Genomic DNA, 70,647 nt, shown 5'->3' with positions numbered 1-70,647 from the left:
TTTGGCTTCAACACAAACTTCACATTTTTCTTGTGAGTTGTATTCATCAACTTTTAGTAAATTCATTTTTACTAATCTCTTTATAGCATTTAGATTAACATGTCCAAGTCTACAATGCCATAAATCAGAACACTCAATCAAGTAAGCAGAAGAAGTTGATGCATCTTTATTGATTTTAGCCTTGGCAGGCTTACAAGCTCTTACACCAAGTTTGAAAAGTCCTTCGGAGGCATAGCCTTTCCCTAGGAACTTTCCCCACTTGCGTATTACAACATAGTCAGATTTGAAAAACAATTCAAAATCCTTATTTGTAAGCCTAAAGCCCGAAATTAAATTCTTTCGGACAGTTGGAACGTGTAATACGTCTTTCAATGTGATCTCCACGCCCGACGTGAGTTGAAGAATCACATCTCCCATGCCAAGGACTTGGGATGTCCGCTCGCTAGCCTCCATTATCGTTTTGTTTTCCACTTCTTTGTAGTTGTGGAACAACTCACGATTTATGCATATATGGACGGTAGCGCCGGTGTCCACGAACCAAGCGTTCGGGTTGTCCACATGATTCACCTCGGAGATCATGGCAGCAAAGTCATCGTGGTTCCAATCGTCGAAGTCCTTCTCGACGTTGTTCACGTTGCCATTTGCTTTCTTCCGCTTTGGCTTGCGGCAATCCTTAGCCATGTGACCTTTTTTGTCACAATTATAACATACACCATCAAACTTTGATGGTTGATGTCCGCCTTGCTTCCCTTTACCCTTATTATTAGGGTTAGGGCGACCACGTTTGTTGGAGGGACCGCCTTTCTCGGTGAGATTGGCCTTTGCCTCCATTGGAGCTTTTCCCTTTTGATCACGACTTCTCACGTGATCCTCCATTTGAAGCTTGGATATTAATATCGGCACGGACATCTCCGAGCGCTCATGCTTCAAAAGGTTTTGAAATTTCCTCCAACTAGGAGGTAATTTCTCTATGATGATTGCAACGAGTAATGCATCCGCCAAGGGCATCCCTTCGGCTTGAACCTCATGTGAAAGATTTTGGAACTCTTCCACTTGGTCCATCAATGGCCGGGAGTCGACCATTTTATATTCCAACCATTTGGCGACAATATACTTGGTAGTATTTGCCTTGTCCACTTGATATTTCAGATCAAGGGCCTCCCACAATTGTTTCGCGGTTTCATGAACCTTGAAAACACGATAGAGCCGTTCGTCCAGAGACATGAGAACGGTGTTACGGCACAAGTAGTCGCCGCGGCACCAGTTCAAATATCCGGCACGAATTTCTTGGCTTGTCTCCCCTTCCCCTTCACTCGGGGTTGGAGGTTTATCCTCCATTAAGAATCCGGCAAACCCCACGGTTGTGAGGTAGAATAGCATCTTCTCTTGCCAATATTTGAAGTTCTTGCCTGAGAACGTTGATGGTTTCTCGGCAAGACCAATAGTTCTAGATGTTGACGATGAAGCCCCCGTTGATGCAAACGAGGAAAATATTGACGACGTGGTTGAACCGATGGTTGCAGAGGTGGTGGAGCCATCCATATTGACGTCGGTGTGAGCCATTTCTCGAACGTGTATCAACGGCAGAGAAATAATCTTCTTGCGATTGTTAGAACCGGGTACACGATCGAGATATTACAAAATATTTATTTTGAGAAATTACAACTCAAAATAATTGAAAATATTACAAAGTAAATAATTTGAGAAATTACAACTCAAATAATTCGATACAACTGAAATACACTGTATTATACGTATAAACAAAGTCGAGTCGAGATGAATCTCTTCCCGCAAGAAGATTATCGCCCCGGTAGTGCTCTTCGGTTTGGCGTATCTTCCCCAAAGGTAAAACGACTACGTCTCGTCGGATGTAGCACCACAATCCGGCGAGCTCCGGCGAACTTAATAGGATCAAGAACTGAGCACAAGTGTTTGCAGAGAGTGAGTGTGTAGGAATGGCAGAATGCAGTATTTGTTGGTGTTGTTCGTTCCTTCTGCATGCTCTCCACAAGTCTATTTATAGACATGTGGTAAGTATGAATTCAATACATTGAATTCCACTCCGACGGCTGGAAGTCGTAAGTGTTGAAGATGATGGCCGGTGGGCGCAGTCATTGAAGAAAATCAGCTGCAAAAACGAAGTTGCCATGCAGAAGTCGTACTGGCGTGCTTCTGCTTCCAGCTTCTGCTGCTGGTGCTGGGCTTGGGAATTAAATTCTGTTGGGCCAATAAAATAATTCTGTTGGGCCAAAAATTAAAAGCCCAATGGAGTTGGTCCAAAAAATAGTTTGGGCCCCAAACACCACCCCAAAGCACCAATTGCCAAGATCCAAGTCCTTGGCCGCGGCCCGTACCCGACCCGCCCGTCCGGCGGCGGCGGCGCGCGTGTGTGTGTGCGCGCGAGGCTAGTACTTAGATCAAGCCCACTAGCAAGCCCACAAGTCAATTTATCAACTCCATGTGCTTTGCTATTCTTATACATGAAAAACATCTCTATGTTTTCCAATGTGGGATAACATAACAAATGTTATTTTCCCTCTTCAACATCCAAACTTTGACATACAATATCTCACTCATCGGAAATCGGTTTTGAGACTTCAAGTATATCACGTTGATCTACTCGAGATGTAGATTAACATACAATCATTATTTTAATTAAATAATAAATATTTAATTAAATAATAATTTCCAGATATGGCATTAAAACCATATTTCCAAAACCATATTTCCAACAGATGATTGATTGTTAAACTCCAAGAGGTTATGGAAATTAAGATGACATATTGCATAATACGTCTTCTTCTGAAAATATAGTGACGGAAGAATACAAATTAGTACATTATTTGAGGGCTATGAAGTAAACTTGGGGGCTATGAATTATAATTATTTTTTATTATTATTTTAAATAAGGGACTATATTGAATAAAATGGGGCTATGAATAGAATTAACCTATTAAAAACTACCACTACAAGTATGTGGGCAATGACAGTGTCACAAAAGTAATGGTAAAATTAAATTAGTGTTTTTTTTTCTGCTCGCTCTTTATCCGACCTCGACTATAAATTTTAATCATCCTTATTTTTATTTTATTTTATTAAACTGGTGTGCATGCAGTTAATTAAGTACTCAATCACATTTTTACCAATTCAAAAACTTTATTTATTTTACTTTCTAAGTACTTTATTTCTAATACATATTTATATTTTGATGAAATGTTATAAAATATTTAAATTTTAAGTTAAAAATTAATAAATATTCTAATTAATTAAGTCATCCGTGCAGTGCGGACAGCCAGCACACTATCTAGTAGAGTATTTGTGCCATGTAACTGATAGGGGTGGAGCAAAATACCGAAAAGTCGGTATACCGCACTTACCGTACCGAAAAAATACCGAAAATACCGAAATTTCGGCATACCAAAAATTTCGGTAAGGTATTGTTCGGTACGACAACGGTATCATTTTCCTTATACCGTGGTATACTGATATATACCGATACCGCAGTATATGCCAAAAATCGGTATATACCATGCTACGATATATACCGCGGTATCAGTATATACCGTTGTTTTGGTATATACCGAAAAAACCCGTATACCGTCAGAATAAATTATATATATATATATATATATATATAATTAGTGGTAAATTATTAAAAAGTTTTTTTCATAATTACTAAAATATTAATGACAACTTATAAAATATATATTTATTAATAATTAAAAACATGTAAATAAGTTGAATAAATATAAAATAAATTGCATCTATGTTATTTAACTAAAGGACTTTGAAAAATATACAAATATATTATATAACTATACAAATATGAGCTACATATATATCTATATTTATATGTCTACATACTATAATTCTAATTCTAGAATAACTATATCTCTAGAATAAGTTACATTCATGTTATATAAAAAATTAACTAATAGATAATAACAAGTCATACGTAAAATTTGAAAAGTAAATAAATTGAGTAAATATAAAACTCAAACAATAATTACAAGATCTACTAGGTTATTGATGAAACTAGAATATCAATATATAGTCAATTATAATATATAACTATATAAGTGTGAGCTATATAGTTATATTATATATGTAGACTATAACTATTGACTCAACTAGAAACACCTCTAAGTTGACTTGCAATAGAACAAGGACATCCTAGCGATGGTAAGTTGACCCAGTGTCATCTCTCAAGGAAAGTCTTTAAGGGCTTTTAATTATGTCGTAGGAAAAACAATAAAGAAAGCAGTAAAGAATTGATCTTAAAAGCTGAAACTTAAACTTAAATTTAAACTTAAACTTGAATTAAACTTGACTTGAATTTAAACTTAATCTAGGCAAGAATTTAAACAACTTAAATTAAACCTATCTTAAGAAATTAAATACTTGTAAATTAAAAACCAACTAATCTAGACGTGAAACTAAAGTGCATATAATTTAAATTGCATAATTAAAAAGAAAGTATAAATATGAACGAAAAACATAAACATGATTAAATAAAGTAAATTGAATTGAATTACGAAATACCGTAAAAACGTCTTGAACGTGTAATTGTGTCACTCGATCACAATCCAAGCATAAACTAAAACAAGGCTGAATCGAAAACTAATAAAAATCAAAAACTATGAAAGCAATTAAATTCCTAAGCTTCGGATGCCACAGATCTCAAAGATGGCGTCTAAAACTAGGGCAAGGGATATTTTTACAATGAAAACTAAACCCTATTTATAGACTTCAAATTTCTCTAGATCACCATGGAAGTTGCCATACAAAGTAGAACTCTAAAGGCAACAAAATCGTGTAAGATAAGGCAACTTCCAGCTGGATGTGCGCTCTGGAAAACACTCCTACTCTGGCGCGCATTTCTCCGCTCTGGCGCATCTCTCTGCTCTGGCGCGTTTCTCTGCTCTGGAGAACTTCGCTGCTCTGGCAGATGACTTCTCTGCGAAGGCCATTTCTCTGGCTTGAGGGGATTTCGCTGCTCTGGATGATTTCGCTGGCGATCGACTTCTCTGACAGGCGATTTCTCTGGTAGGCGATTTCTCTGGCGAGTATCATTCAAAACTATCATTTTAGAATATTTTTGGTTCAGTTTGTATCATAACATGCACCAATTTCCAGAAGATTAAACTTAAAATAAGCTCTAAAATTAGAACAATTAAGCATAAATCAACTATCATTTTAGAATAAGTTAATTCTACGGATGTAAAGTTAACAAATTGAATTGAAGCGAATATTATTGAATTCGATTCACATTCGTAAAAATAATTGCATATTCCAATGGTTACTCGAATATCTTTCAAATTTTATTTGCTATTCATATTCAATTCGTACACTGATTCGCGAATATTCGAAACGAATTAAATATCTGTTTCAATTTTTTACAAGTATATTTTAAACAATATAAATCGAAATAGTACTTCCTACTATTTCATTTGACTTCTTACTATTTAATTCAAAATATTAAATACTTTCGTATGAATTGAATTTGAAATCAATGTTTTAAATGCTTTGATTAATATTAATTTTTATTTAAGTAAATATTAATTTTTTGTTTATTTTACTTTATATCTATTTTATTCTTTATTTTTAAATACTTAATTGAGCATTATGATTTTCGAATCATATTTGATAACTAATCAAATCAAACATAATATTCATATTTGTATTCGAGTTAATCACAAAATTTCGTATTTGAATATCAAAAATTTAAATTGAATACCAAACTGAACCAAAAATATTTGATTCATTTAATTAAGGGGGAAAAAATATAATTATGTCATTTTTCTAATATAAATAAAAGCAATTAATATCAAACAATGAAATACTTACTATATTTTCATTAAATTATTATTCAATACTCATTAAATCCTTGAATATAAATAAAAACAATATAATGCATTATTTAACAATATATCTCATAAAAAGATAAATAATAATATAACTATTTATTAAGTATTAGATACATATAATATATATAATTTAATTGTTATCTAAGTTGATAATTTAACTTAATTATTGTGTACTAAAATGATTTTAAAAGTCATAGGGTTACGTATATATTATGTTATTAATACTAAAAAACTATATACGTATTATATATTGCATATATTGATATTAATATACCAATAATTTCGATATACCGTAAGGTATGGTATACCGATTTTCGATATGGTATACCGCACTATCGGTACGACAACGGTATGAAAATTCTCATACCGAAATTTTCGGTATGCCGATCTTCGGTATACCGAAAAGTACGATACGGCAACGGTATGGAAATTCTCATACCGCAATTTACGGTATGGTATACGGTATGATGAAAAATTTTCGGCATACCGTACCGATTCACCCCTAGTAACTGATGAAATACTAACGTAGTTGATAGGGTAAATTAAAAATAAAAATAAAAAATAAAAAATAAAAAATAAATCGCAAGAGTGAACCACAGTATCCCTGTTACGAACAATATATGGTTCCAACTTCTAAGAGACTAATTAATGTTTATTAATAATAAGAATAATTTACTTCTTAATTATATATATATATATGGTAACAATAAGAAAAGTAGTAATTTATTTTTTCTTGAACAACTAATACACTTTCAAAAGCTTTCTGCTGGAGGAGCATGGTGGTGGTGGTGACGATGGGGAGGCGGTGCATGGTGGCGATAGTTTCTTGGTCCACCGTGGCTGTGAGGAGGAAGAGCACGACGCCCCCGGCGGCCGCGGCGGCGGTGCCTGAGTGAATCCGGAAATGATGCATCTTCTTCTACGCTAGCTTCATTATTTTCATTTAATTTAGAATCCAAGAATGATGCATCTTCTTCTAAGCTACGAGCAAGAGATGGGGTCAAAACAAGAACCAAGAAGCCAATGAGCACCAACATAGAGAATGTACGACACATTTTTTTTTATGATTAATTATTTTCTGATGAGAGAAACTGAAGTAGACTGGTGATATTTTATAGTGAATAACTGAATTTGAATGTTGCAATATTTAAGTTGTAGGTCAAAAATATAGGTGGCATATCTGATCTGATGATATTCATTTAAATATGGCAGATGATACATATTAATGCGTTTTTTGGGGGGAATATATTAATGCGTTTTTTTAAAGTTGTCTATGTTTACATTGTTATTTTCCAAATTCGTGAATGATAATCAGGTAAATGTAAATAAAAAGAATTTATGCCTTTCAGTAATATTTCCATGTCACCCTTTTATTAGAATGCTAGCACATGCATTCGTGTAATGCATGTAAAATGTTTTTTATACTTCCTTCGTCCCAACGAAAGCGGTGCGTGTTCTTTTTTGAGTCGTCCCAACGAAAGTGATGCATTTTCTTTTTTGATAATAATTTTACACTACAAATAACGTGGCCCCACACACCTTTACTCACTTTTACACTATAGTCTTATTCTCCTTAAATCTCGTGCCGAAAAGAAGCACACCGCTTTCGTTGGGACGGAGGGAGTTATTCTAAAATAGATACTATTAATTTAATTATCAATACAATAAAAATACTCCCTCCGTCCCATGAAGCAAAACCAAATTTCCTTTTTGGTCTGTCCCACGAAACAATACCAGTTTCTAAAAATAACAAAAAATTTACTCTTTATTCACTTTTTCACCTACCACACTTAACACACAAAATACCAATTTCATAATTCTCGTTCCGAAAAGAACTAGGTCTTGCTTCATGAGACGGAGGGAGTATAATTTAAATTAAATATATTTGAGTTGGATATAGAAAAAAATAAAAAATGAAGAAGAATTCACAATAATAAAACATGATATTATGAAAAAAAAAATGTAATAAGAAAAAAGAAAGAAAAATAAATTGAAAAATGGACTTATTCAAAAAAAGTGGAGAGATGTGAGAGAATATTCGATATTTTAAGTTTTAATCTTTAAACAAATAATTTTTATATTTTAAATTCAATATTTACATAAAATATATAAAATTAAAGCTCTTGTTGTGATATTTAATTTGCATATCAAATATTTTATAGTTAAAAAAATTTCATAATTTTAGAAAATAAAATAATATTATGTAATTCATGAATGAATATGAAAGAGGAAAAGCATATAATTGAATTTTTAATTTTATTATAATCACAAAATTACCATTTAATTTTAAAATTGAAAGTTAACTTTTTAATTATATATATATATATAGGGAAGGGCTACCGTGAGAGCACCTTTTAAAATAAGAAATAAGAACTAGGAAAAATGTATGAATTTTATGTAGAACACATATGTTCATTAAAAATTTATTGATATGTTTATTAATCTCATTTCCAACTTCTCAATGGAACAGAGAACAAATCTTAGCCGTTGATCTTATATAATCTAACGGTCAACATTTATTCATGTCATATTCAACGGATTTTTATGTTGAACATGTAGGGGGTCGAACTCCAAAACCCCCAAAAATTCAGTATACTTTGATGAATGTTCAACCAAATGACTAATATGTTCAATATAATTTGATGAACATGGGCGTGTTCGTGTTCTCCATTGAACGCGACCATATATATATATATATATATATATATATATATATATATCATTGTAAAACTTTAAAAGAGTTTTATTCATTTTAAATTTATTTTTTATATATTTTATATCAAATTTGATGAAATAAGAATCAACACAATAAATAAGAACGATAAAGAAGACTAAGATTTATGTGGTTCGATTATGAAGATCTACATCCACGGGAGGTTGTCGGAGTTTTTACTATATTTTGTGTGGGATTACATTTACCAGTTTTGGCTGCTAAAAAGAGAAAGAATCCCCTCAGTTTATGTAGTAGCCCGCTCTTTTATTTTATTTTTTTTATTAAGACTAGTGATTACAATAATTGTTATATTGCCTCTTCAGTTACGGTAAATCCAGTGTTTAGTTATCAACTAATTCAGCTCAGAAATCTGAATTTGATGCCATTGCGTGATATGATCGCAATTGAATTATTGAATCATTCAATAATTTATTTTCCAGTTTAATAACTGACTTAGCAAAGTCAAGTTATTAATTTATATGCGATAGAAATATTATTTCTATTATTTACTTGGAAGTCGTGATCTAATTCCGAATTGAAGAACGAGTTAAATTAGATATTTAATTCGTAGAGAGTTATAACGAAGCGTCGTTATTTAGTAGAACCCAATATTAGTTTTACAAATACTTGATTAATTAATCAAGGCAGGAGATTTTTATTAGTCACCTCAATTCTATTTACTTACAATCATCATTTTTCTTTCACACTCCCTACGCTCCTACACTATTCCTACACTATTCCTACACTATTCCACCTTCTCCTTCAACGCAACATCATACTGCAACAATTTTTTCAAAGTTGCAATATATTCCATGCAATCCAAAAAGTCAAGATATGAGGAAAAGAAGATCACGAAAGAAACAAAATTTTCAAAGATGGCAGTAGAAAATCACGCCAATATCCACAATTTTCAAAAGCTGCAGATTTCCATCGTCTGCAATCCAAAATCTTCAAAGATTCTACAGTAATCTTCTCCTACTCCCTACACAAATTTCAACCTTCATAATTTCCATTGTCTACGGAATCCACTTATAAATACATAGCATATCAGTTAACACACAGCTCACTCCACTCTAGCAAGAACCACACCCGTGCAGAGAAAGTGAAGCCAACAAGCTTCAAAACACAACTTTGCATACTTCTTAAGCTCAAGTGAGCTCCCTTCGTCGGCCCGTTTCTTCGCCGACCAGCCACTAGGCCGTGAACCAGGAACGTGTACTTGTTCCTCCATCTTCAGGCTACCAAATCCAACAATCGAAAGGCCGAAGCCTTCTTTGTATTTGCCTGACCAAAGGCCGCAATATCCTTCGGAGGCCAACGTCGAATTCCCGACTTAGCCACCGGCCAACTTACGGCCTTCGTTTCTCACTATCCTTACGAAGAAAAAGGATCGAGAAACCACCGTTGTGTAGCCTGATCTACCTCGCACGAGGAAGACTAAGTCGTAGACCTTCGCGGCTAAACACCATCGCGGAACGACGACCAGAAAAACCCCGGTGAACAACTTCCATTAGTGCTCACTTGGACAGGGGTAAGTTGACGCCCTTATTTCGATGCATTCCCGTTTCTATTATATTATGGGAAATTTCTGGGGTATAGATGGGAGTGTGGTGAATATTCGTACAAAGTTTCATGTCATTTGAACTTTGTTTACTACCCTTTTAAAATTCAAGATGTCTACTGCCAGTATCTGCTGAAACTGTCATGAGGAAGATGATTAGGTTAATTATTTCAGTAACCATATGTTGATATTTAGCTCTCAAATTTTTATTGTATAACGATATATGTGTTAGATAACTGCATATACAATTTTAGGTCATTCCGGTAACGTTTGCTATTTTTCAAAAATCTGGACTTTCAGTTGGCAGAAACTGCCGAATCTGGTAGGCGATGGGAAAATCGCTATATCTCTTAAACTACTTGGAGTGTTTCAACATACTTTTTTTTCAATTAAACTAGACTCAAAGAGGTTTCTATTGATATAAAATTAGACTCCATATGAGTTCGGAGTCAAAGCAGTTTATTAGTTGAAGTTGAGTCTCTACAGTTTTGTTGAGATGAAATGATTCAAAATAATTCATATTAAGGATTTTAAAGTTCTATTCGACCACGCTAGACGAGAATTAGCTAAATCTATTAACGAGGATTAATAGTAGAATTCCCGATTATCGCTCAGAAGATTAGTTCATGCATACAAGATTCATGCACAGTTAAATTACGCTTTCTCATTAATTGAGAATTTTTTTTCGAGCCAATGTCTTATTTTATATTCTCGTGATTAAGGTCAAACGCGAGAGTAAGAATTACTCAAGGAGTCACAGTACCTTAGCAAAACCTTGCTATCAGGTGGGCAATTTGTTACGCGTAAGATAAAATGCTATTAAAGAACTATGCAAGTTTTATGCTTTATTATGCCTAAATGAGTTAAGCTTTATTATGCTTCACGCTAAATGATTTACGCTATGCTGTTTATACTATTTACGCCTATGTAATTTATGCTTTGTTACGCTTTAATAATTTACACTATGCTATTTACTTTATTATGCTTAAATGAGTTAAAACTTTATTTCTTTTTATTATCTACGCTTGTCACGCTTTAATAATATACGCTATGCTATTTACGCTTAATTACGACTTAAATTTTTATTATTTATTATTTATGCTTTGTTACGCTTTTAAGTGATTTACGCTTAAGTGAGTTACGCTTTGTTACGCGCCTATGTGGTTCACGCTTTGTTACGCTTTAATGCTTTACGCTTATTATTTAACGCCTATGTGAGTTACGCTTTAATGCTTTATGCTTATTATCTAATGCTTATGTGATGATGTTAACGAAATCGATTCCTGAGCGGATAGCTATCTTGTCAGGATATATATTTATATATGCAACGCGACCGTGAGTCAATGAGAGGGTTGGCCGGTCAAACGTCCGTTGAGGGAGGCCTCCCTCAATGGTACGATGCTAGCGTCTGTTGGGGGAGGCCTCCCTCAACAGTACGATGCCGTGTCCGCTGAGGGAGGCCTCCCTCACGGCGCGATGCCTGTGTTCGTTGAGGATCTTCCTCACGACACGATGCTTATTGATATGACTTTTGATGATGAGGAATGCACTTACGCTATTTATGAATTTGAAAATGATAGTATGCAAAGAACTTGAAAGAAGATTCATGTCGCTTATATGATGCTGTGGTTGATGATAAAATGTTAAGCTTATAATTTAGTTTTTGGCAACTGCCCACTAAGTACTTTTGTACTTAGCCCTGCATATGTTTATGAATGTGCAGGTTGAGCTGTGATGAACGATGAAGTGTTGCTGAGTGGAGCTTTTGTCGAACTTAGAATAGGCTCAGAAAGGATATGTGTCTGCATACATGTATCTCAGTCTTGCCTTCCGCTGCAAACACTGATTATGATTTAGTCAAGTCTATAACTATATGCCAATTACTCTTCAAAGAAATATCTAATGCTTACTCGGGTTCATCGAGTATTTTTTTTAATTATATGCGTCAATGCTTCAATGTCTTAAATTTTATTTCAAGAATTAATGCTAGATATTAATGTCTATAATCGAGTTATGAATGAGTCAAATGTGCCCTTTCTAAACCCCGCTTCTTAAATCCCTTCCCTAGTCACGATTTCCCGGATTAATTATCTCTAATTAAGGCCGGTCGTGACAGTTTACAAGTGAAAGTCCTATTTATAGTTTACAAAGAAAACCTAACTTTAAAAACTCATTCGTTAGGTCAATTGGGCCCAAAGGTTGACACTAAGTTGATTTGTCAAGAGTGATACTTGATATAGCTTACCCCGTCAATGATGACATTAGTAGAGTTGATTAGTCAAAATTGACATTGGTAGGGCTGACCAGTCAAGGCTGACTTTGGTAGGGTTGATCAGTCAAGGCTAACTTCGATTGAACTGACCAGTCAAGGTTGACCACAACGGGGCTATCATGAAGGTTGACTCTTCGATAGAACGTTTCTTTTTTGATAGTTTCCCTTCATCAAATTTGACTCTTTGCCCTCATTCATATCTTTTTTTATATATATAAATTAACAATGTTAAATAAAGAAATATAAAGGTCGCACCACAGGGGACTCGAACCTAAGACCTTTGGCCCCAAGCATTAACCCCTTACCGCTTAGCTAACACATGCACACCCCTCATTCATATCTTTTATTCATTAAACTTGTTTTAAAGAGATGTGCATAATATTGTCAGCGTCGAAATTAAAGTTCATACCACATATTATTAAGATGGATGTATTATATTTTTTTTAATAACTAATTTATACGATTTTAAGAAGAAGAAAAAGAATTGAAAGGAAAAGAGAATTAAGTGATGGTAATTGGTGACATTAGGGATGACAATCTACCCGTGGGTAACGGATATCCGCGAAAATCCGAACCTATTAGGGTGAGTTTAGATACCATTTGATATCCACAGATAGTTTCGTGGTTGCAATTCACTATCCATTTAGTTCGTGGGTATGAGTTTGGATACTTACTATCCATACCCGCGAAACCCGTTTACCCGTGAAAAATACCCGTCAATTATCCATCAATTACCCGTGAATTACCCGTCAAATATCCACAAAAATTTTCATAAAATATGGGCTTTGAATATATATTTTGAGATTATGAGCTAGCATATTATATCTTAAAATAGGCACAAACAGAAACTGAACTAAGGTTCAAACTCTAATAGTCTAATTTAAATTTGAATTTTGTTGAGCAATTATAGAATTTTGTTGGATTTTATATTTTAGTTGATGAATTTGAATTTAAACATTGTTCTTTGTGGATTTCAACATGTGGATTTGAACTAGGGGTGAGCATTCGGTTATATGGTTCGGTTTTTGCTAAAACCAAACCAAACCATATTTTAGTTCGGTTTAAAAAAAAAACCGAACCGAACCGAATTAACCGAACAAACCGAACCGAATTAACCGAAATTTTTATAATTAAAACCGAACCGAACCGAAAAACCGAATTAATCCGAAGAAAACCGAAATTTTCGAAAAAAAACCGAAAACACCGAAATTTTCGAAAAAAAACCGAAAATTCCAAAAAAAAACTATAAAATTAAAAAAATATTAGAAGTTAGATATTATAAAATTATAATTAAAATATTATATATATATATATTTATATATATATTATAAATATAATTCGGTTTTTCAGTTTTGTTCGGTTTTAAAAAATTCGAACCGAATCGAACCGAAAAACCGAAGTTTTATGGAAAAAAAACCGAACCGAACCGAAAAACCGAAAAACCGAAAAAACCGAACCATATTTTAAAATTTCGGTTTGGATCGGTTCGGTTATTCGGTTTCGGATTTTTTGCTCACCCCTAATTTGAACTATGTTATTTGTGTTGATTTATTTTTTCTATTAAATTTGTTATAAATTTATATTTAAATACTGTTTCATGGGTATGCGGCGGATAGTAGGTGGCGGGTATTCGACGGATAGCGGGTGACGGATACCCTCCGGATAACGGGTTCGCGGATACTCGACGGGTAGCGGGTATCCGCGGATAGCGGGTTTGGATATCATTTGATATCCATGGATAGTTTTGTGGTTAAAAATCACTATCCATTTAGTTCGTGGATATGGGTATGGATAGTCACTATCCATACCCGTCGTACCCGATTGCCATCCCTAGGTGACATGGAAGAAGTTGTGGTAGGGATTTTTATTTTTGCACTTGGATAATACTTTTATATATAGATATAAATATAGATTTGGAAAGGTGTGCGTGTGTTGGTCAAGCCCTTAAGGGTTAATGCCTGTAGTGGATAAAATCCGACTGACCAGAGGAGTCAGCGAAGTCCTCGCCAGAGGAATCAGCGAAACCCTCGCCAGAGGAATCAACGAAGTCCTCGCCAGAGGAATCACGATCCCTTTGTTCGGGCAACGGCATGATCCCTCTACTCTGGCAGAGGCACGATCTCTCTGCTTTGGCAGCGGCATGATTTCTCTGCTCCGGCAGAGGCGCGATCCATCTGCTCTGGCAGAGGTGCGATCTCTCTGCTCTGGCAGCGACATGATCCCTTTGCTCTGGCAGAGGCGCGATCCCTTTGCTTTGGCAGCAGCGTGATCTCTTTGCTCCGGCAGAGGCGTGATCCCTCTGCTCTGGCAGCAACGCCATAGTAAACATTTCAACACGAAAGTATACAAACTGGATTATAAGCTTACGAAAACCTAGTCAATGTGGCTGACTAGGTCAAACGAGGGTTACGGCAAGTGGACTCCGAAGAAGTCGGAACCGTTAGGGTTTCAAGGAGCATTCCAGTAAACCCTAACCCTAGCCGTCTCCCTGCAGGCCCATAACCTATATATTCTACTTCACTAACACAATCGAGGGATGTCGTCATTGACATTCATTCTTATACTTATAATCTCTCAATCTGGTGCTCTCTCCGCTCTTCTGTTCCGCCTCCACGCTCACAACCCTCTAGGGATCCGATCGCCCCGCTAGCCCCGCTAGCCCGGACGTCCGTCGTCCCTTATTCCACACCGCTCATTAGCTTTCATTCAACTTCCGGGATATCCCGATCTCCCGGATACATCACTTATTACTGTCTTCTTTTTACCATTTATTTATTTCAGTTGCGTTGTTTACAATAAATACTCATATTCATTCACTGACTTGAGCGTCGGAGGTCCTTCCATCGACACCCCCACCGGTGCTCTTCGGAGGGCTCTAACGTTGCTTGTGGTTTCAGGTTGCTAGTGCCCATCGATTCAGACGTTACTGACGTCGCTTCCGTAATTGTTGGATTCACTCCCCACAATTTGGCGCTCACCGTGGGGCCCTAGCAATCAAGGAATTCCGATAAGCCGTGCCCAAGTCACACTATGAGTACTCCAAACGAATGCCACGACATGAACGATGCCCCAAACCAATCGGGCTCAACCCAATCGGAACTACTTGCCCAAGTGGAGGTGAACGCCCGGATCTCCGCCTTGGCCGATCAACAGGGGAAACACCATTCTCTCTCGCTTATGGGATGGAGGCGGTAATCCCAATGGAAAGTGAAGTAACCCATCGCCAGACATGAGCTTATAACAGACGATGGGAATCAAGAGACCATGTGCCACGAGTTAGATCTCCTCGATGAGAAACGGAACAAAGCAAATATCCGACTAGCTTCCTACCAACAAAGCATCGCCAGACACTACAACAAACACATCCGTACCCGCACATTTAAGCCGGGCGATTGAGTGTTACGAAAAGTGTTCCAGAACACAAAGAAAACAGGTGCGGGTAAATTATCCCCGAATTGGGTAGGACCGTTTCTGATCACCAAAGTGGTTGGACACGGAGCATACAAATTACTTCAACGGGCGGACGTGACATCAGCAACAGCTAGAATGCAATCCATCTCAAACAGTATCACGCTTGAACTCTACGCTACTACTTTACTTCATAAGGTCTTCCGAGACCAACTCAATCTACTACATGCTTACTGACCTTTCCATGCAGGTCAGAACTACATTCGGACTTGATCCCTTAATTGGGTATGTAGGCAGCTCTAAGGAGCGCAGCCCCCCCTCCCCCTCCACACTTGTCTGACCATGACGACAGTTTAGCCTTAAGTTTATCAACTAAGTCTAAATGGGGGGAAAAATTTTCACATACAAGGCGCAAGCCCCGTCTTGCCCCGAACACCCTAAATTTAGCCTTAAGTTTACCAACTAAGTCTAAATGGGGGGAAAAAAATTTATCACATAAAAGGCGCAAGCCCGTCTCACCCCTAACACCCTGAATTTAGCCTTAAGTTTATCAACTAAGTCTAAATGGGGGGAAAATTTTTCACATACAAGGCGCAAGCCCCGTCTCGCCCCGGACACCCTGAATTTAGCCTTAAGTTTATCAACTAAGTCTAAATAGGGGGAAAATTTTTCACATACAAGGCACAAGCCCGTCTCACCCCAAACACCCTGAATTTAGCCTTAAGTTTATCTACTAAGTCTAAATGGGGGGAAATTTTTTCACAAAAAAAGGCGCAAGCCCCGTCTCGCCCCGAACATCCTGAATTTAGTCTTAGTTTAAACAACTAAGTCTAAATGGGGGGAAGAACTTACATATACAAGGCACAAGCCCGTTTCACGCAAAACCTGAGATAAAGACCCGTCGTGTCCATCAGCGCAAAGCGCGCATCTCCCAAACTGAAAAATTTTCGCCTTCGCCAGAGAAATGGCTCTCGCCAGAGAAATGGCCCTCGCCATAGAATTGGCATTCGCCAGAAAAATGGCTCTCGCCAGAGAAATGGCCTTCGCCAGAGAAATGGCTCTCGCCAGAGAAATGGCCCTCGCCATAGAATTGGCATTCGCCAGAAAAATGGCTCTCGCCAGAGAAATGACCCTCGCTAGAGAATTGGCATTCGCCAGAGAAATGGCTCTCGCCAGAGAAATGGCCCTCGCCATAGAATTGGCATTCGCCAGAAAAATGGCCTTCGCCAGATAAATGGCTCTCGCCAGAGAAATGGCTCTCGCCAGAGAAATGGCCCTCGCCATAGAATTGGCATTCGCCAGAGAAATGGCTCTCGCCAGAGAATTGGCATTCGCCAGAGAAATGGCTCTCGCCAGAGAAATGGCTCTCGCCAGAGAAATGGCCCTCGCCATAGAATTGGCATTCGCCAGAAAAATGGCCTTCGCCAGAGAAATGGCTCTCGCCAGAGAAATGGCCCTCGACATAGAATTGGCATTCGCCAGAAAAATGGCTCTCGCCAGAGAAATGGCTCTCGCCAGAAGATTGGTCTTCGCCAGAGAAACGGCTCTTAAGAATGGCTTTCGCCAGAGAAATGGTTCTTGCCAGAAAAATGGCCTTCGCCAGAGAAATCACGCTCGCCAGATGAATGGCTCTTGCCAGAGAAATGGCCTTCGCCGGAGAGATCGCCAAAAGAGCGGGGAAATCTCCCGCCTAGGGGCAAATTTGCTCTTATGCCCTCGACTACGCGAGGCGCATGTTTTAGCAACGAATTTACTATTTTACCCCCAGCATGGGTTTATAAATAGCCATGTGTGCGTAATCTAAAACCTACGCTATCTTTGCTTGCAATACTACAATAATTTACTCTCGTGCTCTCAACAATCCAATTACCCTCTTTCACCTTTCCAATCAAACACTAGGTACAATTCGCGGTTCAACAACAAGTCACCGATTAACTCTATATCTATTCATTTATGGCTCATCGCCACCGTAACGCCCAACGCCATTAGATGCATTTTGGGCCTCTGAAAGTGCCGCAGGTCTAGGACGCCCAGTGTTATGTCACCCCGACCATTTAATTACACGTTTTTTCGGCTCACCTGTTTCAACTCGAACTGCCGGAAATCAAAGAAAAGGGCAACGCCCTGCTCACTATGCGCACCCTATACAAGTTAAATTGCACTCCCTAATTGAAAAAATTCCAACTATGGAGTGGGGGACCAACTGTAGTGGATAAAATCCGACTGACCAGAGGAGTCAGCGAAATCCTCGCCAGAGGAGTTAGCGAAGTCCTCGCCAGAGGAATCAGCGAAACCCTCGCCAGAGGAATCAGCGAAGTCCTCGCCAGAGGAATCACGATCCCTCTGCTCGGGCAACGGCATGATCCCTCTGCTCTGGCAGAGGTGCGATCCCTCTACTTTGGCAGCGGCATGATTTCTCTGCTCCGGCAGAGGCGCGATCCCTCTGCTCTGGCAGAGGTGCGATCTCTCTGCTCTGGCAGCGACATGATCCCTCTGCTCTGGCAGAGGCGCGTTCCCTTTGCTTTGGCAGCAGCGTGATCTCTTTGCTCCGGCAGAGGCGCGATCCCTCTGCTCTGGCAGCAGCGCCATAGTAAACATTTCAACACGAAAGTATACAAACTGGATTATAAGCTTACGAAAACCTAGTCAACGTGGCTGACTAGGTCAAACGAGGGTTACGGCAAGTGGACTCCGAAGAAGTCGGAACCGTTAGGGTTTCAAGGAGCATTCCAGTAAACCCTAACCCTAGCCGTCTCCCTGCAGGCCCATAACCTATATATTCTACTTCACTAACACAATCGAGGGACGCCGTCATTGACATTCATTCTTATACTTACAATCTCTCAATCTGGTGCTCTCTCCGCCCTTTTGTTCCGCCTCCACGCTCACAACACTCTAGGGATCCGATCGCCCCGCTAGCCCCGCTAGCCCGGACGTCCGTCGTCCCTTATTCCACACCGCTCATTAGCTTTCATTCAACTTCCGGGATATCCCGATCTCCCGGATACATCACTTATTACTGTCTTCTTTTTACCATTTATTTATTTCAGTTGCGTTATTTACAATAAATACTCATATTCATTCACTGACTTGAGCGTCGGAGGTCCTTCCATCGACACCCCCACCAGTACTCTTCAGAGGGCTCTAACGTTGCTTGTGGTTTCAGGTTGCTAGTGCCCATGGATTCAGACGTTACTGACGTCGCTTCCGTAATTGTTGGATTCACTCCCCACAATGCCTAAAGTTAAAGGTCTTGAGTTTGAGTCCCTATGGCACGATCATTTAATTTTTTATTTAATATCGTAAATTTATCAAAACATCTGTAACGGCTCTTTTCAATAAATCCAATTTGATAAACATATCCTAATAGAGAGGCACGGCCCAAAACATGGTAACTACTTCCAAATGCGCAATTAAAAATATTCGACCACATAAAAAGGGCCATTTTGAATACCAGTCTCCCAGATAAACTGCACTAGGCCCCACTCTAATGTATCCGTTACAAACATAACCACACTGAAGAGTAGAGGAAACAAGCCGTTGCGACCGAAAATAGAAATTTATAATTATCTTTGAGGAAATATGAGAGAAATATGAGGTAGAGAAGAAGGGATTTTGGTATTCTTCGTAGTAGCTGAGGAAGAAAAAAACGATGGGGTTTTCACCTGACAAAGAAAATCAACATTCAGCGAGCTGGTTGAGAAGCAAGAAAGCTTTGAACAATGTCCTCTGCGCAATGCGCCTCAACAAACCCCTCACCCCCAAGAACCAAATCCAACCCCCGCTTGCTTCACCGCGCACACCCAAGATCCATCATTTCACTCCTACAACAGATGTTGTTCTCGACAAAACTTCACTTCTCTCCGATGAAATCTTGCTCAAGATTCTCTCAAAGCTCCCGACATCTCAGAGGGATGCCAATTTTCTTGTTTCCAAACGGTGGCTCAATCTGCAGGGCAGGCTTGTGAGATCAGTCAAGCTTCTAGATTGGTACTTTCTCGTTTCAGGAAGGTTACTTTACAGGTTTCCCAATCTCGTTCGCGTCGATTTGGTTACTGGGTGTTTGGTTTCCCCCCAGAACTTGGGCGTCTCTGTCACTAACAGGATCGTGTCTTTTCACGGCGGTTCTGATTGCTTTCATCATAAAGACTGGTTTACTCCGGAGAATTATGCGTTGAGTGGCGATGAAGTGGACAGGGGTTTGAAGGTTTTGGCGGGTGGATTCCCGAATCTGCGGAAATTGGCGGTGATGAACGCCACCGAGATGGGGCTGCTGAGCGTGGCTGAGGAGTGCCCCGCGTTGCAAGAACTCGAGCTGCGTATGTGCAACGACCGTGTTCTTCGCGGCATAGCGGCGTGCCAGAATCTGCAGATCTTGAGGCTGAGTGGAGTTGCAGATGGTTCGCTTGTTTCGGATGTTGGTCTGACCATCTTGGCGCAGGGATGCAAGAAACTGATGAAGCTCGAATTGAGCGGATGCGGAGGGAGCTTTGAAGGCATTAGAGCCATTGGGCAGTGCTGTTTGATGCTCCAAGAGCTGACGCTATCCGACCATGATATGGAGGATGGTTGGATGTTGGGCCTTTCGTTTTGTGAGAATTTGAAGAGTTTGAGGTTGGTGTCGTGCAGGAGAATCGATGGTGTGTTGGATGAGGATTTGGGATGTTGTCCGGCAATTGAGAGCTTGCATTTGGACAAGTGTCAGTTGAGGGACAAGAAGAGTTTGAGGGCATTGTTTCTTATCTCTCAGAATGCGAGGGAAGTGGTGCTGCAGAATTGCTGGGGTCTGAGTGATGACATGTTCATCACTGCAACTGCTTTGAGGTACTATAAGTTTTTAGCTATTTTAGATGTTTATGGTCCTTGATTCCTAACTTTGTTGTATCTGCAGGAGGGTGAGCTCTCTGTCGATACAAGGATGCTCGTTGCTGAGCACGCACGGGCTGGAGAGCGTGATCATCTCTTGGGACGAGCTTAAGAGCCTCAAAGTGATATCTTGTAACAACATAAAGGATGAAGAGATCAATCCACTACTTTCCAATGTGTTTGCAGCTCTCAAAGATTTGAAATGGGAACCGGATTCGAGAAGCCGCCTTTCCTCGAGTCTTGCAGGCACCGGCGTTGGGAGAAAGGGTGCTAAGTTCTTCAACAAGTCGTGTGATTGGAAATCTCTGCCGGCCTCATTTAGAACTAAATTAGATGCTTCAACTTAACTTGTTACCTTTTGTTATGTATTGTAATTGTAGTGTTGTTTTGTTTGCTTGAAAATGTATGTATAAACAATAACGGCCTATTAGATTCAACATATACATAATAATACAAAGAAAGGATGATTGTTTTAAGGGTAACAACACATAGTAAATTAGATGCCGACGACGGCTCCATCGGAAACAGAATGTGCAGGGAAAACCACATTGTCGTAGAGAATCCCAGCAAGTGCGGCTCCGATCAAGGGTCCAACCCAGTAAACTGCCTGATTCTTGAAACTCCCTCCCACAAGGGCCGCACCAAAGGCGCACGCTGGATTCATCGACCCACCCGTGAAAGGCCCCGATGCCAGCACGTTGGCGCCCAAGATAAACCCGACTGCCAACGGCCCAATCGCGCTGCTCCTCCTCGCGTCTGCACACACATACACCGTGTATACGAGCCCGAACGTCATCACGCCCTCCAGGATCGACGCTCCAAATCCGGTCATTTCGTCCGGAATTGTGTGAACACGGATTTTCTGCAAATTAATTTGCATCACACAAACAAAGACAAAGACAAAGATGAAATAGTATTTTGTAATGACACAGACCTGTCCGACAGTCATAGTTTTAAGCACAAGGCAGGCCATGACAGAGCCGAGCATTTGCGCCATCCAATAGAAGACGGCCATGGGGATGGTAATATGGCCTCCCACGGCCATTGCGAACGTCACCGCGGGATTGACGTGGCCACCGGAGATGCTGGCGGCGATGTAAACAGCCGCTGATAAAGCAAAGGCGCTCGCGATTGCAGTAGCCGTCAGAGAGGCCGGGTCAGACGCCGTCATCTTCCCTACATTTTCATGATCAACTTCAATGCTACTTATGGTAAAAACAACAATTACATGAATGGAGTAAACATACATGAAGAAGTGGCGGCGCCAACTGAGGCGAAGACGAAGAGGAATGTGGATATGAACTCTGCAAGATAAGATCTAAGGGCAACAGGAGTGACGGAGTGCTGCAGCCGGGATTTCAGCGATGCCATCCTCAAATGTCTGAAACTCTGTGAAATTTCTTTCAAGAAGAGATGAGTGATGATATTTATGGTGTTGGAGAATTGTTTTAGGATGATAGTATAGAATGGAGGAGGAGAAGTTATAAGCAGTTAGGTGATAGACGCAGCGGTTGGGGAGTGAGTGAAGGAGAGTTTTGAAATCACATTTATTTTTAAGCGCCAACATTGGTTTTCTTTCTTTTATTTATTTATTTTTTGGTTAGTAGCAGTTTTATATTGATAAATTTATTGAAAATCGTGAGATGATTAGAGCAAAATAAATGTGATAATATTAAAATAAATTTTATTATATGTAAATTTTAAAATAGATTCACAACCGAGAATTTTCAATTATACAGTTAGGTAGTGTTATTTGAAATGGTGTATGTATATTCTTAATATATACATATTTTTTTTCTAAGGTATATATTATAATAAAAAAATTAAATTAAATAATTAATTTTTACATATTTATTAAATTTTAAATATGTCAACAAGTATAAATGAAAACAATAAAAATGAAGGTCAACCGAAGTAAATACATAAATGATTTAAAAAGAAAGAGTTGAGAATAAGTTTGGGAAGAAGAAAAGACTCGGGATCTTTAAGAAACATTAAGGGCTCGTTTCGTGCTCAGTAAAGATTAGTCAGTATAGTTAATAAACTAATATTGATTGGTTGTTTGCTATTATGGTTAATTAATTATGATTTTCGTTTGGTATCCATATTTCTAGGTTAGATAAGCTTAAAAATGGACACAATTGCAGGGCCGTATTAATTATCCTGTTTAATCTGAGGGGGACTGGTATTAATTATCCTACTTAATCCGAATTTTTAGCTCAGGGCCTTCACATATCGCAGGGCCGTCCACGATGCATGTATTGAATACCAAACTATGCACCAATATGGATTAAATTAGCTAATAAGGTGTATTCCCTAGCCCCAAATGGACCCTAAGTGGTCAAGGAGGCCTAATTCATGCGATAAAGTTAAAACTTAAAACATTAAATAATTTTTTTAAGAGGCCATTAATTCAAGTCTCACTGATAGCTTGTAAATAGTATTTTGATTAGATATTGAATTGTATTTGTTGATGTGATATCCCGACCTTTTTATAAAAAATAGAGAAGACCTTAAATTAGTATACTATTGATACACACCCGATTTTTAATAAATTATAATATTTCAAGGAGATTTTAAATTCATTATTGTTAGTTTTATCAAAGGCCTTGAATTTATTATTAAATTACATGAGAAATGTTCTTACTATTATTTTTATTATTATTATTATTTATTTAATTAGTCATCTACTTTTATGTTAGGCCTCAAGCCCAAAAATACTTCTTTTTAAGTTATATTTCTTTAGGGCCCAAACCCAAATGCATAAGATATGTTTGTATAATGGGGTGAGAGCTGAGATGTACTAGTTCCATTGTACTAGTTCACTGTACTATCATTGTACTATCTATTTTCCTTTGCATAATCCCCTAATCGACATACTCCTTTCCAGCAATGCTCTGCAAATCCTTTTCCATCTCTTTTCATTTCTCAAAATCACATTTTTCCTCTATCATTTACCAGCAACAATAGTCAAGCTCAGTAATATTCTGCAAAACAACCATGAAAACACGGAAACTTGAACATTCCTAAAACTCAGACCAATTCTTCTTTAAACCAAAGAATGAGAAAAAGAAAGATCAGTTCAAACAAAACCAATCGACAGCTTTCATCAATAAACTTCAGAAACTCCAAATCAACCAAAAATCAAATCTTTTTACATTTGAAATCTGAACCCTTCTTGCTAGCCTTCGGAGAGGGTGAGAGTCGAGGAGGCGATAGGAAAGGGAGGCTGTCCGAGCTTGATGCCGGGCTGTCAAGGCCGTGGCTGCCGGCGCTGCATGCGGGCAGCAGTCCGCCGGCCACTCACGGCCAAGACAGACGGAGTCGGAGCGAGGCCGGGGCGGCGTGGCCGAAGGCCAAGCGCCGCTGACGCGGCGCGAACGGAGCAGCAGCGGCGGGGGCCCTCCTTTGCCGTCAGCTGCCGGAAACGCGAGGGAAGGCGATGAGTGAGGGAGGCCTCGGATCCGGCATTTCTCGCCGGGGTTGTTAGCGGCGGCGGCGGCGAAAATTTAGGGAGGAAGAGAGAGGGGCGGTGAGAGTGGAGAGATGGGGGAGGGGAAACGATTTTGGGTGAGAGAAAGGGAGCCGCGCGTGTGAAGGAGAGGTCGCTGTGCGTGTGGCGCGGCTGCCGGCGACTTTCGCCGGAGCCGGAGCAGACGGCGGCGGCAGATCAGTCCGAAACTAACCTGAAACTCTATATGGCCGATTCGAAAATAATGTGCTCGCTTGATAATGTAAAAAATTTCTCTTTTGCTTATGAAAAATAGTATAATAAGATAATTTTTCAAAAATTTGTGAAATGTATTTTGATTCAATATTAAAAATTTAATATTAGAAAGTTAACTCATCATTTCACTTCTATGTATATTTAATCCAATACTTTTGGTTTGGTGGATATAATATGATGGATACGATTGATAGAATTGAATGAATGATTAACTAATCCACCCAACTTTGAGGTGATAAATAATCATTCGATTGCATGATAATTGCGGGTCAAATTATCAATCACGGGCTCAATCATGCAAGGCAAACACTTTATTAAGGTGAATTATTTTATCAATCATACCTTATCACTCAAACCAAACACCTCCAAAATATTTAGATATAAAAATTAAAAAATGATACTTATTCAATAAAAATATTACATCTTTATATCTTTAATATTTGCATATTACTTCCTCCGTCCCATTAAAAATGTCTAATTCCTTTTTTGGCAATATATTATCTCTCTATACTTAATATTTAAATAATTTACATCAACTCACTTTATCTATTTTCTACACATTTCTTAATCTTCGTGCCCAAAAGTAATTAGACATTTGTAATGGTACGGAGGGAGTAGTTATTATATAAGTCGATGTTGAAATGTTACTTAATTATTTACGTGTATATTTATTTATTACAAATATAATATTGTCAAAAGAAATATACAGTTATTTTCTTAAAATAATTTTTTGAGCCCGACTAGCCAAAACCTAAATATTTAGGGTTAGGCTGGAAATTTCTAACCCAATTTTTTTTTTCAATCCGATTAGCCCGCCCTCGAATAACTCATAACCTGATAGAACTAGTCCGAAACCTGATGAGTTGGTTCGATTGACATCTCTAATCCTCACAATTAAGCATCAAATATGATGCACTAAGGGACAAAATGCATGTTTGTCAAAAGCGTGAGAACCATTATAATTAATGTAGTTTTATATAATTTTTGCTCTCTCAAAGATTCAAAAACAGATAATACATTTATTTAGTAAGATGATACATTCAACATAGATCTTGATGATCGAATAATTAAAAATAATTATTCATTTTTATTTTATTTACTGATTTTTTTTTTGAGGAAAGAAACGTCTTATAAAGTCGGCCTCTCTTTATTTTTATTTATTTATTTTTTTTTTACTGATTCTTGTGAGCCTCTCTTTGTATATGCACGTGCATATTAGTTAATATTTATTTTTTGAGAGTCTAGTTTTAACATATTAGTATTGTTTTTCGAGATAAAACATGCAAGTATTTTTCTAAGAGTATGAGTGTGGTGTGAGATGGTCAAAGTAATTAACATATGTAAAATATATCAAAACTTGAATCTATACACAATTAAATATTGATATAATCACAAAAATATCATATACATTAGGGATGAGATCCTATGGATCTCACACTCTTCATAATATATAAGTTTAAATTATTATGAGTTTAAATTTGAATCATATAATTTAATTTGATGATTCATTAGAAGTATGACACGTGACAAATACTTTTCAAGCATTCACAAAGTCCTTCAATGCAAAATACACTGAGAGGTAATATAGAAACAATTTTTTTGAATAAAAAAAATTTATATATATATATATATATATATATCAAAAATTCATTTTTTTTCACGTCCACCGTAAAAATTATGCATATAATTAAACACAAATATGCATAACGTTGGATAAAAATATGCATGAGAATATATGACTCGTCATGTGCCTTTAGTTGCTGGTCACTTGTCGAGTCGAATGGTGTTATGCATATATGTATTCAATTACATGCATACTACTATGCGAAACAGTTAGATGGCTTTCGCCGCTAATCACTTAATGAGTCATATATTTTCATTCATACTTCTATCCAATGTTAATCATATTTCTATTCAACTATATGTATAACTATAACGGCGGCGAGCAGCAATGAGCGGCACCAGATGAGTCGAATAGTGTTATTTTCTCATGCATATTTATATCCAACGTTATGTATATTTGCGTTCAATTATATGCATATTTTTGACATAGACGCGAGAAAATAATAAAAAAATTATTATTATTATTTTAAATTTTTAAATTTTTTATTTATATTTTACCTATTCGTGTATTTTGCCTTAATAGCTCTTAAAGGACATCTGTCACGTGTCACGCTTCTAATGCGCTACATACACATTATGTGATTCATATTTTGATTTAGATAGTATGATAATGGGGATTATCTAATCCGCTCACTCGTATGAATTATAAATTATAAATATAATTAAAATTTAAATCCGGATCCGTGTCAGCCTCATGCCATTTCACATAACATTAGTGCCAGAGGTCAATATAAGTAACTTTTGTCCATATTTATATGTTGACAAACATGCATATAAGTGTAGATATATATAAAATCCGAAATTCACTGACAATTTCCCTTCCCGCAAAAACACACATAGAAAGAGAAAAATAGATATCACCGATTCTGCTTGTTTCCGGACGCCTTCAAATCATCCTCAATAATTCGTAAGAAATTTCTATTCAATTTATGTTGAAATTGGGTTTAGTTTAACTGTGCATATAACCTTATGCAACTCGATTGATTACAATTTCAATTTGATTCTTCCGTTTGCCTTTTATTGTTTATGATTATTATTTAGTCAACGATTTCCGGTCTGAAGTTTGATTTTTGAAATCTCTGATGAGGTAAATTGCGCAGCTTTCCGTTCAATCTCTAGGGCTAGGTCGCTTTCTCCTTTTGGAAATGTTTCTAATTAGAGAATCGAATGTCTTCTGGAACGAAATGCGTCAAAATTTGAGCAATTGTTTTTTTTTTAAAAGACAGAAAAAGAAGAAAAGTTAAATTCTGAGTGAATAGACACGCAATTCTTCCATTATGATGCTTGTATGAATGTTGATTTTGCTGCGTTATATTTCTGTTAATTGTTAAAAAGTAAAGGCTGTGCCTTTTTGTGTGATTCTTCATTTCTTCTTGCTCTTGTTGTTGCAATTGTTTCCCGATGTGCTTCACTTTTCAGGCTTCATAGTTGTTAGGCATTTGGTGTGTTTTGTGATGGAAAATGTACATAATTATATCTTGTTTTCTGGTTCCCCAACAAAAGAAGTTAATAAATAATAAAAAAACTGCAAGAATGATCTTCCAAGTTCAAGCTGATAATTGCCCATCTATTGATTTGCATCCGTTATGCCTTCTATTGAATGTTGTGTATGCACGCGGCAGTCAGCTGATGGCATATATGGAAGGTTGTTTTGTATTGATATTAGACTGGACATTGTTTGAGAAATTTGTTTACTCCAATTGGCATAAATTCTTGTATTCTTTTTTGTAAGTACATTGTCATTAACAGCTTTTGAATAAAGTCATTTGTGTAATCTGGAACTTTTGTAGACTCACCTTATGTTTTTGGTATTTTTCTAATCATGCCTTATGGTGCTCCTTTTCGTCCAGGACATACTGTTGAAGCCTATAAAGCCTGATAATTTGAAGGAGTGTTTCCGAAACCAGTTAAACAAAGCTATAGGCTGTTTCTCTCCATTGAAATATCGGGGTTGTTTTTGCGGGAAAAGGACAATGCTAAAATTGCTCTCATGAAAATTTTGGATTCTGGTTTTGGTGGAACAACTGGACATATTTCTGATGGGTGTCAACTTCTTATCCATTTCTGTTGTCTGTACCATTCTGAGCCTGGTTGGCGTCCAGTATTGGACAGAAATCTCACTTGAAAAGCATCAATCAGATGTTTTGATTGTAAATGATCTTATCAATTCAGAAAATGCAACCCATACTCTTGAGCTTCTTTTTGGTTCATACATGACCCTTTTGCTGGTTTCCAGTTTGGCATTTAATGTCATCATCTTGGTAATTTTAGGCCTAAAGGCAAGTTTCTTCTTCGTTAACTCACTTTTTATGTTTATGTTTATGTTTCCCCAGTGTGGAGACATGTTACTATGTTATGCTGAAGCTGTAGAAGTTGTTCTGCAGTAGTATCTTTAACAATATTAATCTGCTTCTCAAAAGGTTTTGACTCCTGTGAATTTTAATTACTTCTACTCTTATATTCTTTTTGTTAACATTCACTAATATGCAGTTATCACATCTTAAGTATTTTCCAACTCAGTGCCTGGTGACAGTTTTGGCGACTTAAGTTCGAGTTTAGATTGGAATAGCTGCCACTAGTGAATTACTTAGATTTGCTACACATTATTTAAATTTATCTGCAGGAGCCTCAAAAGAACAATTGAAAAGTAAAAATAACTCGAAGGAATATGCAGTACAGTTTTAAGGACCAGAATGCCACTTTATAATAAATAGTAAGCGGATGAATTTGACTGTCCCTTGCATAGTTTTGAACTAAATATTTAGCATAACATTGTTTAGTTGAACTATCAATATTATGTTGCTTTATTAACATGCTTTCTGCAGAATACTTGAGTAGTCTTGTCACATCATCCCAACATAATGCATATTGATCTGGGTTTGTTGGGCAGCCATAATCTCTCTGCTCAGATTGATGGTTTCAAATAATGACAATCTGTCAATTAGATTTGTTTGGCAAATGAAACTCGACTTACTTCACAAGAGTTATAAACTTATAATGTTTTCTTTTCCTTTTTAATGCAGACAGTATTCTTTTCGGAGCTGTATACATCTGAAATCCGAAAAATGCTTGAAAGGCTCGTGAATTACATCATCTACAAGGTTTAATCTTTATCCAAATTATGACATTCGATCCTTTCTGCGATAAATACATAAGCTGCAATTGGAAATTTCTGATTAAAAAATGCCTGAGGTTATATCATCAATCCTTTTGCTTGGGGAAGTGCAATTTTTATTTTTATTTTCCTGGAAAGGGGTTATGAGCATGTGTGTATGACATTGTAGTTTAAGTCGTTGAACTGGTGAGCAAAATGCTCATCCAATGAGGATCTAGTGATACATGCTTTGAGAACTGCTTTGTTTGTTTTGTTAAAAGAGTTGTGATTATTCAGCTTTTGGCAGGGGACTTTTCTTCCATTGGTAGTCCCACCAACAATATTTCAAGCAGGTCTATGGTCAACTTGGTTAGCCATGCTTTGCTTCTTAAAGGTACTCATTACAAGAACACGTGATCATTGGACTAACATGATGGCATATGCACAACTGATCTAATCACTAATTTTGCAGATGTTTCAAGCTTTAGCTAGGGATCGACTTGAACGCTTGAATGCTTCTCCTTCTGTCACTCCATGGACATACTTCCGTGTATATTCTGCTTTGTTGCTTGTTTTCTCTGTTGACTTGCTCTGGTACTTTTTGTGTACCTTCTCTTTCATATATGGCTTTGATTTTCCTCTCTTCACAAGCACTAGTTGATTATTTTGAAGTTTATATTGAGTTGAAGAACATAAAATGGTTGGCCAGTGATATTTCTTTTCTTGATATAAGATGATTGTCAGTGATATTCCTCTTTACTTCATGTTTACACTACTTTATGGGTTTTTTATGTTTTTATCTGAGATGTTTGTCAAGATATTGGTTTGTTTTTGCAGGATATTTCTATGTCTGACAATCTACAGTGCAATGACTTCATCAATATTTTTGTTGTTATTTTTTGAGCCTTCTAGCATAGCTTTTGAGACACTGCAGGTAATATTACCTTTTCTGTTGGACTAAAACATGCATAATTTGGTGACCAATTTGGGCTCACAGTTTGCCAATTCCTTCTTCAGGCCATTGTGGTCCATGGATTTCAGTTGCTTGATATATGGATGCATCACTCTGCAGGAGATGCTGCAAATTGCCGATTATCTAAAATCTTCAATATGTCTTCCGCAGGTGATTCTGCTAATAATTCTGTTTTGTGAAACAGGATAGGATAAGTGAAATTGTATTTGAATTACCTCCATTCAGTAGAAATTATGGTTGATGCGATATTGTTATCATGCTCAAATAGATGGCAAATGTGTGATTCTGCTTCACTCCATTCTTCATAATTCATCCTCTGGTTTCTTAATTTCTATATATATGTTTTGTCAGTGGAAGTGCCTCTATTTAGAGCTTATCGTTCCAGTTTATTCTATTATTCTGCTATAGTAAAGGATAACTAAACTGAATATTATTAATAAAATAGGAATGATAAAATACAATCAGAAGATATGAACTCTCCTGCCCTAGCGCAACAGGCACAGTTCTCCAAAGTAATAGAAATTCTAGACGAGAAAGATTCCTTTTATTCTACTTAGGCATATGACTTAACTAAGAAATATGAAATAAACTCTTTGGACCCAGGCCCATGAGTCAAGCACGACCTTTCCCCTCCATGAATAAACTCTGGGTGTAACTATTCCTCCCCCTTACAAACAGTCTTGTTCTCAAGGCAGAAATCAGGAAACTGCCCCACGAGCTCTGGCTCTTCTACCCACATTGCCTCATCCTCATCCTTGCCTTTCCATTGCACCAACATCTGCCTCACATGATCATCCCCTAACCACAATAAACACTCACATACAATTCACTCCAGAACAAAGTCAGGGTCAGTCAGCCATAAATTTTTGGTAACTCCCCTTCAACTAGTAACCACTCTCCTTTTGAGTAATTCGGTTAGAGGTCGCGCCTCCCGCCCATAACCTTGTATGGATCTATGTAAATAACCAGTCAAGCCCAAAAAACCCCTCACCCTTTGACCAAACTAGGGATCAGCCAACGTAGAATGGCTGACAACTTGCACGGATCCATCTGCACACCTTTGATAGAAACGACATGTCCCAATTACTCCACCACAGTCTGCCCCCATAAACATTTCTTTAGTTTAACCACACAAGAATATGCCTGCAAAAGGGACATAATTGTCCCCCCCCCCCCAACTGGCGCACGTGCTCCTGCAAAAGAAAAAGAACAAGCTTAGAGAGATGGAGTCGAAATAAGTCATTCATGGCTGACAGGTGCATTGGTCAGGGACTCGCAGCCCATAACTGAAATAACTAACTCAACTAAGAGAAATGAAATAAACTATCTGCCTGGGCACATGAATCAAGTGTGTAACAACTTCTCTAAGGAGAAATTCCATGGTCGTATTTTTCCTTTAGCATTATTTTGGGTAATGAGTTGAATATTTGAAGTTTGATGAAGTAAAAATCTTATGGTTTTATTGATTTCTTTTCTTAGGTTCACTGGGGGAATGGAAAGGCATGCTTATCCGGAATTTGGGATTTTTCCTTGACATGATGACATTGCTAATGGCTCTTGCTCACTACCTATATATCTGGTGGCTTCATGGCATGGCATTTCATCTTGTAGATGCAGTCCTTTTCCTAAATATTCGTGCAAGTTCTCTAGTCACCCCTTTTAAGTTCTTAAAGCGCATTGATGACATTGTTGTCATTTTTGTACGTGTAGCTTTGGTTTCTCTGTATTGGTTCTCTACTTATTTTGAATGTTGATCATACATTACAGGCCCTTCTAAGTGCTATTGTGAAGCGTGTCAAAGGTTTCGTCAAACTGCGTATGGCTTTGGGAACCCTTCATGGAGCACTTCCTGATGCCACATCTGAAGAGCTCAAAGCATATGATGATGAGTGCGCAATTTGTAGGGTAATGTTCACTTATATTTGCTGGCTATCAATTTCAGCTATTTCACAGTGTATATGAACCTGCGAGTGTTCCAATAATCACAGGAACCGATGGCTAAAGCTAAGAGGCTGTCATGTAATCATTTATTCCATCTTGCATGTTTGAGATCTTGGTAAGTTTGATATGTATTTTCTCAAAACACCTCCTTACACTTATTTGTAGCTGTGAGAAGTTACATTTGATTGATGTGTCAATGCAGGTTGGATCAATGTTTAAGTGAGAGTTACTCATGCCCCACTTGTCGGAAGCCACTCTTTACAAGCAGATCTGAAAGTAGTGTAAATCCAAATGCTGCAGATTTGTCTAGAGATGAGCAACTTGCTCATCAGATTAGTACTGCACTCAACGGGCCAGATCTTCCCGGTCATAACCTTCACCCTGGAGTCTTTTCCAACCAGTCACAGAACCTAGAAATGAGTGATTGGAGGTTTGAACTCCTTCCTGAATTTTAACAGATCACACAGTATTGGAGTATTGATTAGGATGAATTTTCTTACCATCCCATGTTTATATGTCACAACTTAATTTTCTAAGTTATATCTTACTTCAAGATTTTGAAAGGTTGAGTGGCGATGAGGCATTACTAGGGATTGGTTTATTGGGTATTGATTGCACTCTCTTTTACTATACTTTTTTTTATTGTTGGTATAGGTACAATATATGACCTACTTATTATGTGCTCTCATCTCTTCCTGTGCTTAGGTATTCTTCTAGCTTTCCATATTTCCTGTAGTTCAGAACTAATAATGCATTTCTTTTGTTTTTGTTTCCTAGTAGGAGGACGGGTGTCAATTTAAGTTGGTTAGGTTTAGATGGAGCTGGCCCGTCTGGATTTAATCGTGTTCAGATGTTAATGAGGCAACTTGATGTTGGAGAAACTTATGCACAGGGTACACTTGAAGATGCCGCGTGGAGTCTGTTTCCTCCAAACCCATCTCAGATTGGTACCTCCAGATCACCTATTCCTCCTGCTGCCTCAACAAGATATCCCGGAGGCACTAGTGGTTTGCATGTCAGGTCAACATCTAATGCTGCCAACTCCAACTTAGAAAATATAATTGCAATGGCTGAAACAGTTAGAGAAGTGCTGCCACACGTTCCAGACGAAGTAATCTTTCAGGTACAGTTTCAGTTACAACATTACACTGGTTGATGCTGTTTAAGATGTCCTGCCAGCAGGGATGTTAGTCTAACCCGAATGGATCAGAGAAAAGAGGGTTAGGGCAAAAAAAAATTTGAACAAAAAAAATTTAGCTTGCTTGGTCAAACTAGCTCAAAATTGATGGGTTGACCCGAATAGATCTAAAAATAATGGTTATGGCTGAAAATTTTCAATCCAAAAAAATTAAGCCGGATTGGTCAGAACAAAAGTCTTGACAGCCCACTAGGATGGCCCAAAACCGAGTTGGTTGGCGATTGACATTCCTACCTGAGATTAACAAGTTATCATGATTATTCAGCTAGAAATTTATTATTCCTCTAGCTTGCTTGCAGATCTGATAATAATGAAATCATTTTCATGTAAAGTTTTTTCCTGTCGTATTGTAAAGACATCTTAAACTGGCATGCATCTCTTATCTCTTATTGGGAATTCTCTAATTGAGCAAGTGGAATATGCAGGATTTGCAGCTGACAAATTCGGCAATGGCTACTGTGAATAATCTTTTGCAAATGTGATTGAATTGGCGATACTGTTGTCGAATGATGTACAGACCTTAACAGTGCAGGCCGAAGCGGGTTGAGGCTCGGAATGCACATGATTATGAGGTTTGTGCAGTAGAAGCTCCCCCCTGTGTACAGCAGCAGCACACTAAAACATCCTTGAGGAAATGTGCAAATAATTAATTTTGTTAGGAAAAATAAAGCAAATTCAGTCTAAATGAATGGATGAAAGAACGAAAGGGCTCTGTTGTATCTCTTTGTAGTTGCCATTTTTCATTAATTTACTTGTGCCGAATGTTGTAGTCCTCCTACTCAAGACCTCTTGATGTTTCATGAAATATATGTAAGTTCTCCTCCATCCATATCTTAATGCCTTTTTTTTCCCAGCTATATTAAGTTACTAGTAAAAATTATGGTTCTAATTGCTCGATAAAACGGTCTAACATGGATTGTGGATTTGCAATAAATGGATGTGTGCGTGTATCCGTTAATAAGCATGAATATCGTACATCACCAAATATAATAGTAACAATTAAGTTTATTACTATTGTTTTTTCTTTTGTCGGACCAAGTATTTTACCTCGAGGATTAATATCAACTACTCCACTAATTAAGGTGAAAATTAGCAGCAAACACGGGAGAGAAACTCCCCCGAAATCTTGACAACAAATTAAAGACAAGCAAACGAAGGTTAATTAATGATTATTCTTTCCTGTTACCACATTTGCTTATTTCCTAAGTTTTCATTACCCAGAGTTATTTGCTAAAAGTTTGGAGCATGTCTATTAACCTCACAACATTTTGCAGTAATCTGCTATTATGTCACGTGTTGGGATTTGACGCGACTTATTTTATTCAGGCTTGTTCTTTTGAATTTTTGATAGATTAATCAAATCAAATTTTTGATAGTTTGTAAGACGTGAAAGTAGTTTTCAATAATTTAAGTTTTTCGAAAAATAAAATTTTAAATTTCACTTTACTTTTTCATAATAATATAGATAGCAATTAATTAATAAAAATAAATATAATTATATATTATTTGTTATTTTCTATATAAATCTTTTCAATTTCATCTTTCTTCAATTTCCTCTCTAATTTAGGAGCTTGATCATTCAAATACTTTAACAATTAACTTATAGATTCTTGAGACATATATATAGGCTTTACGTAGTTGATAATATGAATGCCTTTTTATATTTTTTTTATTATGATGAGATTTATATATTTTTCACACATATATTTACAAGTAAAATTCAATATTTTTAGGTGCTAAAAAAAATTCAATATGTTTAAGCGCATTACGTGTATCATGATAATTAATTAAATAAATCTGGGTAGAGCCCTCCTTGAGCGCCCAAATTAAACCCCTGGGATGACGACCAATTAGAGTAAATTTGTGGCTAGTGCCTGTGTAAATTTTTAATTTTAAGACGAATTAATTATTAATTTATAACTTGAAATTTTATTTATTTTGTAAATAACCTTAGTTTTGCAACTATGGCCCACGTCCCAGATACCGGCGGGCAGAAGGATATTGGAGAAATTGAAGTGTGCAGAATACAAAGGCAGAGTGCATGAGTGTTGAGTGGGAGCTGCTAAAACTACTGTCTGAGAGAAGAGGGTAGCTGGGATCTTCATCTTCACAAATCACACTCAATCATACATTAATGCTACAGTGTTTGCCTACTACTACATGTCCATGTCCTTCCAAATTCGACTACTTGTGCCGAAAGTTAGTTATGTTCATTGCCAACTACATACTAATATAATGCCACTCGTCATGGACTATAATAAGTAGATCTACTAATTCAAAAACATTTTCCCTTTTATTTACAACCATACATGGTAATGGTAGCATACGTATAAATATAGTTTTTTGTGTATGTAATGTAATGCGTTTTTTATAGATATGATGCACACTTAGTGTTTGGCTCCAAACACACTACTATCTTTAAATGCTCTCAATAATCTTTCATTCTCTTCTCACAGTCACAAGAATATGAATATGTGTGCCAAAGCTTCTTTCTTCGTCTTGTTTCTTTGCTTCTTTATGCATGCATATACTACTACTCCATCTTCTGCTCTTCACAATAAATTTCTCCCTCAGAAGGTCGATCTCAATTCTTTTCTTACATTACTAATGTACATGCTGAATTAATGTCGGCTGATGTGAGAGAGAGAGAGAGAGAGAGAGAGGATATCTATATGTTAACACACGGGTGGTTGTTTGTTTGAGTGCAGATAGAGGAGAAGTTGGAATTCAACAAGTTTGGTCCAAATGGAAGGGTTACATTAACTCATGACCACAATCTGCGTAGCAAAAGCAGTAGACACGACCTTTGCAAGATAAATAAAGGAGGTAGCTATACTTTTTCCAAAATACCTACTTACTTTAAACTGATTTTTTAGGGCTTATAATTAATTGAGGTGCCTTCACCACTAATTATTTTTCTCAAGTAGAGTGCCAGTGTATTCATTTCGTAACACCAAAATACAAATTTAATTTAACATGATGATCAGTTGCATTTTAAAGCTGTTCTTCTCGAGTGCAGGCTGCACCAACATTCCTATTTTGCTGTATTCTTCATGTACTATATCTATATAATGTTATCTATGTCTGTAACTATAAACATAAAGAAAATACGAAAATACTTTCATTTAGTTTTCTTCTATTAATGATTTAAAAATAGTAGTATCATTTCTTTGCTTTTTATAATTTTCAGCAGATTGAACCCATAGTTTTGGGGCCCTTCAAAATCGAGGGCAATTATTTCAAATTAGACCATTTATTGATTTTTCATAAAAACATCATAGATGTTGCCAAAAAATACTATTCCTGATTGTACAAAGACATGAATTGCTTGGATCCAAATGATTGTTTGGGCCTTTATTTTTCAGGTATGTTGTGTGATCGCACAGCCCTAATTAAAACTGCCGGCTGATTATGAATTTAAATTAGTTCTCTACATATTAATTATGAATATATAATGCAGGAAGAAGCAGAGCAGATTGTAAGTCTTCTCTTCACAAGGCCTTGCTGCAATTATCAGAGGTAATTAACAACAGAATATATATGGAAACAAATTTTAAGGGTTTTTAGATTGGGAATATTGTCGAAAGAACTAACAAAATACGGTTGGAAGCTTGAAAGTAAAATGATACATGTTGCAAAAATGCTTCTTTAATGTGTGCGCTTGTATTTATGAATATCTCTGATCACCAAGCGCGCAATTTCTTTGGTTACAAATTAATCAAAAGAGAATAAGAGATACCAAAAGATGGAAAAAAATAATCGCTTGAGTGGCCTCTACTTTTCTTTTATCTCATCTTTTCTAGGGTGAAAAATCTAGTATGAGAAAATATTATCAAATTAATATTCTATAATAATATTATCATGAATTAGAGTGAAAATGAGAGAAAATGCCAAGTGAAATAAGACAATAGAAATTAATATATATGTTATATCGTATCTGACAAAGTCGGTTTCCTTTTCTAATAATCACTTTGCACTATACTAAATATGAGCTAGAATGAGGAATAATTAGTACGTTAATTAGCGGGCAAAAACTCCTGTCTGCGGACAATGAGATTTAGGATTCAAACCCCACCGCTTCTCCTCCTCCAAGTAAAATAAAATAAAAATTAGGGGACCAAACACACTTATTTTTAAAATCACTATGTAATTGCAAGTGAGTGACATTGCTATATATGTGTGTGGACGTAGGACTCAAGATGGCGACATCTCAACGTAAGAGAAGTGGATTTACAAAATTCCTCAATTTTGAGTGAAGAAGATCTATCAGAGTCGGACTATGAGCCACCCCATCGAAAATCTCCCATTCACAACAAATAATTAATGGCCTGCTATCCACATATACAACTAATATATCTGAATCATCATTTAGTTTTTCCGACAAATTTATATCTACGAATAATATATGCAGCAGTTTTATTTTTTGCTTATCAACCGTTTGTAATGTTGATTTAGAAAAGGTATATTTAAATTATTGGTTTGATGCTCATTAACAAAATATTGGTTTGATGCTATTTAGTTCAGGGAGTTTTTAACATATTGACTTGAAGAGCAAATGAGATCTTACGTCCCACAATTTACTGTGTTCTATGGTATTCTATTCTCAATTTATTATAAAAAAATTTGAGGGGCAATTTGTTATAAATTTTAATTGCTTTTTCTTCAATAGTAATTTATTATATTTTAATATGATTTCAAGACAATTAACAAAGGTTCACTCATCCAATTAAGGTCTATAATTATTTTTATTTGAATTAATAATGAATTATTTTGATTAATTAATTCAAAATTAAGGTATATAAGGGTGGTCAATGATTGTAATTCCTTTATTCTTTAATTTTTTTCGTAATAATACACATAGATAAAATTGTGAATTTAATAATATATATATATATATATATATATATATATATATATATGTATGTGTATATATATATATAGGTTGACATTTTTAATTTAGAAAACACAAAAATGTTAGGATAAATTAGTGTTTATAAAAAAAAAATGAGGAATGGAGAGTGGTGGAGTTTGAACTCTAGACCTCATTGATCACCAATAAGAGTTTGCATCGCTTGAATAGATCCAATAAGATAATGTACTTAATTAAGATTAATTTTGATGAGATTTTTTGGAGTCTTCGTATTTGAGGTACAAAGTTGTCTTATTTTTCTAAGAGTCTCTGCATTGAAAACAAAACCTCGATATAACATCTTATAAATCTTTAAAATTTGACATGGTTATTAAAAATGCATATAAAAGATATGGTTATTATGCTAAACTTGATTGTAATAACTTCGATAACTTCTTAGAACACCATCTTTTAAATAAGAATATAGTATATTCATGTCCATGTCATGTAGAAAGAGATCTAGGAATTAATAATTCGAAAAAATAGTTTCAAAATATTTTTGAGATTTTACACAAATGTCTTTTTGAATGTAAAATTTTGACAACGATAAATGATAGTAGTTGATAAATTTGGTACAAAACCAACTTAAAACTGATTGAAACTTGCAAGACATGAATATCTATATACGTATAATTAAAAAAATGGCTATCGGTAAATAAAAAAGTTTTGAATAGATCCCCATGTAAAACTAACAATAACCGCAAACAGGCGGAAGTAGTTTAAAATATTAAGAAACCCCAACACCCACATTAGTGTACAAAAATAAGAAGAAAAATGTCGCGTCGATCATCGGCCACTTTGCAGAAGAGACTGAGCGAACTCGAATCGGAACTCAGTGACGCCTTCCAGTTGCGCCTTGGCCCGCATTCCGACGCCACTCGGAAGATCTCCCGCCGTCTCCAGAAGCGCTTGGACTACATCAGCAAGCTTCTCTCGGCGGAGGCCGCCGCCTCCACGCCGGACAAAACTTACCAACTCCGTGAATTCGTAGAGAAACTCACCCAACTTGAGGCCGTCTTCCTCTGGTGGAATGAACACCCAACTAACGCCATCCAAAATTATCTCCAAGACAACGACGACGACAACCACCATCACTCCGATTCGCCGCAAGAAGAAGATTCTGGGGGGATTTGGGCCAGATTTTGCAAGTTGTGTGGAGCGTTTGGTGGCGGAGTAATTGTGGGAGCGGTTGGCTGCATCAGCATCATCAACTTTTATTCCTTATACATATGGGAATGGGACTATCAACATATTTATGTTATTCATCCTACATAATTAATTATTGTGATACCCTAATATATTTACTAGGATTTTATGATTAAATATTTTATATATATGTTACCACAAACTAGTTTCGTCTTCTCATTAGATTTATATTTTCTTATAAAGATAATGTAATTTGCTTACGCTTCGAAGCAACAAATCTTTGAATTAATCTAGAATACCCTGTTACTTCTTACCCTGTAATTAAGGTTATGAGAATAATTGAACAAATTTTTTGTTTCATAACAAGTTTACGTAAAATATGGGGGAAGAAACACTGTCTTTATTGCAAATCGTCTTCTCACAACAAATTGTGTTAAGTAATGAGCTATGCATATTAGAAATACCAAATAAGGTCACCCCTCGAAGGAATGCATCCCCTCCCTTCAGCCATTGCCACAAAAGAATATCTCCAAATTGGAACACTGATTCTCTAGACTGAAAACTGTTCGATGTACCACCGCCATACTCTACTTCTATAAATAAAAATGAAAATAATATAGCGAACTAACCGAAATGGCAAATGTAAAAACGATATCGTCGACATAGGAAGTATCATTTATCAAGTGACTTGTGTGTTTGACTTTCTCCTATTTCTTTGCTAATTATGTTCTTTTTACATGCCCATCTTATTTTATTTTAGGGTTAAAGTACATATTCACCCCTGAAGTCGACACCCCTAGAGCATTGGGCTCCCCAGACTCGGTCGTGTTAGCCAAAACATGGAGGCTCCACCACCACAACTTTGAGAAAGTTGTTTGCCACCACCACAACTTTGCCACCACCAAAGAGGAAAGTGCAGCCCCATTAACTATGAGAAAGTTGGGATGTGAGGTGGAATCAACTTTGAGAAAGTTGGGATGTGAGGTGGAATCAACAAACATGGAGGCTATAAATGGGTGCATCGCAGCAGCTTGAAGATTATCCCAAATTCACAAAAGAAGTCTTGTGAAAGAAGTGTTAGAGAGTGAGAAAATATAGTGATAGAAAACTTCAGTGTGGAAGTTAAACACGAGTGATAAAAGTGAGTCGAGAGATAGCCTCTGTGTAGGCAAGATACAAAATACAGTGTGGTATTGTTGTACTCCTCCTTTGTGAGATTCTCTAATATATTGGGGTGGGTCCGTGGATGTAGGCAGTTTGGCCGAACCACGTTAAATATCGGTGTCATTATTTTTTCCGTCTTAGATAATTTATATCTTTGATATTGCTTTCGATTTGATAATGGGCGGAAGTATTTGTGTATATTTCCCAACAACTGGTATCAGAGCCACGTTTGTGGCGGTCTGATAATTTTCTTGTGCTGTTACTATTCATCGTGAATAGTGATTTCGTTGTGAACAATGATTGTTCTTTTGTAATTCTTAGTATGCTCTGTGGTTGCAGTAATTACTGAACCTCCACATCATAAAAGAATTACTTTGAGAAAATTATCTTGTTTATCAATTGGGAGCAGTTACGATGGGCGACGGAAAGATTACGATTGAGAAGTTCGATGGTACGGATTTCAGTTTCTGGAAGATGCAGATCGAGGATTACCTTTATGGAAAAGATCTACATCAGCCCCTCAAAGAAAAACCAGATAAGATGGATCCGGACGAGTGAGAGCTGCTGGACAGAAAGGCGATGAGTGCAATACGTTTATCGCTGTCCAGGAACGTTGCCTACCACACGACTGGAGCAAAGTCAACAAAGGAGATGTTGGCGATTCTGGCGGAGATGTACCAGAAACCATCAACTGCAAACAAAGTACATTTGATGAGACGATTGTTCAATCTAAAAATGTCCGAGAGCACACCAGTGCAGAATCATTTGAACGAGTTCAATATGATCACCACACAGCTGAGCTCGGTGGAGATCGAGTTTGATGATGAAGTTCGTGCCCTAATATTGCTATCTTCTTTGCCAGAAAGTTGGGCCGGAACAGTGACAGCAGTTAGCGCTTCATCAACAAAGGCAAAGTTGCGCTTTGACGAAGTAAGAGATCTGATGATCAGCGAGGAGATTCGCAGGAAAGAATCTCCATCTACTTCAGGGTCAGGGGCTGCACTGAACACGGAATATCGAGGAAGATCGAAAGGAAGGCAGAATAGGGGAAGGTCAAAGTCCAGAGGAAAGAGCCAATCCAGGACGGATAAGGGTTCAATCCAGTGCTGGAACTGTGAAGAGTTCGGGCACTTTAAGAATCAGTGTAAAGCGCCACCGAAGAAAAAGGATCACAAAAAGACAGCGAACGCAGCCACAACAGAAGATGTAGGCGAGGCGTTGGTCCTGAGCGTGACCAGTCCGATGGAGTCGTGGGTGCTGGATTCTGGAGCGTCTTTCCATTCATGCAGTAATAAAGATATAATTGAAAATTATGTCTCTGGCGATTTTGGACAGGTGTATCTTGCTGATGATGAGCCCCTGAAAATCGTGGGAAAGGGAGACGTGCGAGTTGTGACATCCAACGGATCCGAGTTGAAGCTGAATCAAGTCAGACATATTCCTGGACTGAAAAGGAACTTACTTTCAATTTGGCAGCTTGATGCAGAAGGCTACACAGTGACATTTGGCTGCAGTAATTGGAAGATAATCAAGGGAGCTATGATTGTAGCTCGTGGAAAGAAGGATGGCACGTTGTATATGACAACTAACTCCAAAGATTGCATTGATCTTGCAGGAGGAGTGAACAATGCAGATTTGTGGCATTGTCGGCTTGGCCACATGAGCGAAAAGGGGATGAAGATAATGTGTTCGAAGGGTAGGCTGCCTGGCCTGGAAACTGTTGAAGTTGGCCTGTGCGAGGATTGCGTGTTCGGAAAGCAGAAAAGGGTAAGCTTCTCGAGAGGCGGCAGAACCTTGAAGACGCAGAAACTGGAGCTGGTCCATAGTGATCTATGGGGACCGGCGCCTGTAAAATCCCTTGGTGGCTCGGAATACTACATAACCTTCATTGATGATTTCACTCGAAAGGTATGGGTTTATTTTCTTAAAAATAAATCCGACGCATTTGATACTTTCAGGAAGTGGAAAGCCCTTGTAGAAACTGAAACAGGGCTGAAAGTAAAGTGTCTACGATCCGACAATGGAGGAGAATATGAACTTAAGGAGTTCAAAGACTACTGTGCTGAGAATGGGATTCGCATGGAGAAAACCGTGAGAGGAACTCCCCAGCAGAATGGTGTAGCAGAACGGATGAACAGAACACTAAATGAGCGAGCAAGATGCATGAGGCTGAAAAGTGGGTTGCCTAAGATGTTTTGGGCAGATGCAGTTAACACAGCTGCATTCCTAATCAATAGAGGTCCATCAGTTCCATTGGAGTTTCGGATACCTGAGGAAGAATGGACAGGAAAAGAGGTAAACCTATCTTTTCTACGCATCTTTGGATGTGTTGCTTATGCTCATATTGATCATGTTAATAGAAGCAAGTTAGATGCTAAATCTCTTAAGTGTACGTTCATTGGTTATGGTGGAGACGAGTTCGGTTATAGGCTCTGGGATGAGCAGAATCGAAAGGTTATTCGAAGTAGAGATGTGGTTTTCAATGAACAGGTGTTGTACAAGGAAAGAGTGAAAGCATCTAGCCCTGGCAATTCTGATTCCCAAGTAGTCGAGTTAGACATCTCAAACTCGAGTGGGAGCAAGGAGAGCTAGAATTTTGAAGAGGTTCCAGATGAGGAGCCAAGAACCCCACCACCAAACAATCCGCTGCCAAGACCGGTTAGAGAGCGACGTGCACCTGATAGGTACTCGCCCTCTAATTTTTATTTACTACTTACTGATGGTGGTGAGCCTGAATGCTATGCAGAGGCAGATTCTGGTAGTAATAAGCGGATGTGGAGAGTTGCTATGGATGATGAGATTGAATCTCTTATCCTAAACGGCACTTGGGAACTTGTAGAGCTCCCGAAGGGGAAGAAGGCATTGCATTGCAAGTGGATCTATCGAATCAAGATTGAAGCTGATGGTAGCAAACGCTACAAGGCAAGGCTGGTTGTCAAAGGGTTTCAGCAACGATACGGTATTGATTATACAGATGTGTTTACTCCTGTTGTGAAACTGACCACTATTCGTTTAGTGTTGAGCATGGTAGTTGTAGAAAACTTGTTGTTACATCAGATGGGTGTAAAGACAGCGTTCCTTCATGGTGATTTGGAGGAAAACTTGTACATGACACAGCCCGAGGGATTCGTGGTGAAAGGAAAAGAAAATCTTGTGTGCAAGTTGAAAAAGAGCTTGTATGGCCTGAAGCAAGCTCCGAAGCAGTGGTATAAGAAGTTTGACAGTTTTATGTTGGAGATTGGCTACGCGAGATGCCACGCTGATCATTGTTGCTACTACAAGAGGTTCGACAAAAGTTATCTTATCCTTTTGCTATACGTTGACGATATGTTGATCGCAGGAGCTGATGCAAAGGAAATGGATAAGTTGAAGAAGCAATTGTCTGAACGATTCTCCATGAAAGATCTTGGAGAGGCCAATCAGATTCTTGGCATGAGGATCAAAAGAGACAAGGCGGCAGGAAAGTTGTATCTTTCACAAGCCAACTACATTGAGAATGTATTGGAAAGATTTAACATGCAGAATTCGAAGCCGGTGAACATCCCGTTGGGTTGTCACTTCAAGCTGTCGAAGAAGGAGTCGCCATGTACAAAGGAGGAACGTGCCGAGATGATAAAAGTTCCTTATGCATCGGCAATAGGCAGCATTATGTACGCCATGGTGTGTACAAGGCCAGATATTGCGCATGCAGTGGGAGTAGTAAGCCGATTCATGGGTGATCCGGGCAAGCAACATTGGGAAGCAGTCAAGTGGATTCTTCGTTACTTAAGAGGTACCACGGACAAGGCTTTATGTTTTGATGGCAAGAGTGCCAAGTTGGTTGGCTATGTTGATGCAGATTTGGCATCAAATGACCTGGAAGGTCGGAAGAGTACAACCGGGTATGTATTTACTTTTGGTGGTACTGCTATTTCTTGGTCTTCTAAGTTGCAGAAGATTGTCACGTTGTCTACTACGGAAGCTGAGTATGTAGCCGTGACGGAAGCAAGCAAGGAGATGGTATGGTTGCAGAATTTCTTGGGAGAACTTGGGAAGAAGCATGAGAATAGTACACTCTTTTGTGACAGTCAAAGTGCTATTTTCTTGGCTAAGAATCCAGCGTTTCACTCAAGGACAAAGCACATTGAGTTGAAGTATCACTACATCCGTCACCTGCTGGAGATGAAGATCTTACAACTTGAGAAGATCCAGGGAAGCAAGAACTCAGCCGATATGTTAACCAAGACAGTTGGCAAAGAGAAACTGGAGTTGTGCTCAACTTCAGTTGGTCTTCTACAGTGAAGACAGTAAGGCTGCTGCGATGATCAAGGTGTGAAGACAGATTAAAATCAGTCTTCAAGTGGGAGATTGTTAGCCAAAACATGGAGGCTCCACCACCACAACTTTGAGAAAGTTGTTTGCCACCACCACAACTTTGCCACCACCAAAGAGGAAAGTGCAGCCCCATTAACTATGAGAAAGTTGGGATGTGAGGTGGAATCAACTTTGAGAAAGTTGGGATGTGAGGTGGAATCAACAAACATGGAGGCTATAAATGGGTGCATCGCAGCAGCTTGAAGATTATCCCAAATTCACAAAAGAAGTCTTGTGAAAGAAGTGTTAGAGAGTGAGAAAATATAGTGAGAGAAAACTTCAGTGTGGAAGTTAAACACGAGTGATAAAAGTGAGTCGAGAGATAGCCTCTGTGTAGGCAAGATACAAAATACAGTGTGGTATTGTTGTACTCCTCCTTTGTGAGATTCTCTAATATATTGGGGTGGGTCCGTGGACGTAGGCAGTTTGGCCGAACCACGTTAAATATCGGTGTCATTATTTTTTCCGTCTTAGATAATTTATATCTTTGATATTGCTTTCGATTTGATAATGGGCGGAAGTATTTGTGTATATTTCCCAACAGGTCGTGGCGCGTTGACCTCCGTTAACGAGAGTTCAGGGAGGTCAACGCGCCACGACCGAGTCTGGGGAGCCCAACGCTCTAGGGGTGTTGACTTCAGGGGTGAATATGTATTTTAACCCTTTATTTTATGTATGTTAATCCGATATCTGTTATTCTATATATCTAGAGTTTTTTCAAATAATTAAATGCGCTATATGAAAAAATCCCCCATGTGATCTTTTTGCCCAAACTTGATGTACATGTAATTAATAATTGTTTGCCTCTGAGGCTACAAATGAGATAAGTTATAGAATAACAAGTAGGCTACATTCTAGAATGGGAATTTCTTCTTGAAGCAAATTTACTCAATTTATGCAACAAATAAAAATGAAACAATGCAAGCTGTAAAAGCAAAATTACTGCTATAAAGATAAGAATGACTACTTTTACACGGCTTTACCATTGCTGAGTTTTGCCGTTGCTCATTCACAGAAAGCCCATAGTTTTATGAATTGTGTATATAATTACAGATATATGCTCAGCTTATACTAATTGCGTTGGGTTAATCTAAAAAATGAGCAGATTCCGGCGATTCCACGTGGTTGAGTGCCACCCTCCAAAAACCCTCTTCCTCAACACTCCTTGCTTCCCTGCATTCCCCATTTTCGAAGACGAGCTTCAATTTCACGATTCTCCCTCCTTTTTCTTCGATGAATTTGACACTCTCACTGAATTGATCCAGATCGAAACTGCTCCCTTCCGTCGTGTCGGACTCGGCGAGCTGCAGCTGCAAGCGCTATGCGATCGTGTCTCCGATTTGGAGATGGGATTCGAGCGGCTCCAGAGGGAGGAGAAGGTCAAGAAGAAGAAGAAGAAGTTCGAGCAGAAGAAGTACTCATGGACGGCCGAGATGGAGACCGAGGAGAAGCACCGGAAGTACGAATGGAGTACCGAGATCAAGGGCGGCGAGGATGAGAAGAAGAGCTACAAATGGACGGCGCGGATTAAAGGGAAGGGTTGCCCCGAGCGAACTTACACGGTTGAGATCTCCAGCGGCGGCAAATGCGCGAAGCAGAAGAAAAACAAAGTGAAGGAGAATGGTAAATCTGCTGCTCGTACCATTCAGATTGAAGAACCCTCTGATCATGGCGCCATTGTCTTGAGACAGGTCCTGTTTTGTTCTGTGCTTCTTTTTAATTTTGAATCAATTTCAAAAATTATGTCTTGGCTTGTTTGACAGTATACAAGTTTATAAAATATCTTTGTTATAATTGTAGGTTTTTTCTTTTAGAGATTTCTATTAAGCTGGATACCAAATGCTTTTGTTTGATTTTTGGTTCATTGCCAACAGTTATCTAAAGCATTGGATTCAATGTGATAAATGATAGTATGAAAAACATTCCTGAAGATGGTAGAGCTGAAGCTCGGGAATGCTATAACCTTTGGAATTTCGGCTAATGAGAAAATGTGAATCTAATATTAGACCATTAGAAGTTATTAGAAGATCAATCAACTATTTGAGAGTTCTTCTTGTTGAGTAGTGATGTTACGAAACTGTGCCTGGAAATTGCATAAGTAAGCGTTTACCTGTAGTTGTGGCTTTGAGGGAAGGGGGATGTACAATGTGCTTTGTGCTATACTTTTATTAAATAATAAAATTGTGCTGGAGATCAAAGAGCTGGAGGATACAATCTGTAATCCTTTCCTAATATTGTAGCTTTGGTTTGATGAACTTAGGTTTGAAGAGATTCAGCCAAGGAAAGGGTGAGTGTGTGTGTGTTATTCTCTCGAAAAAGCTGGTTAGGAGTTAGTGGACTCCCATTGGTACTTCAGATACTAGACATCCCAAGAAAGAGAACAGTGATGTGGAATAAAGGGAAGTGTATCAGTGCTCTTGAGCTTTGCTTGTAATCTTTGCGCATTGCATCCTTGTATTTTAACTTGAAAGGATATTCTTTTATGGTAGTGTGTTCTGATACTTTGAAGTACTTGAGATCTTTGATATCTATATCGCATTTGGTGAATTTTCCCTAGTGGTTTACTTAATAAGAGACAACCTATTGAGTTTTCAATCTTTTTTTTGAAGCATATTGAGTTTTCAATCTTGTTGAACCACAATTGGCATGTGAACTGGGAGGAGATAGTGATCAGTGATGACATTTATGTGTAGTCTGTAGAGAATGATGGTTGGATGAACATGAGATGAAACTCCATATACATTGTAGTTTGTAGGGACCCAGACAGACTATTATGCGTTATAACTACTATAAAAATTGAGTTTTTCTATATTTTATTTTCCTCTTGAGAGATTTTTTTTGGAGCTTTCTTTCTATGTGTATTATTTGACAGGCAGCTTATATTTGTGTTAATGTTTTCTTAACATATGGTAATAGGCTTTCACTAAGAGGTTGGCGAAGAAAAAGGGAAAGACTAAAGAGTTGTCTCCACAAGATGCAGCTGCATTAATTCAGATGAGTTTCCGAGCTTATCTTATCCGAAGGTCTCAGGCTCTACGTGCACTTCGCGAGCTGGCAATTGCTAAGAACAAGTTGAAGGAAATCAGGAGTTTGTTCAACAATTTCTCATATCGCCACCGTATTTCCCGTGATGCAGAAGAGCGTCAAAGGTTCTCTGAGAAAATCATTGTTCTGCTTCTCACTGTTGATGCCATTGAGGTAGTAAAAAATTGTCATGTTTGTTAGTTTTCCTTGTCAAATTCTGAGTTATCTTTCTTCGTAATGCTGGATTATTATTTTTTGTGTCAATAGCGAATCTCCAATTATTTTCTCATAGTTTTGCCAACAAATGAGAGTGATTACAACACATGAAAATGAGGCAGGTTCATTTTGGTGATTGTTTGGGTTGGGTCAGATTTACAAACCTGGTTGAATTTCTCTTCTTTGATGTGTTGGCGCAGTCTTTTTTACGTTTGCTCTCTCTGCTCTTTGTAGGGTGCAGATTTGATGGTTCGAGCTGCAAAAAAATCTATGGTGGACGAGCTGGAAGCGATGCTCGATGTTGTGGACCCTCAACCTCCAGGAAAACCGTCGTTGATGAAGAGGAGAACTTTTGATATGCCTGATGGTGTGATCAACTAGGAAGTTGCTGCAGGTGTTGCAAAGGTGATTGAAATGCTTGATGAGGAGTCGACTGCTTCGTGATAATAACATTTCAATTCCAGATTTCTATAATTTCGTGTTCAGCTTTGACCCCATGTTGTAAGTTCGTATCTGTAATTTGCCTATATCTAATACTCCCTCCGTCCCAATAAAAGTGACCACCTTTCCATTTTGGTTTGTCCCACTAAAAGTGGCCACTTTCCTAAAATGGAAATATTTACTTTAATTAAGTCATATTAATTAAGTTAATTAAAGCTTCTAACTAAACCTAAACACAAATCAAATACACACACAAACACACGCACTCGGTCCCTCCCCTCCCTCCTCCCTCCTCCCGCTTTCTTCATTTCTTCTCCGGCGAATGACAGCAGCGCCGGCCACCGCCCCGTCCTCGACCTCCCTCTCACTCGTCTCTGCTCTCTCCCTCTCGCGGCGTGGATTCACGGTGGCGCCGATTCATGGAGGATCTAGGGCTCGGCGGCAGCGATCTTCCGGCTGTGCGAAATGGGGTTGAGCGGTGGAAATTGAGGGAGACCGGTGGTAGCGGCTCCTGCTGTTACTCGCATCTGCTCTCTCCCTCTCTCGTCGCCGGCCTACCTTTCCATATATCTCGTCTCTCTCTCTTCACCGGAAAAAGAAAACCAGGTTGGGATGGAAGTCTGGGGCTGCGATTTGGAGGCCTAGGGCTCCGATTGGGGCGAGCTGCGGAGTATCGATTTGGGGGCCTAGGCCTCCAGTTGGGGCGAGCAGCCTGGAAATCGAAGCCTGGGTCCGCGATTTGGGGGTGAGCAACGGAGTATCGATTGGGTTGTCTCTTTCCTTTTTTTGGTTTTTGATTTGGGGGCTCTGCCGTCGGCGGTCGCCAGCGGATGCAGCCATGGCTCCAGGCGGAGGCGAACTGCTGTGCTCGGGCAGCGTCGCGGCGGGGCAGATCTTTGGATGGGAAGATGGCCGCGGTGGGGCGCACCGCCGAGGGCAGCGAGGAGGCGGCGGACTCTGCAGATTTCTGGATTTCTCTCTTTTTTTTTTTTGTCAGATTTTGCTTATTCCTCAATCTTTAAGGTTTGGAGATGAAGGTGGCAGTTTGTTCATTGTTGTAGTTGTAGCTGGATTCTGGAAATGATGTTAGATTCTGGCTATAGTTGTAATTTGAATTCTGGAAATGGTCTTGTTCATGTAGGTTTCTCGATCTTCAAGTTTGTTGTAGATGAACACCGATAACTTGAGTTTTTGCTGAAAGAACATGAATATTTGATGATATTATTTTTTGTTGATTTTTATTTAGCTCATTCCCAGATTTTTGTTATGTTGGTGAGATGGTGATTCTTAATCTTTAGAGAAGGAGAAGGAGAAGAAGTGGTGGAAAGTAATTATCTCATTAAACTTGGTGGACCACACTCAATTAACTCATAACACTAAGTTTCTTAATCTCCGTGCCCAAATAAAAGTGGCCACTTTTATTGGGACGGAGGGAGTATCAGCTAGTTTGTTACTGTTGAGCTGCCACTTTCCCTATTTTTTTTCGTGTTTCGAACATGAGAGATTCTTCCTTAATTTCTTGATCGTGCGTTACGTTGAAATCGTTAGATTTATTTCATGTAGAGAGAGAGAGAGAAATTCTGTTTATGTTCATCACCACTACGCTTCACATGCACGCAGACAAATTAAGGCCAAAGAAAGTCAGGGTCTGCAGTTATTAATTAACATAGCATGAAATTGTAGGCGTCTGATTAAACTAATCGTTCATGATACACTAGCATAAAATTACCGTATATCTTGAAGATGGGCATGGCGATCTAGAAGACCCATTTTGAATACTAAAAAACGAAAGCATATATGCATGGTAGTAAGAGAGATCCAAGTCATGCCTGGATTTCTTTATTTTCCACCAAAGATTTCGAGCCATAAGTTCGAAATGGAAAAGTAAGTTAAGAAGATTTGAATTATAAAAAAAAGCCAAAGTTGGAAACTAAAACTCTACTTATCTTTTTAGGGTGCGTTCTCTTTGATTGTAAATTTATCATCAGAAAAAGAGGAATAAACAAAATTTAATACTTTAAATCATTCATTTCTTTTTTCATATTTCCTACTTGACCCTCCTCATTTACGCTTCAAATGAGGGATAGTATTATCCCTCCAAAAATGATGTGATAATATTATCTCTCTTTTGTAGTATAAATGAGGAATAATAAGGGTCAAGTAGGAAATGTGGAAAAAGAAACAAAGGATTTAAAGGGTTAAATTTTATTTATCATTCATTTTCCCATAATAAATTTACAATCAAAGAGAACGCACCCTTACTAATTCATCTTAACTTTTCATGCACACATGTTGCACATCAGTTTTTTAGAGCTGGAAAATGAGGTTATTATGAAATCGAAACGACATCGTTCTGTAGATAACTAACTATTGGAATATTTTTGTAGAAATGCGCAAGTATTGTGTTAAAATAGTGCTATACTTTTAAAAAAATTACTTTATGTTGTAGTAATTTTTTTTTTTTTTGAGTTGGGGAGGGGGAGCAGTGGGGTTTGAACCTGAGACCTTACTGTTCACACACAGAAGGTCGCAACCCTTGGTGTGTCATTGGGGACAAAAAAAATCATTATGTTGTAGTAATTAAAAGGTTTGAAAATGGTACCTGAAATAAAATATGGTTTCCAGTAATATTTACCATATTATAAAGAACGAAGCTATGAAAATACCGAAGTATGAATGGCAAAATATTTTAATCTGTTACTATATGAAAGTCAACAAACCAAACCAATTTCAGTGCACCTAAAATTCCCATTTTCACAGTGCACCAATTTCTCACAATATGTGTGGAATTATAGTTGATTAAGCACTAAGAAAAGACAAATGGAGACGGATTTTGTGGATATACAGTTGGGTGACGATGTCGTTGACGACGGAGACGTCGAAGATGAAGACGAAGGTCAAGAATTCGAAGGTGTGAATGAGGAGGTTGTTAGGGTTTTACGAGAAGCCCTCCACGATGATAGGGTTGTGGAAAGAGTTGACCTCTCCGGCCGCCACCTCAAATTTCTGCCTGAGCCCTTTGGCAAGATTCATGCACTCCTCCTTCTCGATGTCTCCCACAATCAACTCCAGGTTTCTCTAATTCCTGATGAGATCGAGATCTCTCTCCTTTGTTTTTCTTTGGGGCCACTAAACTAGGAATCTATTTATTTATAAATCAAGAAATTGGAAGTGACCTTGAAGCAGCGATTTGATTAATTGGACAGTGCTCAACTTGTTGCGGAATGTCTAATATCCAAGTTGGAATCTTTATTTGTCAATGATTTTCTATGGTTAACATTTTATTTCAATCTGAAAAGTTGAAAGATTATATGGGTGTTATGTTTACGGAGATCAGTTGCATTGTTTTAGCTTGTTCAGCTGCAGCATTCTTGATAAATTCATCTGTTCCAACTGTGTTTTACTTTTGTATGTTATTCTTATGGGATCTTTTGTCTTCAGCTACTGTCTCCACTTTAAGAAACTATAAAATTAGCTAATGAACCGCGTCTTGATTCTATGGTTTAATGATATCATATATCATGTGCTAAGGGGTCTGCACAAATTCTCTTTGTTATGCTTTTTCCTTCACATTTTTTAAATCAACAATGATTTTGGTTGTGTTAATTAGCCTCCACAGATATATACCCTCACTTTTTTAGAATCTGTTCAATATCTCACATGAGAAGGGAGTAACTAAGTAGGTATATGATCTATCTAGCCTGTAGAAGGGAAGAGAATACTACCAAGCATGAGTTTTCATTGGTTTTAAGGGCATTTACATTAGGTGATAGATTGGATTTACATAGGATTGATTGTTTGAAGGATTACATATCCATGAAGCTTAAAGTTGTTCAATCTATCCAAGTATTTGGTAGATTAGCTTATGTCTATCCAAATCCAAGTTATCACCTAAATTAACCCCCCCCCCCCCCCCCCGTATGTTATATCTTTACCGGATAGAATCAAATGTGTTTTGGGTACACTGTTTCTGGAAGCTTCTGATGCATGACTCTGTTTCAGATTATTCCCGACTCGATTTCAGGACTACAGAAATTGGAAGAGCTCAATGTGTCGTCCAATCTTCTAGAAACCTTGCCAGATGCCATTGGCTTGTTGGTGAATCTAAAGGTCTTGAATGTTTCTAGTAATAAATTAAAGAAACTCCCTGAAAGCCTTGCTGGTTGCAGGTAATCACTTGAACCTGATAGAATTTTAGATATGGCACTTTTGCGAAAATGCTTCACTATCTTTTCCGTTTATATTAACAGGTCTTTGATTGAGCTGGATGCAGGCTTCAATGACTTAATGTTTTTGCCTAAAAACATTGGTTATGGGTTGGTGAATCTTCAAAAACTCTCTCTTCATCTGAACAAGCTAAAAGCTTTTCCAAATTCTATTTGTGAAATGAGATCATTGAAAATTTTGGATGCTCATTTCAATTCACTCCATAGTCTACCGCATGCCATTGGGAGACTGACAAAACTGGAGGTCTTGAATGTGAGCAGCAATTTTACCGATTTAGTTCAAGTGCCTGAATCAATTGGTGATTTGATAAATCTGAGAGAGCTTGATCTTAGCAACAACCAAATTCGTGCTATTCCCGAGAGTATTTATCAGCTTGAGCGTCTAAGTAAGCTTAACCTAGACCAAAATCCACTTGTAATTCCTCCAATAGATGTAGTGAACAGAGGGCTTCAAGCTATCAAGGAATACATGATGAAGAGACGGCTCAATCTTTTGGAAGCCGAGCAGCAACGAAGCTCGTCTGGGAAAAATGAGGCGGCTGCTGAGACCGGATGGATGGCTTGGGGCTCATCCATGTTACACAATGTTTACTCAGGAGGAAACACCCAAAGCGATCCATTTTGGGATCAGCAGCTGTAAGTGGCATATATGCTTCATTTTTGTGGTTATACCAAGTTGAAGTTTGTATTGACTATGAGCTATATTCTGTGTTTTGTTGGATAAATAATGCTCAATAAGGAACCCATTCTTGTACATTCCTTTGTAATAACCACAGCATTGTTTTTTGACAGCTTCTACTTCTCATTCCAGATTGAGTTTCAAAACCTTGTCACCACACAGCAACAGAAATTATTACTCTGCTTTCTTATTAAGGATACTTTATTTTTTAATACTGTTTTCTTTTCATTTTAGATGACAGTCAAATAAGACTTGCTGAAACAAACCAGGTTGGCTCAATTGAAGTGCATATCTGCTACGCTACACAAAAATAATACCAGTTTTTACTCTCCATTTGCGAATTCTGTTCTAGTATAAAGTCAAAACAATAAATTAAATCTCATTGTTGCCACAAATTTGCCTGCAACAAAACAAACATTATACATTATGAATTGTTCAAAGTTTCAGCCGGTCAAGATATGTATTGACACGATACCTAAGCCGGCCGAAGAAAAAAAATAAAATAAAACAATGCATTATAAATTAAGGCGGCATTTGTGTAAATAATAGTATACTGGTGATGAAGAGCTAATGAATTCCTGAAAAAGGGTAATGTGATAGCTACATATCACCTAAGTTGCTTCTCCCTGCATTCAAATAGTACACCCACCACCATCCCCATCCCCATCCCCATCCCCTTTTCTTTGTCTCTACAGATACTTATTTTATGTTTCTTTATATCAGTAAAATCTTTTTTGGTAAGGATGGATACATAAAAATAATTCAACTTAATTTACCATTTTCCTTTATGATGGATGGATCAATTGTTTTAAGCTTGTTTGATCATCTTATCCTTTAAATACTCAATCCATTAAGGGAAAATACAAATCACAATAAAATTGCAACAACGTTAAACTTCATGTATTTATCAATCTATCTTATTACTCCCTCCGTCCCATGAAGTATGACACAATTTCCTTTTTGGTCTGTCCCACGAAGCATGACACGTTTCTAAAAATGGCAAAAATTTTATTCTTTATTCATATTTTCACTTTTTCACCTATCACACTTAACACGCAAAATACCAATTTCTTAATTCTCGTGCCGAAAACAAGTGTGCCATGCTTCATGTGACGGAGGGAGTATATAAAGTATACATTGTTTTCCCTAGAAAATTGCCCCTCCCATTGGAATCAAATTCACGCTAGTGATGTAGTAGATCTCATATAAATTCACGCCTGCATGTTTTCCCATTTTAATTGGTGTTGTATTGTTTAGTGTTGAGGTCTCACACGCAGGACGTTTCTCGCCTGCATGCGGTGATGTTTTCCACCGTTTGGGTGGTGGTGAGGTCTCGCTGGCGCGCGGGTTGCATAATTGATTAAATTCAGATACCTCTTGTAATTTAAAAAAAAAGGCCTCGTCTGCGTGCGATTTGCATAATTGATTATATTCAGATACCTCTTCTAATTAAAAAAAAAAAAAACACTTATGAGCATCGGAGGGTAAAAGAAAAAAACGAAAGAAAGACAATAATACCTAAAAGAATGTGGGCAAATGGTTTTTAATACCCACTTTTATAATACATCTATCAAATCTACCCACCTATATAAAACATCTATGAAAAATACCCACTTCATAGTGAAATACCATTTCTACCCTTATACTTAATTTCTCTTTATCTCCCATCTTTTGCCTAATTAAGCTTGACTAGTATATCGGCTGGAAACTTTCCTCGTGCCCGATAGGTTACTTTGTAATCTGGGTCTGGACTGTGAGACAACGCCACGTACTGTTAAGCAAAAAATGATTAAATTGGTAATTGTTCAAATTGATCCCGCGCTTCTCAAAACTTGAGGTTCCAGCAAGGGAAGAAATGTTTAGTAGCACCTCAATGTATGATATCATTAATGAAACTACTAGACAAATAAAAATCCATTTCTTGGGAATGGGTTTTTTCGAAGGATCCGCAGAGGAGAAACGCAAGAAATATCAACAGGCACTTTACAATCTAAGGTTGATGGTGCTAGAGCCAAAAGCTCTCGATGAATTTCTGCGCATATACACCCTATATGTCCATATGGGGGAAGTTGATGATCAGAAAGCCATGGATCTCTTTTTTCCAAAGTTTCCGAGTACATGGAGGGAAATGCTCATCAACGAGTATGTATCACCAGGAGGATATCCACTTGATAGTGCTTCAAGGAGGATGTCTTATGTCCACAAGAAGCTGTCCGAATGGTTCCAGAAGGCAGCAGACCAGAGGAATCTCAAGAGATTGAGGAGACTCAACAAGAAATCTCCATTGATGTGCGACAACATTGATCTTCCAACAGAGATTGGTGTTGAGTTGCTGTATCAAAGGAAAAGCCGAAAGAAACATAGGTATCAACCCTATGAAAGAAAGTCCAGAAGGAGTTCTTGGAAGTCGAGAACTATGTGGACCAGACAGAAGGCGCGCTCCTACAAGTCAGGCCAACGGAGCGGACCATCAAGAAACCGATTCTCAAATCAAAAGAGAATCCCGGCGAGAAAAACTTTCAGGCGCACTCAGGCCAAAGCAAATGAAAGTTTCAAGGATTGCAACTGCTGGTCGTGCGGTGCAAAGGGGCATATTTCAACCAATTGCCCAGACAACGAGAAAAGAAAGATAAGAAGATTCGAATCCACACCGGATATCGAAGACGCTATCTACCACCAAGAATTGATACCCGTGTATCAATTTGAAGATATATCCTCTGATGAGAGTATATATGAGCAAGAAGAGGTCTTTAGTTCTGGGGATTCGGAGATGACCGATGGATCAACCGGAGACGAGTCAGACTAAAGAGGAGCAAGAGGTTCACCACACCCAGAATGAGGATCAGAATGGATTTACTAGCCATTTCCTGATTCCACAAGAAGAAGTGGTGAAAAAGCTCGTGAGAAAACTCAAGAAGGAAACCGAAGAGGTTCAAACCTATCAAGGGTTTTCCAATGGAAGATTGAATCGAGTTTTATATAGCTTGATTCCAACTAAAAGGAAGCATCATGTCTATTTTGGCGTCACAAGCCAAGAAATGGCGCTTCCAATTGAGATCACAAGTAATCAGGTGGAAATCCAGCTGGTTCCAGCCGAAGAAATAAGGCAGGATCTCAAGAAAATGAAGCCAGAAGTCGCAAACACGATGAAATGGATTCATATCGGAGCAATTCAGTTGGTAATCAAATCTTCCCTTTTCCCAGGGACAGACCAACCAATTGATGTCGCACTCTGCGACAAAAGGATCAGAGATGCCAGAGGGTCAATTCTTGGAGCTTTCTCAGGCAATCTCTATGCTAAGAAGATTATAACCGAGTTCTATCCACAAATCGCTTATAATCTGCAAGATTCATCCTTCAGCCGAGCCCTGACTCTCTATCAGGACTACAAAAAGAAGGAGTATATGACGGATGGAAATAGGCCATACTCTCTGACTTATCAAGTCTCGTATGCCTTATCAAATTCCCATCATACGGAATTATTTCTGGGAAGAGAATATATTGAAATTCCAGAAATATTCAAGGAAGTTGCCAAGGCAGTCAATCCAAACCGAGTGGAGATTCCTCAGATCAGAGAAATCGACATCGATATTGGAGACAAGCCGGTGCTTAGCCATACCCAGAGTCTCAGACTAGGAGCACCAAGGCTATCATTCCAAGGAAATAGGCTAACTTCAGGGCCTATAACAAGGAGTTTCTCTCAATCATATGAGAGAAGGACGATCCAGGAAACACCAGCTCCGGACATGAGAATCAAGCTCAAATGTCCCGAATGATGGAGACAAGTTTCCACAAGATTCGATACAACAAGCAGGGAAAACAAGTTTCCTTGCAGTTCGTTGTATTATTTGGCAAATCCAGGAGACAACCGATACATCGGAACTCTGGAGGTTGGAGGTTTTGAAATCCAAACCGAAGGCCAGGCCGGACAAGAAGCGGATGTCCTGATCTTAGGACGAGATTTCCTTGACAAATATAAACCATGGTCATGGAAATCAGGAGGAATGGAGATCACCATTGGACGCCAAAGAGTGATGATCCAATGACCAGCCCATTCTCGATATATATCTCTGTAGGGATGTTATATGAGAAATACAAAGCATAATATTTTGCTGCTTATGTGGATTCAGGAGCAGGAATCTGTACAGCAAAACGAGGAGTCTTTCCAGCAGAAGTTGAAGAAGAACTACCTCGAATTGCAGGAAGGGATTTCTCCAAAAAGATTTTACTTCTATCAAAAGGAGTAAAGCAAACGGAAATATTGATCGGCGGAGCAGGACAGACACCTTGGTACAAGGTCAAAACTCCACCAATTTATTTCCATGACACCGGAGCAGATATATTATTTGGAAATAATTTTCTGCAAAGCTTCAAGCGATATATACAAGACAATGAAGCCAGGAGGCTAGTGTTCACAACCAATTGTGATCACAAGATCATTGTGCAGAGGCTCAATGGAGCTTTTCATAGATCGATGCCAATCAAATTCCGCAGCAAGCGTGGTGATGATGGCAGACTCCGGAGACCCCAGATGAAGGATCAAAGGAGATTCGGAGAAGTTTTGCTCAAATGCAGAACTGAGGGATTCCCAAATCTCTCCGAGGAAGAAACTCAAATCCTCAAAGTATCCCTGATATCACACAAAGATATCAAGGAAAAAGAACAGGTGTCCATTGCCGACGTCAAAAGGAGAATCCAGAAGTGTTACCACGAAGATCCTTTGGCATGGTGGGACAAGAACCAGCTCAGAGCAACCTTAAAAGTTAAAACTGGAAAGGAGCATGAGTTCGTAAGGTTCAGACCTATCCTGATGAACCCTCGAGATCAACAGGATATGATGAGTATAATCAAGGAACACCTTGATTTAAAGCTGATCGAAGAAGGAAGATCACCCTACAGCAGTCCTGGATTTCTGGTGAGAAATCATGGGGAGATCAAAAGAGGAAAGCCAAGATTAGTCATTAATTATAAAGGGATTAATGATATTCTTGAGTTTGATGGATACTTCATCCCAAGTAGAGAACACCTCATCAACTGCATCAGAAGTGCAAAGGTATTCTCAAAGTTCGATTGCAAATCAGGGTTTTACCAGATTCGCATGGAGGAAGGGAGTAAGAAGTTCACGGCCTTCTCAACTCCACAAGGACATTATGTCTGGAATGTCATGCCAATGGGGTTAGCCAACGCGCCTCAGATATTCCAAAGGAAGATGGATAATCTCTTCAAAGATTATTCTTCGTTTATGTTTGTTTATATTGATGACATTCTTATTGCATCAAAGAACATTCATGAACATGTCAGGCATCTGGAGATCTTTGCGGATGTTTGTCAACAAGAAGGATTAGTGCTGTCCGAAAATAAGGCAGTCATAGCCACCCAGAAGATGGAGTTTCTGGGGATCGAGATCGATGAATCCGGGATTATTCTACAAGATCATATTGTGGAAAAAGTCCAGGGATTCCCGGAGGATCTCAAAGAGAAGAAGCAGCTCCAAAGTTTTCTAGGGGTTGTCAATTTTGCAGGGATGTTTATCAAAAACCTTGCAGAACACAGAAAGGTCTTCAGTCCACTACTGAAGAAAGATGTTCCATTCATATGGAAGGAGGAACATCGAGAGGGTATGAAGAAGTTGAAAGAGATTTGCAAAAATCTCCCAAAACTTTCAATACCACAAGACGAGGATGATTTGGTCCTCTACACCGACGCGAGTGATTTCTGGTGGGCAGCTGTGCTTACAAAGATCACCCCTTATGGAGAAGAACCATGCAGATACTGTAGCGGTCTTTTTTCCAACGACGAGGCTGTGCGATGGCACATAAACGAGAAAGAGTTTTTTGCAGTCAGGAAGGAGTTCAAAAAATGGCCGCTATTCTTACTTGCTAAAAAATTTGTTTTGAAAGTAGATAACACCAACGTTAAAGCTTTCTTAACTAAAAAGATTGAATCTAAACCTGAAAAGGCTAGATTGATTAGATGGCAAGCAGAATGCCAATATTATGATTATGATATTGTCGTTTTGAAATCTGATCAGAATGTTCTTGCAGATTTCCTCACAAGGGATGGAGCTCCCTGAAGCGGAGGCCATCGGGGCAATACAGGGTCAGCTCTTCGAAAGTCTAGAGCTGCTACAACAAGAATGGCAGAAGTGTGTTCTACACACTAAACAAGCGGGAAAGATACAAGCGGCTGACGAAGCCCAAGTATCCAACCAAATCGATGCTTGCTTCATGAAGATGTTCAATCTTCAGGAAGCCCTCAACAAGCCGCTCTTGCGCGTTTTCCGAGATAATCGGAATAAAGCAATGCTTTCCGTACAGGGCGGATTACCTGTAGCAGGGGATTCAAGTACCCCTAGCACGAGTCCTAAGGCGCCGGTTTTACAGCCGGAGCCCAAAGGAAAAGATGTTGTTAAGGGGTCACACCCTGAATCAACATGTCAACCCTCCACCTCTGAGGTAAAAGAGGAAGAGATCAATCTTAGACCCATGACAGGCCAATTTAAGGTTGATACTAATTTTATTGATATTTCTCCTTCTTGGCAGATGTATCAAGACAGGTGGGAGTAGGGGTGGAAAATCGGGTTGCGGGTATCGGGTATACCCTCACCCGTCCCGATACCCGCGCGGGTATCGGGTACCCGATACCCGCAAAATTCGGGTGGAGGGTCGGGTGCGGGTATCGCATCCTCAAAAATCGCGGGTAGAGGGTACCCGCGGGTATACCCGCGGGTACCCGCATACCCGCAATAAATATTTAAAAAATAAAATTAAATAATTTTATTTAATAATATTAGGAATTAAACCAATTAACCAAAAGTAAATATTAGGAATTAAACCAATAAATATTAGGAATTAAACCAATAAATATTAGAAATTAAACCAATAAATATTAGGAATTTTATTTAATAATATTAGGAATTAAACCAATTAGGAATTAAACCAATAAATATTAGGAATTAAACCAATAAATATTATGAATTAAACCAATAATATTAGGAATTAAACCAATAATATTAGGAATTTTATTTAATAATATTAGGAATTAAACCAATAAATATTAGGAATTAAACCAATTTTATTTAATAATATTATGAAATAGAAAGGATATTTTCAATTTTTTTGTGAAATGCGGGACAAAATACCCTCTCGCGGGACGAAATACCCTATCGCGGGACGAAATACCCTCCAGCGGGACCAAAAACCCGCAAAATTACAATTAAAAAAAAAATCGCGGGACTGTGAGGGTACCCTCATACCCGCAGCGGGTATCCGCTGCGGGTATTCGGGTACCCGCATCGGGAAAGAGGGTCGGGTGAGGGTGCCGTTTTCGGCAGTTTTCGTCCCGCGGGTACCCGCATTTTGCGGGTAGGGTACCCGCGGGTACCCGATTTTCCACCCCTAGGTGGGAGAAACTTCTCACAAGGAGGGGCATTAATCCGGGAAATTGCCGGGTTGATGTTGCAGGAAAATATCCAAGAGTTTGGATGACTCCAGGAGCCAATCCAAATGACGTCAATGAATGGTATGAGTTTGGGGCATTAGCCTCAGTTTATACCACCTCTCCAGCCTTCAACGAAATCAAGGGTCTACCCAAATGGATCCAAAGAACGGTGTTTGAAGCCTGGGAGAACAACGAGTCCCTTAAACGGGGAGATGTTCTGGAACTGTACTTCTTCAGCGCAGCACCAGAACCTGTGGGAAAAGGAGTCCATGAAGCTTTCCATTTCATCAAGCTTCGAAGACCAGATACGGGAGCCTTGAACCGGATCAAAGTTCCCGAATTTCAAGCTGCAATCGTCTCAACATTTGCGGAGGATCAAATCTCCACGAGACGAGCATGGGGTCTATGGGTCTGTCTCACAGAGATGGACAAAATGAAGTCTAGATTCAAGTTCTTTCAAAGCTCGGATCTAGGAACGTTCCTGGTTAACACAATGACAGGAACAACAACCCAATTTGCCAAAAAATCCTTCGAGAATAAGAGGCAAACAATATGGGACAACAAGATTGCGGGGAGCAAGGAGACTCGTCGCAAATTCTGCAACATGGCTCATCTGGGCCAGTGGATCGAGAAAATCTGCGATCAATGTTCGTCGCAGAAGGAGCCAGAATTCGGCAAAGGTTTCTTCCCGAAACCTGACAGAAGGAGGTTCCGGTCTGATGAGCATGACAAGCATCAGACTCCAAAAGGGAGAACCCCGCGGGCACCAAAAAAGTAAGGTGGCCGACAAAGCAAAGTGAATCATGTGATTCACAGCAAGGATCGCACCCACAAAAGAAACGACAAAAGTGGGTGGAATGACAGGAGGACCACTCACCAAACGCTCCAGGACAAACGTGAGTGGAAGGAAAAGCAGCCGGCCCCTACCAGCATTATCACAAAGCGATAAAGCAAGGGCCCAGCACCATGTGATGACACCAACAAGTGTCGGCAGTAATGGCCAACAAAAGAAGGTGGCTGTCAATTTCAAACAAGCTGGCCACGAAGAGAGAATCCGAGGCCAACCACCGAGCAATAATAGAGGGATTCAGACCTCTATATAAACCCAAGTGCTGGAGAGAAGAAGGACATCCGAAAATCACAACACATTTTCATACACCACTTCATCTCTCTAGAAAAATTATCTTTGTAATTTTTAATTTTTAGTTTTCAAAGTTTTCGTTTTTAGTTTTAGTTTCTTTTTATTTTTATGTACACAAGTATTAGCTACTATGAGTAGCTAAAACAAGTTAGTCTCCTCCCTTGGGGAGTATTTTATGAAATAAATTAAATTTTATATAATTCCTCTATAAACGCTTAGTTTTTGTCCAACTATTCCGGTTTAGTAAAAATATTTTCTTTTCATTTTTCAACAAAAATATTTGGAGTCGACACACAATGAAGGAGGGAAACTGATTCCTGAAGGTGACCATTCGGCGAAAGCTGGAACACAGTGAAGGAAGAAGGTTGCAACCATCACTTGCGAGTGGGTGGTTGGACGAAGGCCGTGGAGGCAAGAAGTCCGTAAAACGCGATAAAAGCTCCTGGAGGTGACCAGTCGACAAAAGGTATACTGTTGATTTATGTTTTGAATTATTTCGAAGTTGTACGGAAGCATGTTGGGCCTGATTATGTATTAATTGAATTATGATAATTTGAACATGAAATGGTTTTAGGATGGATTTGTTGAGGATTGGTTGAAGGGTAGTTTTGTCATTAATTATGAGTTGGGTATAGTTGATATGTGTTTTGTGAAAGTGGGTATTTTTGATAGATAAGTTATGAAGGTGGATATTTTAAATTTTGACCCAAAGAATGTTATGGTTTTGTTGGCAGCTCTTCTATGATTGAAGTTGAAGGGGAACTTTTATTTTTCACAAAACTAAAAAAGAATAACAAAAATAGATTTACTTTAAATGCTCAATTACCGAGGAAATTCAATCATTTCCATTTTGCAGTTACTTTTTCAAACATAGCTATTTTGTAACGACCCGACTTTTTATTAAGGATTATATACTTTTAATTACTGATTTAAGGATTGATTATGGTAATTAGAGTTCAGCATCCATTAATAAAATACGAACTTATATGAATTTGATAATTTATATATGTGATGATTTATTTTTTTATTTTCAATAGATGATGCACTCAAAATATATTTTGAGTCCATTAATTTATTATGGAGAATTTAACACTGAAGTGTTAAATATGAATCTTTTATCGATTTTTACTTAAGCCCATGAGTAATTTAATTTATGTTAGAAGCAAGCTCAAATGGATTTTTATGCTTCAATAAGAATTAGGCTTATATGTCTTAATGTATTTAAATGAGTTTGGAACCATATAATTAATATATTAATCTCTTAGATTTTTTTTTTATGATTAAAGTTGAATAATCCTAAGCATGCTGAATCCTAAGCATGCTGAAGAAATTCTTACTACGCATGCTGAAGGAAATTCTTCAGTCATACATGCAGGCTGAAGGTATTCATACCTGTAAGTTGAAAAAAATTCCACAATCCTCATCCATCCAAACCACCCCATTTTTCTTTAAAACCACAGCCGATTTTCACCCACAAAAATTCCACATTCATAGATTTCATTGTCGCAGAGACCCATCTATAAATTCATCCAAACACTTCAGCTCTAAAACAAGCAAATTCTTAAACGCAGAGTTTTCTTTTGACAAGATTCGGTGAAGGTATTACACGCAACTTTCTTCCTTTTCATACATAGCATTATCCAGAAATTCAACATGAATGAGATCACATATGATTTTGTTTACAGTTTACAGAATTTATATACGCATCAAAGCTTTCACAAGAAATCAGAATTAGAATTTGTATCTCACTAGGAATACAGAAAACCAAGTTTTCATTTCAAAATCAAGTCTTTACAGTTGAGTTTTCTGAAAATTATTCAAATTTACGAACCTATCGTGAGTGTTAAAACGAGAGAGAAAGGATGGTGGATTGTCGGAGCTCTGCGACTCACGGCGACGGCGGCTCCGGGAGAGGTGGCTGCCGGGCTCTTGCTGCCAACAGCAGCGGCCGGCGGCGGCGCTCCTCCAGCGAGCCACTGACCACCGGACGAGCCTGCAGCAACTCCAGATCCGTCGACTCCCGGCGAAGCAGCTGCAGTCGGCGGCGACTCCGTGCAAGCCAACGCGGCGGGAGCTCCGAGCGAGACGAACGGCTGAAGGCCAGATCCGTCGACTCCCGGCGAAGCAGCAGCAGCTCCAGCGGCTCCCGACGACCCAAGCGGTGGCCGTGGTCTTGACGCGGCAGCGGATCTGCTGCAAGGACGACGGAGGCGGCAGCGGCGGCGCACCGCTTTGACAGCGGCGTGCGTCTGCTGTATCTTTTTCCGGCAGTCGTGAGAGAGAGAGCGGAGGCGACGGCGAGGCGGCGCGCCAGCCGAACGATGAGTGAGGGAGGCGTCGGAGCCGGCGATTCTCGCCGAGGTTAGAGCAGGCGGCGGCGGCAGATCTTGGAGGGAGAAGAGGCGGCTGGATCGAGCGAGAGAGAGAGATGATGAACAGTGTCCGTTTCTTGATTTTGAGGGAGAGAACCGATATTGTGAGAGAGAGAAGCGTGAATGTCGGTAGAGTGATAGAGATAGAGAGGCGTGAGAAATAAAGAGGAAGAGAGGAGAGGGCCTTCTTCGACTGGGCCGGGTATGGGCCGAAAATATTGGGCTCCCTCTTGGGCCGATTTAATTAAACTCTTGGGCCGATTTAATTAAACTCTTGGGCCGATTTAATTAAATTCTTGGGCCGATTTAATTAAATTGTTTGGGCCGATTTAATTAAATTATTTGGGCCGATTTTATTAATTGTTTGGGCCGAGACTTGGGCCGATTTTAATAAGTGTTTGGGCCCTTATTTAATTAACAGATGGGCTTCGATTTAAATGTTTGGGCTCGGCCCTTTACAAATAAAATCTGATGGGCTTCTTTTAATTAAAGGATTTGGACCTATTTTAATTAAATTGTTTGGGCCTTATTCAAAGAAAAACATGATAGACTTAATTTATCTAATTAATTTGGGCTTATATCTATTTAAATTATTTGAGCTCTTAATAATTAATTTAAATTGAGCTTGATTAATTTAATTATATATTGACCTTTAAATTAATTATTTAAATGGAGTTCTTTATTTCAAGTATTTATAAATGGATTATAAATGAAATATTTCGAGTTAAACTCTCATTTAAATTAATTCTTTTCAAACGACTTATTAATATGGATTATTTGAAAAGGATTAAATTGTTTTATGTATGAGAAAGCATGATCTATGATGATATAATTTATCTATGTAATATTATAGGTTTTGTTTTTTTAAATGACGGAATATTTGACTTGATGACATAAATAGAACGAGTTATGATTAATGCGCATGTTGATGTTCGAATAATTAGTTTCGAACCTAAATGATAGTTATGTGATAATGTTTTGAGTCTAAGGTTTTGACGAGATAAGATTAATATTAAAATTTACTAATTACTTTAAGGGTGATGATGGGCTCACTTATTGGGCTTCATGATTTTATTATCTTGGGCCTCATTTGTTGGGCTCTAGAATTTAATTGATGTTGGGCCTAATATTATTAATACACTGGGCTTCGAATTTGTTCATTTGGGCTCGAATTAAATTCCTTTTGGGCCTAGTTTATTTTATTGGGCCGGAGATTAATTCAATTGGGTTTTGCTTATTTTATTTCCATTGGGCTAATATATATATTGTTTGGACTCTATTATTTTTAAATGGGCTCTTATTATTTATTTTGATTGGGCTTCTATTAATTATTAATAATGAATTTATTATTTTTATTAATTGAACTCCTACTATTTTAATTGATTAAGTTCAATGAAATTTATTAGTTAAGACCAATGAGATTTATTAATTTAGGCCCATTATTTAATCCTAATTATTTTAATTAGTGATAAATTTTAAGACTTACTAATTATTAATTAGTAAGTGAATTAGATTATTTTAAGATGAGTAGATTATTAAAGATTAATAATCCGACCTCATAAGACGAGATTTAATTCCTTAAATAGGATTAGCATCTCATAATTTAATTAAAGGAATATGAGTCATGCATAATCATTTCACGCATCCTCATTTATTGAGATTTTTCGAGAATTAGAATCTTATTTTATTTTCTCGGATTAAAGGTCAAGCACCAGAGTTAGAGCTAAACCGTGAGTCTGCTATTCAGGTAGGCTTTCTACGTATAAACTAAAATTATATATTAGAATTGTTAAGACTTTATGCTTATGAATTTAAATGATATTGTCAATGCCTAAATGCTTTATGTTTTATTATTAATTGCCTATCTGATGTTAATCGAATTCGGATTCTGGATGGGACCGCAAATCCCTTCAGAATTAGTGTACACCTTGTGATCGTGAGTCATCTAGCGGGTTGGCCGATCATAGTGTCCGTAGAGGGAGGCCTCCCTCTCGGCACGAGTTACTGATATGGTGATTAATGATATAAAATACCTGCGCGGGTTATTGATGAAAGAAATGATATTATGTTTGGTAAATACGAGTCTTTAAAAGGAAAACCCTCGTATTTTACTACTGTTGAAAGGCTTGACAATAAAATATTATGCATGTATGTAAATTTCGGCAAGTGTCCACTAAGTACTTTTGTACTTAGCCCTGCATGTATTTTTAAATGTGCAGGTTGAGCTGTGATCGAGGATGTAGTGTGCAAGCGGAGCTTCTGTCAATCTAGGATGAGTACCTCAGAGTAGAGTATATGTCTTCATACATATACTCAAATTATTATTATTCCGCTGCGAACACTGATTATGTTAAGATATTATGTCATGTATTATTTAATAATGTACTAAAACCCATTGAGTATCCCGTTTTGGGATATTATTATGTACGGTCCTCTTGTGGCCTTCATTGATATCTAGATATTTCGATTGATTTCTTTATACAAGTCGAGTCATCAAGAAAACGAATATGCCCTTTCTAAATCCCGCTCCTAAATTCCCTCCCTTAGTCGCGGTTTTCCCGAATTTGCTATGCTTAGCAAGTGCGGTCGTGACAGAATGGTATCAGAGCATTTCTTTTGCTCTGAGTACTACTCATTCCTTCTAAGTTGAGTCTAGATTAAGTAAGTAAATACACTTTGAACTAGTTGACAAAAGCTTGGCACTACATCTCGTCACGCTCAACGGAGGTTATGGTAAGTACTTTCAAGTTTTAATTAAGTTAATTTCTTGAAATGTATGAAGCATGAATAAGTATGACTATGGTATGAATCACAAGAACTTAGAACTGTTAAGTTATATATGCTCACTCTCACGACGGAACATAGAAGAGAACTTAGGGAGATACCTTAACTTTTTTCTTCATGTTACGATGACATCGACAATGATGGTCGAAATAGAGAAAGAAGAATCACACGAAGGATCGCATGATGAAACCACGAGCATGAAGATTGAGCAGCGTAACGAACGCCAATAGTACGTTGATGGCATGGGCATAGCTTAAATACATTCGAGTGTTTTTCTACGATGAGATCTCGAATTAGCTTGGCCTTTTGAATTTATTTTGTTGAAACTTTTAGTGCTCGTTACTAGATTTAAGAAAATATCATCATCACATAACAAGCCCTAAGTTCGGGAAACAACGACACTAGAACTATATGATAGTCGAATTGGTAATCTGTGATTAAGTATTAAGAACCTGTATGGCTTGTGTAAATGCTAGATTTAGATGATGAGGTGTTTTTGCACGTTATGGTTATTGAACCAAACTTGTTTTCCGATTTTAGATATTTAGAACCTTATCGCCTTAAGTTACTTGTCGTGTGCTACTTTTGACGATAGAATTTCCTTTGTTAGATGGCGAGAACTGTTTTCACCCGACGACGACCACTGCCCCCATGGGCTAGTCCAGAGGAGGTCGAGCGGTCCTACCGCACCTATGCTCCATGTCACGGGGATAACCTCGGACAGTTCCTCGCAGGTTTTCACAGACACTGGGTCGAGGCGAGTGCACATGGAGTATCAGGGTATGACGGTATCCAGAGGTTGATCTTACTGTTACCTTCCGAGTGGCAGGGATGGGCTAGGCAGATTTCTGCCCACTACATCTTTCGCCGAGAAGATTACCACGACCTCATGGGAGACTTCCCTAGCTTTATTGCGGAGCTTCAGATCTGTTTCACTTTGTGGGGCCGTGCTCCTCTAGGGCCCTACATCCTTCCGGGAGACTACGTACAAGTGGGGACGCCTTTGCCAGCGGAAGCACCCACTACTACTCCCGAGCCCTCGATGGCCTTGCCCCGAGATCCTCCACCACGAGCCTCAGTTCTAGGGCGCCGTGGTAGGCACGATGACGAGGCAGGCCCTTCTCGTCCACGGGCTCGCAGGGATTTCCCATCGCCCCCTGACTCATCAGCCCAGGCTGCTACTCCTCCACCACCAATGATACCTACGGCAGAAGCAAGGCTTTCGACTGCCATGGCCAACGCTGACAGGGTCATGTCCAACCTGAGGGAGTTCATAGATAGGGGCAAAGCCCCTATGCAGGAGGATGATGGTACAGTACCGTATGGTACGATGAGGAGTACTCATCCCGAGCCCGTGCCAACTCCAGCTCCGATCAAGCCTCGTGCCACGGCCAGGATCAGCACCAGAGACGATCCGATCCGTGAGATTGCGGACGATATCTTCCGCTCAGCCCAGATCATGCAGGAGACATGCGAGGGCCAGGGAGAGACTCCGTTGCCCAGCTGGGAGCCGGGCGAGGATGAGGAGGAGGACCCCGAGGAGGATGAGGAGGAGGACCCCGAGGAGGATCCAGAAGAGGACCCCCTGGCGTCACCAAGGAACAGTCGTACCGCGACTCAGAGTTCACAAATTTGATAGTTTTAGCTTGTGAATGTACTCCGGAAACGATGATTCGTTCCAATGACTATGATTTTATTTATGTTGTTTCTAGCTAGCATTAGTACGGAAATGTTGGTCTCTAGGACGTTCCGTGAATAAAAACCCTTTTGTGATTGCTTAACTAGTAAGCCGATACATCATAGGGAGTACTAGATAGACTTTACTTACATTTTTGGGTTGACAATGTAAAAGCCCTCGATGAGAAAATTTTCCATGAGATATAAATGACCCTAGCATGGGCTTTCTGCGATGATCTCGTGTATGTTTTATGTTTCTCTACGGGTTTTATTCTTCACAAGTCAGTTAAGAATGTAGTAACTTTGAATAATGTGACTTGTGTATGCAACGGTTCCTGTTAATATCTTAGTTTTGGAGTTATGATAAGTTAAATTTAACAAACAGTTCTTTATTAATTGCCTTAGAGATTCCTGTATAGAATGTATTAAAAAGGGTGTTTGTAATTTGCAGAATGCCGCCTAAACGAGGTCGCCCCCCTAGGAGAAACGTTAACAATGATGGAAATCGCGATGAAATACCTGAAGGGCGGCGAAACGATAGGGAACCTACCCCACCCCCTCCACCCCCTGCTAGAAGGACTGAAGAACTTTTTCTTCGACAGAATCCGCCCACATTTACTGGGACAGGCGACCCAGCCGAGGCCGAAGCTTGGATACGCGTCCTTGGAGCGTATCTTCACTTTCCTACACTGCACAGAAGAGGAGCGACTCTCGTGTATGTCTTTCCAACTAGCCGGATCGGCTGACTTTTGGTGGGAAGCCCGCCGAAAGACTCTGACTCCCGAACAATGGGCAGCATACACTTGGGAAGACTTTAAGACGGGATTATATGATAAGTATATTCCCAAAAGCTACAGAAAGAAGAAGGAGGCTGAGTTCTATAGCCTGAAACAAGGGAAGAAGACGGTGACAGAGTATGACAGAGAGTTCTGCGATCTATCGCGTTATGCTCCACAACAGGTGGATACTGATGAGAAAATGGCGGAGAAATTTTGTGCCGGTCTGAGGCACGAGATTCGGATGACTCTAGCTAGTCATGGTGGACTCTCATACACTGAGTCTTTGAACAGGGCACTGGACATCGAAGCTGCGATGCCAGTAGAAAGGTTGGCTCCGCCACAGACCTCAGCGCCAGCCAACCCACCTGCACGCCCTCAGAACTTTAAAGGGAAGCGCAACTGGAACGACCATAGAGGAAATGAAAACCATACTAACAAGAGGCCATGGCAAGGAAATGCGCCGTTGGGACAATATCAGCAACAAGGACAAAGGAAGCAACAGGGTCCTGCCCCGGCTGGAGGCAGCCAAAGACAAAATGAAGTTCCCCTTTGTCCAAAATGCCATAAACCACATCGTGGTGTCTGTAAGGCTGGAACTGACAGTTGCTACACGTGTGGCCAGAAGGGCCACTACTCCTCACAATGCCCCAACAAACAGCAGGGCGCGGCAATCAGGGCCACTTATGCCCAGCCCCTGCAAGCAGTTCAAGGGCAACACCAGCCCCGCCAACAACAACCATACCAGCAGCAATACCAATACCAGCCCCGCCAACAACAGCCATACCAGCAGCAATACCAACACAAGCACCAACAGCGCCAACAGCAACAGAGGCGCCAGCAACCATTGCCGCAGCAGGCGAGAGCCTTTGCTCTCACCCAAAACCAGCCCGAGAAAAACCAGGGAAACCTGGCAGGTATGGGCAAGCTTAAAGGTTTTTCCATAATGATTCTGTTCGATACTGGTGCTTCGCATTCTTTTATATCTGCCCCTTGCGTAGATACTTTAGAAATCGAATCAGAACGAGCTAAGTGTGCCTTAAGAATCACTACACC

At 38.8% G+C, this 70,647-nt stretch overlaps 6 protein-coding genes across 9 annotated transcripts; 5 read left to right on the top strand and 1 right to left on the bottom strand.

Moving 5' to 3' along the window:
- The first annotated feature begins 19,234 nt into the window (after positions 1-19,234).
- LOC130995488 (F-box protein At5g07670-like) lies at positions 19,235-21,163 on the top strand. Its single transcript, XM_057920790.1, has 2 exons — positions 19,235-20,645; positions 20,713-21,163. Exons 1-2 carry the CDS (start codon positions 19,474-19,476, stop codon positions 21,032-21,034), a joined length of 1,494 nt encoding a protein of 497 aa, XP_057776773.1. The 5' UTR covers positions 19,235-19,473; the 3' UTR covers positions 21,035-21,163.
- On the bottom strand, positions 20,711-22,187 carry LOC130995489 (probable aquaporin TIP5-1). Its single transcript, XM_057920791.1, has 3 exons — positions 21,935-22,187; positions 21,622-21,863; positions 20,711-21,549 (listed from the first exon to the last, which is right to left on the bottom strand). Exons 1-3 carry the CDS (start codon positions 22,056-22,058, stop codon positions 21,184-21,186), a joined length of 732 nt encoding a protein of 243 aa, XP_057776774.1. The 5' UTR covers positions 22,059-22,187; the 3' UTR covers positions 20,711-21,183.
- A 4,597-nt stretch (positions 22,188-26,784) lies between these two features.
- LOC130995487 (E3 ubiquitin protein ligase RIN2) lies at positions 26,785-34,068 on the top strand. Of its 4 annotated transcripts, none has more exons than XM_057920788.1 (13): positions 26,785-26,944; positions 27,888-28,316; positions 29,061-29,138; positions 29,439-29,525; positions 29,604-29,725; positions 29,969-30,065; positions 30,149-30,254; positions 31,584-31,741; positions 31,872-32,009; positions 32,093-32,160; positions 32,248-32,475; positions 32,826-33,168; positions 33,669-34,068. In XM_057920788.1, exons 2-13 carry the CDS (start codon positions 28,077-28,079, stop codon positions 33,723-33,725), a joined length of 1,722 nt encoding a protein of 573 aa, XP_057776771.1. In that variant the 5' UTR covers positions 26,785-26,944; positions 27,888-28,076; the 3' UTR covers positions 33,726-34,068. The 4 variants fall into 4 exon arrangements, with proteins under 4 accessions (XP_057776771.1, XP_057776770.1, XP_057776772.1 ...); XM_057920787.1 differs by having other exon boundaries at positions 32,823-33,168; XM_057920789.1 differs by having other exon boundaries at positions 27,888-28,320; positions 29,065-29,138.
- A 1,516-nt stretch (positions 34,069-35,584) lies between these two features.
- On the top strand, positions 35,585-37,780 carry LOC130995486 (uncharacterized). Its single transcript, XM_057920784.1, has 4 exons — positions 35,585-35,820; positions 35,952-36,069; positions 36,704-36,762; positions 37,435-37,780. Exons 1-4 carry the CDS (start codon positions 35,710-35,712, stop codon positions 37,561-37,563), a joined length of 417 nt encoding a protein of 138 aa, XP_057776767.1. The 5' UTR covers positions 35,585-35,709; the 3' UTR covers positions 37,564-37,780.
- A 7,884-nt stretch (positions 37,781-45,664) lies between these two features.
- Positions 45,665-48,626, top strand: LOC130995485 (BAG family molecular chaperone regulator 7-like). Its single transcript, XM_057920783.1, has 3 exons — positions 45,665-46,506; positions 47,732-48,013; positions 48,290-48,626. Exons 1-3 carry the CDS (start codon positions 45,913-45,915, stop codon positions 48,434-48,436), a joined length of 1,023 nt encoding a protein of 340 aa, XP_057776766.1. The 5' UTR covers positions 45,665-45,912; the 3' UTR covers positions 48,437-48,626.
- Positions 48,627-51,093: 2,467 nt separating this feature from the next.
- LOC130995484 (plant intracellular Ras-group-related LRR protein 3-like) lies at positions 51,094-53,547 on the top strand. Its single transcript, XM_057920782.1, has 3 exons — positions 51,094-51,568; positions 52,499-52,665; positions 52,747-53,547. The coding sequence occupies exons 1-3, from the start codon at positions 51,317-51,319 to the stop codon at positions 53,360-53,362; spliced, it is 1,035 nt and encodes a 344-aa protein (XP_057776765.1). The 5' UTR covers positions 51,094-51,316; the 3' UTR covers positions 53,363-53,547.
- Positions 53,548-70,647: the final 17,100 nt, after the last annotated feature.

The sequence above is a fragment of the Salvia miltiorrhiza genome, chromosome 7, assembly GCF_028751815.1.
Source record: "Salvia miltiorrhiza cultivar Shanhuang (shh) chromosome 7, IMPLAD_Smil_shh, whole genome shotgun sequence".
NCBI classification, from domain to species: Eukaryota; Viridiplantae; Streptophyta; class Magnoliopsida; order Lamiales; family Lamiaceae; genus Salvia; species Salvia miltiorrhiza.
The sequence above is the reverse complement of the archived record's forward strand: the minus strand, read 5'-3'. Positions and strand labels throughout refer to the sequence as shown.

What these genes read in the sequence shown, in the direction of transcription:
- LOC130995488 (XM_057920790.1), top strand. Translation starts at nt 19,474, where the DNA reads ATGGGGTTTTCACCTGACAAAGAAAATCAACATTCAGCGAGCTGGTTG. An exon ending in ATCACTGCAACTGCTTTGAG is followed by an intron (nt 20,646 to 20,712) that starts GTACTATAAGTT and finishes TTGTATCTGCAG; the next exon opens with GAGGGTGAGCTCTCTGTCGA.
- LOC130995489 (XM_057920791.1), bottom strand. Translation starts at nt 22,058, where the DNA reads ATGGCATCGCTGAAATCCCGGCTGCAGCACTCCGTCACTCCTGTTGCC. An exon ending in TGGCGCCGCCACTTCTTCAT is followed by an intron (nt 21,864 to 21,934) that starts GTATGTTTACTC and finishes ATGAAAATGTAG; the next exon opens with GGAAGATGACGGCGTCTGAC. An exon ending in AAACTATGACTGTCGGACAG is followed by an intron (nt 21,550 to 21,621) that starts GTCTGTGTCATT and finishes ATTAATTTGCAG; the next exon opens with AAAATCCGTGTTCACACAAT.
- LOC130995487 (XM_057920787.1), top strand. Translation starts at nt 28,077, where the DNA reads ATGGGTGTCAACTTCTTATCCATTTCTGTTGTCTGTACCATTCTGAGC. An exon ending in TCCTTTTCCTAAATATTCGT is followed by an intron (nt 31,742 to 31,871) that starts GCAAGTTCTCTA and finishes CATACATTACAG; the next exon opens with GCCCTTCTAAGTGCTATTGT. An exon ending in CAGACGAAGTAATCTTTCAG is followed by an intron (nt 33,169 to 33,668) that starts GTACAGTTTCAG and finishes TGGAATATGCAG; the next exon opens with GATTTGCAGCTGACAAATTC.
- LOC130995486 (XM_057920784.1), top strand. Translation starts at nt 35,710, where the DNA reads ATGAATATGTGTGCCAAAGCTTCTTTCTTCGTCTTGTTTCTTTGCTTC. An exon ending in ATAAATTTCTCCCTCAGAAG is followed by an intron (nt 35,821 to 35,951) that starts GTCGATCTCAAT and finishes GTTTGAGTGCAG; the next exon opens with ATAGAGGAGAAGTTGGAATT. An exon ending in TTGCAAGATAAATAAAGGAG is followed by an intron (nt 36,070 to 36,703) that starts GTAGCTATACTT and finishes TATATAATGCAG; the next exon opens with GAAGAAGCAGAGCAGATTGT.
- LOC130995485 (XM_057920783.1), top strand. Translation starts at nt 45,913, where the DNA reads ATGAGCAGATTCCGGCGATTCCACGTGGTTGAGTGCCACCCTCCAAAA. An exon ending in GCGCCATTGTCTTGAGACAG is followed by an intron (nt 46,507 to 47,731) that starts GTCCTGTTTTGT and finishes ATATGGTAATAG; the next exon opens with GCTTTCACTAAGAGGTTGGC. An exon ending in TCACTGTTGATGCCATTGAG is followed by an intron (nt 48,014 to 48,289) that starts GTAGTAAAAAAT and finishes TGCTCTTTGTAG; the next exon opens with GGTGCAGATTTGATGGTTCG.
- LOC130995484 (XM_057920782.1), top strand. Translation starts at nt 51,317, where the DNA reads ATGGAGACGGATTTTGTGGATATACAGTTGGGTGACGATGTCGTTGAC. An exon ending in TCTCCCACAATCAACTCCAG is followed by an intron (nt 51,569 to 52,498) that starts GTTTCTCTAATT and finishes ACTCTGTTTCAG; the next exon opens with ATTATTCCCGACTCGATTTC. An exon ending in GAAAGCCTTGCTGGTTGCAG is followed by an intron (nt 52,666 to 52,746) that starts GTAATCACTTGA and finishes TTATATTAACAG; the next exon opens with GTCTTTGATTGAGCTGGATG.